Genomic DNA, 72,089 nt, shown 5'->3' on the forward strand with positions numbered 1-72,089 from the left:
GTTCTGTCCGCGCGCGTTCATACGACGACAGTAGGGGTACTCATTGTTCCATGGAGATAGCCTGCCTGTCTATCTCTGTGACTTGTCTTATAATTTGCTGTTTCCACGTTGACAACGGTCGAGTCCCGGAACAGAACAATATTGTATTGTCCACGTGTAAACGTTCTTTTGGTGAGAAGAGTCTAAACCTAATAATCCTCGTATGAAAAGATCCACATCTCTTGTTAGACTGTTTAATAAAAAATATATCAATTGAGCTTTATTCATTGCCAAGTTCATGTGATCTTTGAATAGGCGAGTAAATAAAAAAAAAAATAGCAGGTATAAAACAACGCTTACTATATTCAGTTTAATTCCACTGATAATTCTATAATTTTTAATTCTTCATTTACTTTTACATTTACATTAACTAAATCGTCAAAAAACCTTGCTTATGTGTGCGTGACAGAACGTTTTCAGATAACTTATTATATTTGAAAACGTTTGTATGTTTACTTGGTTCACAGAAAGACGCTAATATATTGAGTGTACAGTTCTTTTATGATTGAGAAAATTATACAAAATTAGTCGTAAGTCAAGATTTTTTTATTTTTGTATATTAATTTAAATAACGTCTTCTTTCGTGTTAGTTTGGTTTTCGGGAATGCCAGGTGTAACAACAATAAAAAAGGTTTAGGGGTATACTTTTATGTTTATTTACAGTAAAATTACACAGTAAAAAATCTAAACTATGTTTACATTATTAGCTATTTAAAAAAATGTTGATATTATTTATTATGTACACGTATCTTTTACGTACTTGGCAGTTTTATTGTTAATTCAATTCTGACTTCTAATATTTAAAAATAAATAAATAAATAGATAGATGGTTATTTATTTACAGTGATGAAATAAAAATGGCCTAAGTGCATAATGTTTTCATCACGATAACTTAAAATATAATTTTAATATATTTAGAGATCGAAAATATTAGGGTGTGAAATTTCACTATTTTGTGGCTGTGGTAACATGAGTCTTTATAGAATACAAGACTTGATATTATGTGTCTTATTTATTTAAATGATGAAGTTGTTTTTTTGTAATCTTTAAACGGACATTTTCTCATCGGATTCGGAAAGTAAAATTTTAATAAATTTGCTTGATTTTAATACAATAAACATTTAATTAACGTTGAATTAAATCAACAATATTTTGAGTTTGTGCAAAATTTTGTAGACAAGGACTGGATTCAACTCCCTGGGGAGCTGTTTATAATAACATATTACAACAGAGATGATTTTCAGAAACATTTTCAGGCGTTGCCTAGTATGTAGGTGAAATAATTCAATTAGATAAATCTCACCCGCACAAATAAAGGTTTCAGCCCTTTAACTTCACAAACATCAACATATGAAAGAATTGAAGGAATATAGATGTTCATATATGGGCAGAATGGTGAATGTTACACAGTGTGTAAAGTGGCCACTTAAACCAGCCATTGACAGGACATAAACCCTGTAGATGCCTAGACTTCCATATTATCTTCTCGTAAATGTTCTTCATCTCTGTTATAATATGTTGAATTACATAATTTTTTTGATCAATTTCATAGTTTTTTTTACCGATTTCGATCTTTGTGAATCGCGTGTTTTACTGATATGGCGAAAGTCGACATTTGATGGCAAAACACGGACGTTTTCAATAACAATATGCAAATATTTTCAATGAATTCGAATAATTTACAATATTATTTAACAATCTTCAACTATTTATCTTAACTTTAGTGTAATATATTTAACCATTTTTAGCCTTATTACTTTTAACGGTAACACCTTCTTGTAAAATTTAACTCTTACATACTTAAAACTAAGCAATACATTTTTTATCAATAATGAACACGATTGGAATAGTTTTCTTTATGATAAAACTGAAAACAGATTCATTGGTAACATACTTGAGTAAAATAATAGTGATTTTCAGTTTCGGCATTTTACATTATTGTTCAATAATATTTTATACACATTTGATTATTCGTTTGTTAAAAAGTAACTGAACAATAAATTATATCAAGCAGTATTGTTTTCAATGTTTTTTTTTATTTACACAACATACATTATATTTGCTGTATTTGGTTGAGTTCATTTTGCTAATATATTAAACGAATGAAACAGTAATGTATTATAAGATATATTATTTAATATTGCATTAGTGTTATAATATACTATCTAGATCAATCTACAGAGTTAAGAAACAAGAGCAGTTTGTCTCAAATTTGTACAAATTGTAAACCAATTAAATTCAAGAAACAACTTTATTGTAAATTATCTACATTTATTAAAAAATAAACTTTTTCAAATATATTTTTTTCAATACCTTGTGTATTGCTCGATCCAATTAACTTTTTTATTAATTAATTTTACTTAATATTAATTAATTATTAATATTAAGTAAATTTATATAAATATATATTCATTTTACGTAATTTTCCTAATTTTCTAATACATACATTTTATTTTTGTTTCTTGATTAACAAACATTAAATTTATTTATGAATTTCTTCATTTAAATGTCATCATGATCCTAGAACTGTCAGCAAAATCGTAGTTATATAAATGCCTTATATTCCAGATTTAGAAAAAAACTTTATTTATAACTAAGCCAAGTATCTAATGATATACGTTATACTTATCAAGTTATGACATAAAGTGTCAAAAAAATATTTAGCGGCTCTCGCGTAAAGTTGAAGCAAATCACATTCGTCGTTGTTCTACGATCACGACGTTTTAGGAACATAAATAAATTGCGTACGCAATCACACCACACATTCGCACTTACAAACCCACACCCGGTCCATTTCATACGTTATTGCGAATCAAAATACATTTCTAGTTACGTATAAGAAAATTTGTTTCGATAAATTCGACATGATCGTAGAAAAAAACGCATGTGATTTTTTCAAATTTACATGAAAGCGGTTCAATTTTATTTTTACAATTTATGTCACAACTCTAAAGGTACAAAAGTATATCCTCTGATACTAAGGTTAGTTTTATTAATATATATATTTGTCAAACCTAGAATATAAACCCTTTATAAAACCTTTCGAATATCAAATATAATTGAATGTCGATGTTACATTTATCCCACATCCGTCGTTGTCCTACGATCATTGCGATGTCTTAAGCCATATATTTTTAACGTTTTTTTGCTTTTTAAAACGCGTGCTTTTTATTTCATGAATTTTCTTTTTATGAATTGGTGAAGATTTTGTATCCGTTTTGTCCGGGGCTGTCTATTATATAAAAGGTTCCCACTTGATAAATTATTTAGTCTAATAGCTACATTGTTTATTAGATGAACGTTATTTGTAGTAGAATTGATTGTGGTAGAATCTGAAGAAACCTGGAAAGAAAGAAAAAAAACTATTAGATTTACATTTATGAAAGTACAAAAAAATTACAAATTGAGTCATTTTTGCACACATTTACGCTTATGAAAAGAAAATTGACATAATTACTCAATTAAAAATATAAAGCACAAATTTTGTTTGTGTAAAATCTACTTCCTCACGTAAGAGAGTAGGTACTCACATTATAACATTACTTTCAAGAAGTGGATAATGGAGGTAGGGTGCGCACGGATTAAGGGAATGGATCTGATCAAATAGTTTTAAAAAATTATTTTATTTGTTCAGTAAGTTATGTGATAAATGTAGAAGTAAAATTTGTTTGAGTATATATTAAGAGCATGTATCAAAACTATATAAAATGTTTCCCTTTGCACGTGACACCCCAGTGAAGGAACATAATGTTAGAAAAAATTACAAAAATTGAAAAAAAAATCATCATTATTACTGTAGGATAATATTATTAACATAATAATAAATATTTCTTTTATTAAATATCATGGTAACAAAACATTTCAATAAACTCCAGCATTTTACAGACCTTTTGTAAAATGCCTCAACTCCACTCAATTCGTAATATAATAGGAAATACAATGTTTTATTTAAACTTGATTATTTAAAGATCACACACACATTTAAGTAGATACATGCATAAATTGATTGAAAAAATAGTAAAGCGAATATTTGATTTATAAAATGATTTTTAATTTTTTTAAATTTGCGAACACTTATAAATTAAAATATTAAAAATATAATTATTGTATTTTAATCTATTAAGAAAAACAGCTTCCAATAATTTTATAATATACCCCCTTACTATATACTTATTTCAAACCCTGTAGCATAGAGTTTGATATTTTTAAAAACCATAATAGTTCGACGATGTCCCAAGAGCGATCAAACTGGTTATTTCTTTATCAAACTAAGTCGAGCAATGTCAAAGTCACCATAGCATCAATCAAAAAAATATATTTAAATCATATTATAATAACAATGATTTTCCATCGAGAAATTCCAATAACTAGTTTAAGTATTCTAACAAAATGCTTCACAAAACGCATTGCAATCTTTATAGATCAATAATTAGAACGAAATAATATTTTTATTTAAATGGAAACTGATTGCGGCATCAATCATAAGGTAAAATTGAAATTTTCCTAATGTACAACGTCTGACACTAATACATAATTACCAATATAAAAATAATATTTCTTATTGCTTTCCCGCGAAACAATCTGAACTCTTTGTTGTGCGCATCTTAAACCACGGGGATGAATAATTATTCTGATGAACGAGTATGTATAATGAATGAGTACCTGGCGCCATCTGTCCGTGGGAGTTGGGAAGAGATTATTAATTTAGTTCTCCCGCCACGCCACGTGCGGGAGCTGTCCATCCGAAAAATGTGAGCAGTGAGTGCCCAACAAAGGGCAGTCGACCACTTAATTAGACGTTAGTATTGCAGATCTCAATACGCCCCTTCACCATACCCCACGCTGGACGTAGGTAACGAATCAAGCGTACAACACAATAACCAACATAGTCGATAAAGCCATGCACAAATTATTCACGGTTTTTTTTTTCCTAAATAACACTTATATTTTCATCATCATCATTCCATGTCCACTCCCTAGTTGGCGGCCTCCGTGGTCAAGACGCTTGACTCACGCACGGTAGGTTCGGGTTCAATTCCCGGTGAGAACACAAAAAAATCAATGTGATTTTTCTCAAGCCTGGGTGTTCTGTGATGTAATTCACCACTGTAATAGGGCCTCTTGGCCCGTTGTGATTAATAAAAAAAACAATAAAAAACATTTATCAAAATGTTTGACCACAAATTTCATCACTTAAATATTAAATATTAAAAACCATAGGGTATCCATAAAAAACCTCCATGCATCTTTATCTGCTGCCAACTCATTTGCGTCCTCTCAATTCAGGTTTTTGTCCTGAAGTTCTGAAATAAGCTGCTGACAAACAGTCAGCACTGGGCGTCCAGGACGTCGAAAAACTGATGCCTTGTAAAGTAGGCAAGCGTAGTTAAGGCTCTCAGTAGGCATCCGCAGTATATGGCCTAGCCAACCGAATCGCCTCCGCTTGACGACAGTTGTTACCGGAGTTTGCTGCGTCCGTTCTTTTATTACTTTATTCCTCACAAAGTCAAACCACCGTACTCCCAAGATTCTTAGTACACATATTCTTAAAATTCAGAATTTTGCTGTTTTTGGCCCTAGTGAGGTATTACAATTCGCATCCGTAGAGGAGAATAGATGTTATGCATGCATTATATAGGCGGCATTTGGTTAAAACTGAAAAAATATCCTATCTCATAATAGCCTTCATACTGTTGAATGTGGCGCCTGCTACTTTTATAAGTTGTACTAACACATTTTTACGTATAAGTGAGTCAGATTTTTTTTTTCAAATTTAAAAATGAGTTATTGTTTGCTTTTAAGTAACATTTTTTTATTTATTTTTATTAATAAAACATATAAAATATTTAGTAAATATTATACTTCCAGGAGTTATAAAAAAAAAACTCATTTGGGACCGTAATAAATTATTTTATTTAATTACAAGCTTCAAAATTGAATGTCAAGTAGGCAAAAGTAAGCATTTTCGAAACCACTTTCTGTTCGCGGTCAGTCAAGGGAATAAAGCTGCAATAGCTGTTCGCAACATTTGCGGAATGTACGGTGAAAATGCTGCAAATTATTGACTTATTTGTTGTAAAATAATGAAGGAGAATAGATAATAGAGATAATAGAATTATTTCCTTCATTTGGAAAAAAACGGACATAACGTTTGTCACCATCGACAAATTACTCAATATTGTATTCTTCTTTATCATTATATTACAACAAATTCGTCAATAATTCATAAAATTTTCACCGCACAAATATCGCGATAGCAGCTTTGGCAGGTTTATTTCCTTGATTGAACGCGAATAGAACGAGGTTTCGAAAATGCTCACTTACGCCTACTTGACATTAAATTTTGAAAGCTTGTAATCAAATAAAATAATACGTGTAACGTAAAAACAAACACAATGTCTTATATAGCAGAAAAGTTTTCTTTCGAATGACGTTTAACCTTACCATTTGTTTTACTTTGGGTGTTCATTTTTAAATAAAAAAATCAAAAACGGTCATAAGTTGACACCCAAGATTAAAAAACCTTAGATTTAAAGTTTCTTTTTTTGAATTGTGGGTGTTTCAATTCAATTATCGTTTTTTGGTTAATTTGCGTTTTGTTGTTTTTGTTTAAATCGATGTATTAATAAAATTTATTCCATTGCATGTTTCGGCACAGGCAGTTTGAAATCTATTGCCTAATAATGAGACAAATTTAGCTTTTGAATCTAACAAGAATTTGGAGATGGACATAGGGCCTCACATTGTTTGAATTAATAAGGGAATAGAAGGGTATACTTGAAAACTTTCTCCACCCTTATTTAGGATTATGTATTATTAAACTATGAAATGGTCTACGTATATAAGACGAAATTATCAAAGACCGATTTAATTATTATTATTATCTAAAGTAGAGACACATTTCTGCCCTTAGTACGAGTACATATTATATACCTTCTCTCTAGTCTCTCTTTTCTCATTACCATCAAACCCTTATCCGCACCCGATAGTGCATAGAGCACTGCGTTATTAAATAAAATGCGGCGTATTGCGATCATCTGTCACGGGAAGTTTAGGTGATGTTACGCTCTAGGTACCAGTCTAAGGACAATGAAATACTACAGTGTAAAAACACCTTTAAGCGGACTCCTTAATTAAAAAAAGTTATATTTATTACAATGCTTAAAATATGTACACAAAAATAGGGAATTGTTTGGCAATAATTTAAATAGGACTAGTAGCAGATCAGAAAGTGTACTGTCGGTTCCAGGATGCAGAACTAAGTTCGCACAGAGACACTCTTTCCATGTTGGTCCAAGATCTTTAAATCTCCTACCTAAGGAAATACAAAATATAGAATCCCTTCCAAAGTTTAAAGCGGCTTTGAGGACTTGGATCAGCATGGAAAATACAGATATACACCTATTGTGAAAGAGTCGTACAACAGCATATTCTAAACTTTGATGTCTTAATTACATTGTTTATGTCATTTTCCTGTTATTTCTGTATGATTTTTAATGGCATTGCCATATTTGTGTTTGTATACCAAAAAATTCACCAAAAACAATAAAAAAGGAATGGCCCACGCTCAGACGTTTAAGTCTTTGTGGGCATTTTTTCCAAATTTAAGGCTATGTTTATTTTTAGAATATGTATTTTTTCTCTTTTTCTCTTCTAATGTTTAATAAATATAATGTATAAAATATGTAATTTAATACATACATAATATGTAACAGTATGGAAAAAAAAAAAAAAAAAAAGTATCGTTTACACCCAGATAATACAATAAATAGGACAATCTCGTCTTGTCGAGCTCTGTGAATAGCCTCGACCACGCAGGACAGAACGCTGGGACAATACGAAAATTCGGCCCAGTTGAACAAAATGAACACACGCCGGCGTTTTTTACGAGTCAGTTCACAAAAGTACACATTATTTGTATTGGAACTGTTTAAAGACAAATAAATATTAAAAAGGTTTTTTTCTGCCGCCATCTATGGCAGAAAAAGTGCACGGGAGCAACACGTAAACGTCGAGCAAATCGCTAAAGTCATTTGGTCCTGTCCGTGCCCGTTCACACGGAGACAATGTGGCCGCGCACTGTGGTGGAGGAAATCATTGTTCTGCGGAGATAGCCTGCCGTCTATCTCCGTGACAATGATATTTGATAGCCTCACATATTTACTCAGCCAACAAGTCATTTCTGCTTCTCAAATATGATTTATACTCTTGTAAAAAAAAAGTCAATTAAAAAAAAAAAACCCAGATTGACGAAGCGTAAAACAGTAATGTGCTGCAAAATTTTAAAAACGACTTTTACCCTGAACTAGGTAGAATAAGTCGGGTCCTGGGACAGAATAATATTATATCTTAAACGTGTAAACGATTCTTTAAAAACTAATATTCAATGTCAACCTTTCCAGGAACCGAACCCAGGACCTCAAGCATAGTAGACTACACTACAAGGCGGATGTTTCTCTACTCGATTTACTTTTTTAGGATTTTTATTCGAGAGCAGCCATTGTGTCATAAACACTCGTCCGGGATTTCGGACTCAATATGTTTAAACTATCTTATAGTTTGTAAAAAAAATAATGCAATATAATAATACTTGCTAAAACTACAGATTTTACAATGTTTATTTTCTTGGATTTTTTTATGCTTTCAAAGTCGTGTTCTTGTGGTTATTGTTTGCCTATTATGCGTGAGATTTCGCGTTCATTTATTCATTCATTTTTATTCCAAAAATAAATCAACATTCATTTATTTTTTTTAATATTACCTAACTGGGGGGTTATTAGTACCAAGGAAACTTAACAATATACTTTTGAAAACATATTTTTAAATGTGAGAAAATACAAAAAAGACTTTATATACAAAGATATTTTTTTAAATGTTTAGATAGTTTCATGTCCAAGGCATTTATGTTTATATTTCATTTTTTACTATATTTATTCCTGGTTGCCTTGAATTCTTTGTTTTAAAACTTTTTTTTCAGACTGCTATATTTGATTTCATTCTTTGGAAATCGCTGCAAGTCAATTTGGACATTTGCGTTTCGTGTTAAATAAACACGAAAGCTGAACGGAAACTTAGATTGTCATCTACACGGTTTGAATTATTTGGTCGGTGGAGGGGTGGTGACGATTCTGGTTCTCCCGGTCGGACTTGTTTCTTCCGGTTTACTAACAAGTGAATAAACTAAAATACCCTATCGTCGTCAGAATCGGGAAAATCAGATTGAGGGTGACAGACAAATTGACTGTACATACTTAGGTTGCTCTGACGGCAATAGGGGCATTGAAAGCAGTAAATGTAAATTCTTAAAGAAAGCGCGAATCTTTTGTAAACCAAATAAATTAGCGTTCGCGGAACAGACCGCAAAACCTTTAAAATGGATCCGGATAAATGGGTGGGGCTGGATTTTTAATGGCATCAACACTAAAAAAAAACTTCATAGTTAATTAATTAAAAAGTTTATAAATTAAAACTTTCAAAATATCAGTTGTTTTTTTATCAGTGCCTTCTTGGAGTTAATTAAAAAAAAAATTCTTCGACACTTGTATTTTTCATTTCTTTCCATAATTTTGGTATGATTTTTATAAAATAAAATATTATTTCATCTTTTATAAAATTTTCATATTAAAACTATCTCTAAACATTAAAATATGTTGTATTTATAAAAATTAGTAAATGCTACCTACCTCAAAACAGGTACTTTCTATACCTATTATAGACAGTGTCTTATATGTTGGCTTGTAATTTAATCAAAATGTAATTTAGCATAATTATAAAGCACCTATTTTTACTGAATTCTACCCTTTTTGCTTACAGCTTACACTAACCCTAGTGTATCTTGTTTATTTTGTTAAAATCAAATATTTAAAAAAATATAATATTTCATGCTAACCCAGGACCTTAAGCATGGTTATTATTATTATTACATTACACTACAAATCAGACATTTTTCTACTGGATTTTGGATTTCAGGATTTTTACCTGACAACGGCCATAATTCGAAAACACTAGAAGACTTTGATAAACCCCATCCTCGTTTCCAATTGCAATAATTGATCAGTAACCAAAGGAGGTCTGATTGTAGAGATGGAGTTGATTGTAAAGAAATATGTCCTAAAGCTAGCTCTCTAGCTCCCGCTGAATCTAAGTGATTTACCTTCGGCACTTTTCCGGTTGCCACGTTCCACGTAGCTCCGCCTACTCCCACGTCACATGACTAGCATAGTAGCGATGATCTGAAATGATCGCTATTTAACAGAACCCACAGAAAAGGTAACAAAAGGTTTTTCCGTCTATTTACCGTGCTTCTGATTTCAGGAAACTGCAGCGTGCAAGAAACGAACTTACACAAATCCTGATAGGACATGGTGGATTTGTGAGTTACTTGCACAGATTCTAAATATCGGAGATCATCACCTACCCATGCGATGATGTTACTCTCCAAGATGTCTCCCATCTGTTGATGCATTGTCCGTTTTTTAGTTTACAGAGAATGCAACTGGAGGCGCGATGCAAAAGTCTAAATGAGGATTTACACGATGTTCATGTAGCAATTAGTCATAAGTCAAGAGAGGTAACATTATACTTGAAAGATATAGTAAAGGCAATAAAAGGTATCAATGATAGCAGGACACCAAATGCCGAACACTCTTTAATCGGATTGGAAGGTCTGACGAATGACAACAGTTCGTCTTTTCCTGTCAATTTTATGTGGTTTCCTTATTACTATAGCAAATGCGGAGAAGCTCCTCAAACAGGCCACAGCCGAAACATTCCACCTGATTCTTACATATTATGATGAAGTTTTTCTTTGAAGTAAATTTAATAGAATACTGTTTTTGAAAGTAAACAAATAAATAACTATCGGTTTGAAGTATATATTAACCTTGCACATTATAAGCAAGGTAAAAAATATACTCCCATTAAAAAAAAAAGAAAAGCATAGTAGCGATATCTTGTGACAAGCGAGTACCACTGATCTTTTCACTTCTTTTACAAACAGAGAACTGTATTCTTAATCTGCTCGGGCACAGACTTGTACATAAATTTGTATAAATGTACTTCTAAATACATAAATGTGACATTATGGCCACACAAGAGTTGAAGTCAGACTCATTTTCTGTCTCTCGTGCACGATCAGAGTTCAACGCTGCAAGAATCATTATCATACATCAAGTCCTAATGACATCGTATTGTATAATGATCTAACATACAACGAATACGATTAAAATCCATTGTGTGTCATTTAATGAGAGGATTATTTATAAATTAATAAAATGCAAAATGATCTAAGGCCTGTCTCCGCATTGCTATAATTAACAGCATATTTGTAACAATGCAGATTATTGATAGAGATAATATTTGAATTAATAAGTGTTTTTCCTTACGGGTTTTCACTATTGATTTATACGAATTACTGTTTGGTTAATGAACGGTCCATTTATTTTATTACGAAGCAATATTGAGTACATTCTTATCTGTGACTATCTTCTCCAACATCCCCTTCTTATTGAAACTCGAGTGGGCTTATTCTACCTGCATTGTTCTGTTGGCCAATTTGCGCATAAGTTTAAATTATACACCCTCGTTCGGCATGTGGAGGGATGAACAGGCGATCGGAAGGGGTGGGAAATTTAAACCTAGGGTGGTTTAGTCAGGGGGTGGTCAGCGTCCGTCAAACACCCTCTTCAACTCACTCATTAGTCATATCAGTTCGACTAGAAAATTTATTTTATTCAAAACAATGCGGAACAATTTAATATATTGTTGAAACAAACAATTAGAGTATAATATTTACGTATATTAACATAATAAAGTAGAAAGTCATATTTTTAATATTATTGGGAATCAAATCAACTATTGATATAAATTTTACAAACATTTATAATCGAACTAAACATACAGCCTCACAATTATATACATTCGTTATATCCTCAATATCTTCAGTCACAAATCAGATTAACTTATATTTTTTAGATTTTCATATTTTGTACTCTCCTCCTTTGAAGGTTGTCTTCTTTTATCTTCATTTTCTTACTTAGCAATAACGATCTTTTATGTAAGCATCGTAAGTACCGTATTGCTTTTTAAAAAACTGCATTAATATATAAACTCTGTAAAAAAAACTCTAGTCCTATTGACTATTTTATTTAGTACACATGAAAGAAAAAACAGCGTCATCTCAATTAACATAATATAAAATAATCTCAATAAATATCAAATGTTTTTTACAGTGATTACATGATATTTAAATTCTTTGTCCTTGCAATGCTAAACGTCAGGGGGTAGCTAATCCGTACTTTTCTTATTATTTCTCCCTTTACATCTTGAATGACGGAGGTCTCCAATCTAAAATCTTTAAGATTCTAGACCTTTATCACTTATCTCTTGACACATTCAACCTGTTTCCATTTCCAATTGCTTGTGTCAGATTTAACAGAGTCAGATTTTATGAACCTGTCCATACTAATAGATTTTTACGGCTATTATATATTATGCCGAGACATTGTGTTTTTTTATTTTCTAGACCTCCGCTGAGTAGGGATTTTTTCTAAAATGTTTTATCAATCAACCACAACCGAAGTTTGAATAAATCGTTTTATAATTATCTGAATTAACATAGGTAAAAAAGCTATACGAGCACTCGTACACATAGCAAATGTAAATGTAAACCGGCAATTACATATTTCAGAAAGACTTTAAATTATATTGCATTATAATTTATCTTTATTTTAAAAACAAAAGTTTACCATTGCCGGACAGGCGCCGGGGCGCGCAAAACTAGCTTTGCAGGTTCGATTCCCGCCAGTTGTAAGAAATATATCCAAGAAAGATTTTTTCTCAATTGGTCTAGGTGTTGTGGTATATTTTTCATAACTTCTTTCCATATTCTATTTTCCACTTGCTAAAAAGCATCTAAAGAAGAGGCTTAGCGGGTTATTCCGTCAAAAAAAAAACATTTTTATTTTATCCATAAATATTTTCTATTTTTGCACATTTACGCCTTAAAATAATTCATATTGGTTTGATACGATCTCGATTCAGTTTATTTTTATATGACACGTTATGTTTGTGCATTAAATAAATATTTCATTCACGTAATATATTAATTTTACAAAAAAATCCCATCTGAGTCCGGCGATTTAGTACCTACTTGTTTTTTTTTTTTAATAAATATTTTCGTTCTTATGATTAACCCAAATATTTGATTTGAGGGCTATTTTCAATGAGTTGTAAATAACTCACTACCAGAAAATGGGAATCAAGTTAGGGTAGAGTGGGATTCGAACCACATACCTTTGATCTGTGAGTCCGAGGCACTAACCACAGGACCACAACTCTATACTTAAAAGAGCAATATAATAATATTAAAACAACCCGACTTATAAATATTTTGCTTGCAATATTGTTATTTTTTGCACCACAATAGTTTAAGACCATAAACAAAACATTATATTCAAAAATGTTTTTTTTTAATAAATGCAATTAAAATGTTCGGGGATGATCCACGTTTGATTTGATTATCAGTCGAAACGACGCGTTTGAAGCGTGTATGACGACATCACAAATTTTATTTTTAATCCATGAACATCAACCCCTCGTTTCGAAAATTCGAACACAGCACCCTTTTCACCCGCATCCTGTGACTCCACGTGTCACGATTGTGACATGCTTTCCCGCCAAATCGGCACTTTGCTTTTTGTCACAGATATTCAAATCTCGCTAATGCAAATACAATCCATCGGCGGGCTTTTTGTGACCGCATCATATTTCATCCATTAGTCGAATCTGTTCTGATGTTTTGTTCTCTAGTTTATTCCGAAGCCAATCTGTATTTTCAGAGATGTTTTTTTGTATATTCAAATGGGTCGGGCTTTGCGATTTAAGCTCAATTAGACAAATGGCATTGTGTTATATTTTTTTTTTTGAAAGGAATAACCCGCTAAGCCTCTATTTTGAGGCTTGTCAGCAAATAAAGGATATGGAAGGGGGTAATAAAAATTACACCACAACACCCAGACCAATAGAGATAAAAATCTTTCTTGGATTTTTCTCTTACAGCTGTTAAGAATCGAACCCGCGACGCCAGTTTCACAGTTGGCCGTCCAACCAACTGCGCTACGGCGCCTGCCTAAAGTACCTGCCTTAGTATAAGTATTTGGAGATAGCAAAAAACCACCTTCTGTTTAAATTAAATAGAAAGAAACGTTATTCATCACTTCAGCGAAGCTAGTAAAAGATATGTTTTATTTAAATACTCAGGCCGTTCAATATCGTGTTTAATTTCCGGTAAGTTCTTAAAATGTTAGGGTAATATCTGGGCGTTCTGTGTTGTATTTCACAACTGTAATTGGCGGTCCCGTAGTGTAATGGTCAGCGTATTTGCCAACCATGCAATTGGTCTCGGATTCGATTCCCGACATGGTTGACATGAAATATTTATTTAAAAGGGTGTTTTTACACTAGAATATTTTACACTAGTCCCTGGATTGGTACCTGAAGCGTAAGATTTATCATCTTACTTTCAATAAAAAAAATATCAAGATACGCTGCGATTAGTGTACGAAAAAGGATTTATGATGATGATGTGATAAGGCCCTTTGACCTGTCGTTGTACAGTAAAAAATGTTTTTTTTAAAATATTTATTTGGCAAACATATAGTAAATAATTTTGTTTTATATTAAATTCCTAAGGAGTTTTCGGAAAAGCTCATTTATTAATTTTATTTGCATATTTTCTCTCTCCCATTTGCAAGTGAAGTTCTATTATTTTTACAAGCGTTTATGTCGATATTTGAGCATAATGTAAGACTGGGGCATGCATTATTGATAACATTTTGAAAGGGATGCGGCTTTGGTTTGGCCATGTAGAGCGAATGGACAGCTAAAGAAAGGTTCTATGGATTTAAAATGCGAATATTGATAGATGCAAAAAACAAGGTTGATCGAGAAATACGAGTATATGGCATGGCCAAATTAAAAAAATACTTGAATGTGGCGCGTCAAAAGTCGGAATAATCGTCGTGCGTTCATGGGACGATGTATGAGTGTAGAGAAGGGAGGTATTTTTGAAAACACAGACTTATGTGGCATTCTATCTTTTCTTTCTACCCTTATAATGATGTGGCGTGGTTTGCTTATTAGTTCATTTTTTTTTGTACGAACCTATGTTTCACATGTTTCGCTGGATTTGCTTTGCGTATGAGAGATTGGCATCTCAATTATTCAATAATTTTATGTTAAATGAATATTACATAAATTCCAATTGAAAAATGCTCTAGTTATTTTTAAAGTTGATTTGAAAACACTGAGTTTTATTTTAATTTATGTAATTTAAGGAGGATTTGCAACAAATAGACTCTAAAATGTATGATGTATGCCTGGAGAGCGAATTGATGATGAACGAAAGTAAGTCAAAAGCGATGGTATTTGAAACGGGAAGTGGGGTTACTGACTATATTATAAATGGCGGCCTCCGTGGTATAGTGGTCAAGACGCTTGACTCACACACGGAAGGTTCCGGGTTCGATTCCCAGTGAGAACACAAAAAAATTAAATGTGATTTTTCTCCAGCCTGGGTGTTCTGTGATGTATTCACAACTGTAATTGGGTCTCCTGGCCTATTGTTGTGCAAAAAAAAATGAAAATTAAAAAAAAATGAAATGTGAACAACAAATTTCTTAAACAAGTAGAAGAATTTGTGTATCGAGGAAGCATGTTTTCAAGAGATGGATGAGAAGAAAAAGATATTGAAAGGAGAGTGAATGCGGGCAGCAAAATAAACGGCGCACTAAACACAGTAATTGCTCATAAAACGAGCACAGTAATTTTTATTTATTTTATTTTATTTTATTATTTTTTCACGCCCATAAGGCTTTTACATACACGAAAGTTATATAAAATATGAGTATATAAACAACATAAAATTTTAAAAAATACAATTTAAAGAAATACAAGATAGGAACAGTGTTAAGAAGTATAGTAAGTATAAAAATAAAAATTAAAAGATGGGTGTATTAACAACCTAAATTAAAAAAATACAATATACAGTAATAAAATATAGAACTGTGTTTAGAAGTTTAGTTGGTTTTAAAAAAAATAAAATTAATGTAATATTTTATTTTTTTTAATTTTTAAATAAGCTAAAGAAATGCAGTTAAATGTTTAAAGCAGCTAAGTACATAATGTTATAAAATACTGCTTAATGCTGATAAACCAATCGAAACGACCCCTCGACTATTGTCTAGTGGGTGACAAAATATAACATCTTTCTAGCATAAGGCCCCGGCTGTTATCAAAATCAAGTAGTAGAGAAACTTGGTTATAGAGGGTATGTACCTGTTATATAATGTACTAACATTGGTATTATGATTTGTGGTATTTGAAGTTATGTTCTGAATTTAATAAACTGGAGAGGTATTCACATTCCCCGTATCCAAAATGAGTTTTCGTTATCGATATCTCTTCTAATATCAAAAGTGACCGCTGGAATCAAAAGCATGGGGCTATATTTACCCACGTAATATACTCGAACATTCTTATTTGAAAAACACTACAAACTTTTATTGCAATCTTGGGATATTAAAATTTAGAAAAATAAGCATACCTCTTTTAAAATTGAAGTAACATTTTTCGGTATTTCATTAGAAATAATATTTTGAGAGGAACAATATTTTGAGTGTGTACAAATTTTCGTAAACAAGGACTGGATTTAACTCCCTGGGGAGCTGTTTATATAAACGTATTACAACAGAGATGAAGAACATTTAAGATAATGTCATATAGAAGTCTAGGCATCTACAGGGTTTATGACCTGTCAATGGCTGGTTTAAGTGGCCATTTTTTAACTTCACAAACATCAACAGCTGAAAGAATTTAAGGAAAATAGATGTTCAAATATGGGCAGAATAGTAAATGTTACACAGTGTGTTAAGTGGCCACTTAATCCAACCATTGACCTTACTCATAAACCTGTTATAAAGTTACGCCCAGGCATATTAGTAGAATAAGGATGGAAATATTATGCCCAGGCATAGCTTTATTCCAACTTTAAAGGAAAGCCATTAGATTCAAATAACTAAAAAATATTTCACAAAAAAAACTAACGAAATATTTTTATTTCACCACCTCGGGAGTCATTAAGATTAACAAATTACAACAAGATTAAATCCAGTATTAAGAACCAAAGAATTATGGATGTTTAAACATAGGCAAAATTGTGAATGGTTCACAGTGTGTAAAGTTGCCACTAAACCAGCCAATGACAGGTCATAAGCCTGGTAAATGTCTAGACTTCCATATTCCCTTCTTGAAGGTATTCTCCATCACTGTTGTAATTTGTTAGTATTAATATTTAACTTTGGTATGCGTCTCAAATAAGCAAATGAATGACTGTTCTTCGAACTTCATGATATATTACTAGTTTAATGTTGAAATTTATTCTATTGACGTATTTTTTTATTTAAAAGCTGTTGAATGTTTGTAATGCCTCGTGGCGTAATGGTCAGCGCATTTGCCTTCCAAGCAAGAGGTCTGAGTTCGATTCCCGACATGGTTGACATAAAATATTTATTTTAAAGGGTGTTTTCACACCAGAATATTTCATAGTCCCTGGACTGACACCTGAAGCATAAGAATGATCATCTTATCTTCAAGTAACAAAAAATGAACAAGATACGCTGCGATTGATGTACCAATGCAGTGCTCTATGCACCATCAGCTGCGGAAAGGGAATGACGATGATGATGATGAACGTATTTTTAGAGGAAGCGATGCGATTGTAGAAAAATCACATTTTTATATTTTATTAAATTCTAGAAATGTTTCTTGCTACTGTTATTTTAATCATGATTTTCATGATAGATCGCTTTAAAATTCAAATAATGTTTCATATTACAACAGAAATGAAGAACATTTAAGAGAAGGTTATTTATAAGTCTAGGCATCTACAGGGCTTATGACCTGTCAATGGCTGGTTTAAGTGGCCACTTTAAACACTGTGTAACATTCACTATTCTGCCTTTATTTGAACATCTATATTCCTTCAATTCTTTCATCTGTTGATGTTTGTGAAGTTAAAGAGCTGAAATCTTTATTTATGCGGGTGAGATTCATCTAATTGAATCATTTCACCTACATACTAGGCAACGCATGAAAATATTATTTTGTGTAAAGTGGCCACTTAAACCAGCCATTGACAGGTCATAAGCCCGGTAGATGCCTAGACTTCTATATTACCTTCTCTTAAATGTTCTTCATCTCTGTTGTAATATGTTAATATAAACAGCTCCCTAGGGAGTTGAATCCAGTCTTGTCTACAAAAATTTGGACAAACTCAAAATATTGTAAATAATGTTTCGTATATTATACTATTTGAACGTGTTTATAAATACAAAATGTTATTATTTATTAAGATGTACCTTTTAAATTTTGGCTATCCCGCATCACTAAATTACCAGAAATAATGTTTCGTATATTATGAAAGTACCTCTTCGAAATACTCGGCAGCTAACGTTATTTTTTGAATCTCCTGGCAGTCACAATTATTATTACAATTCACCAATACCTAGACTACACCGGCTAGGTAACGAGTATGGTGAAGTTGATATATTTTGTCTGTCTTTATATAAATATAGGTTAAGTATTCAAAAGGTTATAAATCAATTTATGTAAAATTTCTTAATATTTTTCTTTATTTACTATTTCTTTTTCTCATGTATCTCTTTAATAATGTATAAACTTATATGTATGTATATGTATGCGTTATATTTTTCTATGTACCATATACCTATGTTGGTACATTTCCTGATTTTTACTTATTATTATATCTTTTAGCTTTTCTTATGTTATCTTTTATTTTAACCAAATTTACATACTTATGTTTCACTGCTGCACTTAAATGTAATTTCTAAAATATGTAAAAGCCCATTGGGCGTGTAAATCAATAAATAAATAAATAAATAAATATTTTACTACATGAACGTATTTATAAATTCAAACTACAATGATTATATAAAATATACCTTTTAAATCTTGGTTATCCAGCAATACTTAATTACCAGAAAAGTGAAAAAAAAATCAAGGCAAATATCAAAATTTAACGAGATCAACAAACCATAAAGTTGTTTATCTTAATGTTTAAAGAAAGTGTGATTTTAGAAATTCGGAGTATAAAACTACAAAGCTTGTCTATGTATGTAATTAGACATGATCGCTTAATGTGTATGCAAAACATGTTAACAAATACATGTTATGCCTGTAAATAGTGCACTAATACTTCTTACGTGTACAGTCCTTTTAATGAACTTTGCTTATGTGTGTGTAACAGAACGTATTTAAATAAAATATTCTAGTGTGCCTTAAACACAAACAAAATGTGTTCGTTTACTTGGTTTACCGACACTAACACGTTAACACGGGCGTATTAAACATTCAAATGCAACTGTATCTACATAACTACGAATAAAGAATTGGAATGAATTTTAATCTTAATGTAAATAAATTATATTTGTGTATTTTATGTCGACCTGTGGTGTAGTGGTCAGTGCATTAGCTTACCATGCAAGAGGTTTCGGATTCGGTTCCCGATATGGTTGACATGAAATATTTTTTTTAAAAAGTGTTTTTTCACCAGAATATTTCATTGTTCCTGAACTGGCACCTGAAGCGTTAGATTGATCATTTTACCCTTCAAGTAACAAAAAAAAATTATCAAGTTACATTGCGATTGGCGTACCAATGCAGTGCACTATGCGCCATTTGCTGCGGAAACGAAATGATGATGATTTATTTATTATTTTAATAAATGCGTTAAAATAATGAAAATTTTCAGACATTTTAAAACATTTTTTTTATAACCAAATTTGACTTTATTGAGCATAAAATACTGGATTAAAAACTAATTGCAGGGTTCGTTGCTTGAAAATAAGGTAATAGCTTCATGCACATACGTATAATACCAGTCCAAGGGAATTTTGTAATATTGCATTGAATAACATTTTAAGGAAATATTTTGTTTGAATCTTATCAGAAATCGAATCCGAAACCAAGCCCCAGTTTGTTGTTGTCACAGTTTGAAAATAAAAGATTTTCTCATGCTTGTCGGTAAAGCCGATTCGATTTTCGCATATCAAATTTTCAACATTTGAATATAAAAAAATATTTGTACTCAGTTGCATTACACTAATTATGTGACAGACTAATTATAATTTCAATATTGACATTTGTGAATATAAAATTTGAGTTGATACCGACAACCATCGCATCGGTAAATTTCTTACTCGGGGTATAATGTAATACACCCTCATATTACTTTTAATATACTGCGATTGGTTCAAAAAAATAAAGTAACCTGATTTGATTTGTTTTTTATTGTGTTATTGTATTATGTTTCCTATTTTATTACAACTCTTGATTGAGTTCCATTTGAACAACTCGGCTGTTGCGTATATGAAAATAATATTCAGGTATCTACTAAAACTCTGACCGTTCCTGTTTTTTTCCTATTTCAACTTCATTATTTGTTTGGTTTATAGACGTTTGAAGAATTTTTTTATTTGCTCTTTATAATTTCGGCTTTGCTTGGATACCGGTCAAAGGCATCCAGATTGATTTTTATTTGATTAGTGGAGTGGACCTCCCCAACGAACGTCACATTTTATATAATGGGATGGGTTTATCATATCATATCAGGTATAAAATGGGGTCCATTTTACTTTGTTAAACAGTACTCACTCCCATTAGTACGAGCGTATATGGGATGGGGTATTGTTTGGATTTCAAAACAAATCTAATAAAACACGGGAGGGAGATGGTTTGGGTTTTCCTTTATTTCAAAACAATTTATTTAACTTAATTATCTTGTGTGGTAATATTCTACATAAATTTCAGTTTTCTTGGTTCGTTACTCGCATTTTGATTGCTAGTTTGTTTATGTAATAAAAATCACTATCCCATTATAAAAACCAAATCCATTCTTAGTTTGTGTGAATTCCTAATTAAGTTCTTTATTAAATTGACCACCTTTAACATTACTGTTTACGATGAGTTTTAAAATAAATCTGCAAGGGACATCCAATTAGATAGGTTTGTAATTTTTTCAAATAAATCAATAAATTTATGGGTATGTAAATGGGTTTCTTATTCATTTTTTTTGCTGTTTTTTTGCAAAAAAAATCAAAAAATCATTTGAGTTGCAATACCTACCTTTTTTATCCAAAGAAGCCATAAAATTTATTCAATGTAATTTCTATGCCTTCGTTATTCAGAGGATGATTTTATGATTTCTTTAAATACTTAGTAACTAGTAATTAAAAGTGGTTTTAGTAACCACTTTTTCAATAGACAGACACTGTTTAGTATATTTTCAGATATTCATCAATTAATAAGATTTTTGATGGTCAAACCAAACTTACCAAATTCTTTTTACATGTATATTGTAATACCATTTGCTTGACAGTAAAAATCACGATGACTGATTTCTCTCGATCGACTTTCAGAAGAAATAAACAAGTTTCGTTTTGTATCATTTATTTAATTACATCGTTTTCTTATATCTAAAACATGACTCGTTTAACCTCAAAAGTATAAATAAAAAATGACTGATTCATAAGTAATTCTAACATAATACCTTTACATAAGAACTATTCCCGTCAGAAAAAAACTTGGACTAAACAATATAAACTAACGCATTTATAAAATGCTCAAAAACAGAAAATGTCGGGACATTTCAAAACAATGTTTAAAAGGCAATATTGGGAGCAATTCAATCTACGGGCACTCAGAACATCGAAATCTAATGAGTAAATATTGGAGTAAAAAATCTTATTATTACGTTGACTTGCAACTTAACATTGTTAAGTTTATTGAGGTTTTGATGCAATGTTCAATCCATACTTACACAACTTCGCTAACATGATTATGCCTTAATCAGGTACAAGCAGCAGACATTTAAACTAAGTCGCCTTCTTGTGATCTAATAAGGGAGGAGTTATTATATTTACATAATTGGGTTACGCTTAATGCTATAGGGCGTATGATCGGGTAGGAGCTTTTTTATAGGAAATAAATACACGGCTTGAAGGAAGGATGATTTTTCTATTATTTTCTTCTACTTAGATTTTACCTTGCGCACTCGGGGGCACGAATCCGTACCCTGAGGCACCCACTATTACCCCGCTGCTCTCGGCGGGGTTGCCGGGGGAGAGGGGGGGAACACAACTGGTCCTGGAAATAAAATAAACAAAATATTATTTTTAGAATGGGTCACCATATTATAAAGTGCATATAAATAATATAGAAAGAGTTCAACATAAATTTTTAAGTTTCGTAAATTTTAAATTGGGTATTTCAGTTGAACATATTTATTACTCATACTTGAATAAATATTTTAATGTACAAACATTAGAAAACTGAATAATTTGTTATTTTTATTTGAAGTAATAAATTCAATATTTGATTGTTCCGAACTGTTACAACTGATTAACTAGCGATTTCCAGGCCGGGTTACCCGATTTATTAAATTATTATATGTAAACGTATCTACAACAAGAAGAATTCATACATTTGCAAATGAATACGCAAATGACGTAGATATATTCAATATAACACTTTTGAATTTTAAAAGGCAGTGTATCAATTTACTGTCTTCAAATTGTAATACCTAAATAATACTATGTTGATTTCAATTGTTTACCGTTTATTGACTAATATCTGTATTCTAAATTAGTATTTTCTAATTTCTTCTAATTTTAAGATTATTTTGATAAAACATGCAATATTTGTATGTATACCCATATATTTTCTACTAATATGTAATGATGATTTTTTTTTCTTACTCTTCTTAATTCTTTACTACTTTTTGGTGTAAAATGCATTTTTTTTTAAAAAAAAAAAAGAAATATTTGCGTTTTTTTTATAATTTACGCAAATATTTAATTTTGAGGGCCACTTTCAACGAGTTGTAAATAATTCACTATTAGAAAATGGCAATCAAGTTGGGGTAGAGTAGGATTCGAACCACGGACCTTTAATCCGTGAGTCCGAGACACTAGCCACGGGACCACAACCCGATTTTACTTATTTCTGTCTTCATATTTAAAAATGCACTTTTGTTCTTTCCACTGCAATATATGTATATTCTATGTCTAGTTTACCCATTTATTTTACACTAATATGTAAAAATTATATTTTTAATATTTTTCTGTTTCTCCTAAAAATTATTTATATTTTTTGATACTTCTGTGTAAAATACATGTCTGTCTTTGTTTGTATAAATGTATGTAAATCACCTCAACTGACATATCGTCGTCCATCTTTCAAAAAGGCGTACTCGTTTTTTGTCGAAATTGAGTTATGATTGAGAATATTTAAATAAAATATTTTTTTTTAAAACCCAGCAAAATACAGTTAAATAATTATTTTTAAAGGTGAATTCTTAAGAAGTCGTCTGATAAATTAGCAAATTCAAGATACGACCTTTTAAAAGATGGACGACGGATATATGTAAATGATATTTTTTTAATACTTATTTTCTATAAAATTTGCGCTTCATCTACGGCGAGAGGAAAAGTTATTATACCTCTACGCAACCAGTGCACAAAATTCGCTGAATGAACATTTGCAGTCGCAGGCTCTATGGCATGGAATGCTCTCCCAGCAGAAGTGCGAAACTATGAGAGAGTGATGTTTCGGAAAAATATTGAAACTCGTATGTTCTCTAAATCTGTAGCATATGACAACAAAGGAAATTGTTTTGCTTTGTTAAGTTTTAAGTAAAAGTAAAATTAGTTTATCTATATACTATACAATCACTTTGCAAAGTGCCTTTGAGGTATTATAGTACGAAAATAGCGCCGTATAAGAGTGGTACCCATAATAAGAATTTAAAAAAAATTATAACACAAAACAGTTGAGTTAGGGAAGAACAATCTTCACATCACTAAAAATAAAAGCGACTAGCATAAAAAAATATTTCCAGGGGGAGCTCTGATAGTTTGGAGAAAACTGGGAAGTGTCGAAGGAACAAGGTCACGCGGATGTCAACCGACAAGGTGGAGCGGCTTGGTCACTGGATTATCAGAATTAACACTGACAAATGCCCACAGAACAGCACAAGACCGTTTCTGATGAAGTGAGATTGTCCACAGATGAGCCATGCAAGTTGCAAGTTAAAAGCCAGGCGTAGTCACCATCCGCGGACATGAGGTACGGCTTGAAGAGAGAGAGATAAAAAATAAGTACCTATTATTAAATCGGTTAATATTGTAGAGATTTATAACAAACTTTATTGTTTATATCAAAGTTGACATATTGAAACGTGTCCATTGATTTACCTTGTTAGCACAAGCCCTAAACAATATTATGGTTAACAAATTCGTTTGAAATCCGGTATTTAGTTATTTGTCATAGTTCATATTGCAAAATCAAGCTTTAAAGTTCCGTATCCTGGTAATAAAATTCCAAGTGCTTTTAAATATTTTAAACTCAATGAATCAGATATTTAAATTACAAGAGCGATCAGAAAGATATTTTTAATTTTATGGCGTTAGATTATAGTGTTTTTTTCTACGATCGACATTGCTCGACTTTTTTTAATTAGTCATAAGTACCAATGCCCACTTGAAATAAATTGTTTAGGTTATATAAAAAACACTACGTTATTATTTATAATAGAAACAACTTTGTTTGTGTTTTTATACCTATGGAAAAAATGCAAGGTTAAAATCATTTTTAATAGAGTTTCTCAAACATCAATGAGTGTAAAGCTTTTTTGATTACGCTAACGATAAAATTAATTGTTATGACAACTGGTAATACTAATTTGACATTAGATTTACACGCCTGTCAAAGTAGTACTTCAAATGTATTTGAGGAATGACCTTTAGTTATCTAAACATTTATTCGTTTTAAAACACTTTATAAACAATTAGCTTTCGTTAAATTTGTGTACATCCAGAAATGTTAAATGTGAAAAATGACATTTCGGTTTCTTTGACTGATTGATTGAGCTTTGATTAGAATATTTTAATCGGGTTGTATTCACGTGGCTAGTGTTGCGGACTCATGGTTCAGGGGTCCGAGGTTTGAATTCCACTCTACCCCAACTCGATTCCCACTTTCTAATAGTGAGTTATTTCCAATTGGTTAAATATGACCCCAATATTAAAATATTTAGGTGAATCATGAGAAAACAAATACGATTTTTTTTTAATTTTAGCAATTTACGATCTCATTTTTTTTAATAGTAAAGATATATCAATTCTTAGATTCTACGTAGACTCATGTAACGTCATAATCACACAAGAGTTAACTGAACATATACAAAAAAAATACTATTAATTTTTCCGAAGACGTTTCATTGATTTGTATATTCAATCTTTTGGAAGAACGTATTAAGCTCTCAAGGACAAAAACTATTTTCAAGAAAGGAGTTTAGGACTGGATTTTCCTTAGTAGGAGGGATTTGATTAGGAAACTCCTTGCTGATTTTCCGATTGCTTGAGTTTACTGTTTACCATATTTGTGTGCCATATATATATATTTTAAAATTATTTTTTATGTTTTCAATCCTATATTTGTGGTGATATACTCATGTGTCGGTGTCATATAAGTGCTTGTCCCATCTCAACACAGGGCTTTTAGTCCCATGGAGTTAGGACTTATTTTCTCAAATAATGTACAATAAACTTATGTTTTAGTCCCATGGAGTTAGGACTTATTTTCTCAAATAATGTACAATAAACTTATGTATATAAATAAATAAAAATTGTAGTTACTACCGCCATGCATTGTTTATATTAAATTATTAATATACTGAGTTTCTCTACTGACATTTCATGGTGGAACTGTTTTTTAATTATTAAAATTAACATACGTTTTTTTACTCTAAGCACCTGTCTGGCGATGTCTGTCACGATGAAAGCTGATCACTTGTGAATAATTAAAAGTGATTGCAACGAAAAAACGTTTTCAGTTTGTTGAAACTCTACATTCCCTCATTAACGCCGAACGGGGCATAAGAAACGTGCAGAGAAAAATTTTGGGTTCTACGAAACACTTTTGAAAATCTATTTCATATGACTTATATTTTGTATTAACATTCTCCAGATTTATATATTTTAGTCAAATACAACTGTCAAACAAATTCAAGTCATATATGCAGAGATCTTTTCTTTCAATGGAAACAAAAAAATACTCGTATAGTGAAAATATTACTAAAGGATTTACAACACAACAAAATGTTTTGAAACAAGAGTTAACTATATAAAATAACCCACCTGATTCTGACAAATTATAATATTATTGACTTCCATAAATATACGTTAAATATAATACCAACCGTGTTTATCGTGATGATATTAATTGAATAATAAATATCGGCTTATTTGTATTAATTTATTTGCTTTGATTCATAAATACTCATAAGTATTCTGAAGTGAACTTATTATTACGAGCTTTTGACACGAGTCGACGTATTTTGTATGCTAATTATCGCCTTGGAAGGATGTTGTGCGAAAGTTCACAATTATTTCAATTCGAATAATGTTCACCTTGTAACTAATACCCACTAAGTGCGTAGCATGCGATATAGGTTAGGTTTATTGTAAGTAATAAGTTATGTAAAGCAATTTAAGACCACGCCAATTTTAATTATAACTAAGCTGATTCGATATTATTTTGATAATGTTAATTAATAACAATATACTTCCGAACTTTTCAATTAGATGAATATTTATTTAATATTCTTGAAAATTCGCTGTACATTAAATATTATGTATAAGCTTTTCAAAAAATGATTTCATAAAAAAATAATTTTAAGTGACTTCAAAAAATTTAAAGGGCCTATTAGAAACTTACTCAAGAAAATTAATAACTTATTCACATGAATTTTATTTGAAATCAAGTGTACGTCATTTTGTATGGTAAGTTTTTTTATTTTAGCGCAGACTAATTTATTTATCTTTCAATAATAAAGCTTTTTTGAATAAAAAAATATGAGAATATCTGAATATTTAAAAATAATAAACATATGTCTTTTTTATATTTGTTGATATGGGGAACTATTTTTTTAGAGTACAGGAATTTGCAAGGCAAACATCCTGTAACTGGCTGGTTTAAGTATTCGCTGTGTAGCATTCATGATTCTGCCTATGTTTAAACGTCCATATTTCTTCAATCTTACTGTTGATTTACTAGAAGTAAAATTTCTAAATCGTTTATTTTTTAAACCCTGTAAATTATTTCATCTACTGAGCGCCTTAAATTCCATTTTAATAAGTATTCTTCTACTGAGACCAGTGATTTTGTATGTTTAAACTATTTTTTTTTTATTATTCCAGTAAAATAGCTATATAGTGCAGAGCCAATTCTACCATATAAACATGAACATAATTATAAACATAACCATAAACATAAATATAAATATAAACAAAAATCTAACAATAAACATAAATATAACAATAAACATAAATATAAATATAAAATAAAATATTATCGCTCAAACAATGGTGAATGGATCGGTGAATGGAATGGCTTGGAAAATTTTGTTGTTAGAGCTTTTCAGGCATTTCCACGGTGACGAACTAATGAATTTACTTACTTATTTATTTATTTAACACTTTATATACATATACAATATATAAACATATAAGGGCGGGCATATTGCCTTTAGGCAATTTCTTCCTACCAACCCAAACTGTTCAGTTTAAGAAACAAAAAAAGTTCCTTGTCTACAAAAATTTGTACAAACTCAAAATATTGTTGATAAATCCACCTGGTTCATGACAAAGTATAAAAATTTAAAAATATAAATTTCAGGCGTTGCCTAGTGTGTAGGTGATATAATTCAATCAGATAAATCTCACCCGAATAAATAAAGGTTTCAGCTCTTTAATTTCAAAAATATTAACAGATGGAAGAATTTAAGGAATATAGATGTTTAAATACGGTTCCAGGCTCTTTGGCGAAGTAGGTACAAAAGGATTTTGATTTGCCTTTTCTGACCTTTCTCTTGTCTATTTTTTAAGCATTGTTATGTGAAATCGATATTTTCAAAGATATTTTCCAATCTTTTTTAGTTATCTCACTTTATTTTATTACGACTTTAATAAAAATCTTATAAAAACAAAATGTATTTACATTTACAAAAGTACTAAAAATTGTTAAAAGGTCATTACGTACATATGTTATGAATTTATGTAGATGTTTTTAAACGTAAATAACATCGTTACACGTTCGTATGTTTCAATACTTATTATCTTAAAAACAAGTTAAAACGTCACAAGTTATGTAACACTCAATCTATAAAGACATCTTTAGTGTTTACTTATAATATCCAGTTATGCTTCAATATTATTTAATAACACCAGATTATAACCTTCGTATTCAATAAGATCAAGAGTGGACTGTGATAATTCTAGGTAAGTAACGTTGCTGACCACGTAATTATAATATTATTCTTAACAAGGCCCTAGCATCGGTATTTTGTATAGATGGGCGTTTTCCTTTAAGATCTACCACTCTGTACCTTGGAAATCAATTATGCACATTAGAAAATTGCCAAGTATTCAAAGACTGTACAGTGGAGTGGGCCGATGATGCATGATGTTTATTTTTTTTTTCAGATATCAAAATGAAAGGGGTCTAAAAAGTTGTCTTTTGGATCGCATTGAACGTAAAAAATATTTTAAAAAATATTCCATACTACTTTTTGCCCTCAACAGAAGTTTGAAGTTTATAACTGTCTGAACATTTTTTAATTATCCAAATGGATAAAATTATTTTTTTGTTCGTAAAGATATAGCTTAATCACATTAAAAATTCAAACACGTTTTAAAACTACTGAAATGCAAAAAAAATCCACTTCGCGGAACTGATTCCGTTGAGCGCCTGACTAAAATTGACGAAAACAATGGCACATTAAAACAATGCTACCCATTTATTACAAAACAAAGTGCAACCCACGCCCTTGGATGCTTATATAATAAGATTTAATTCAGATTATACAATTTAATTAGACTGATTTTCTTACTTAAATACAAAATGACAGCCGGTTTAGGGCAAAAAATTGACTTTTTCAAAAACTTCAGGCTCTGGTTGAGGGCCAAAAGTAGTATCAAATATTTTTTTATATATTTTTCGCATCCCGAGTAATCCAAAAGGCAACTTTTTAGACCCCTTTTATTGCAATAATTCGGAAAAAAAAAATTATCGTCCCACCCTACTGTACAGATTACAAAACTATTCTGTTTTTGTAATATTATTATTGATGTTTACAAATATGAACAGTTTTGGACTATGGTTTAATTGGACGGGGATGTCCTAGTAACGCATTGCTCAAGCAAATTATCATCACACAAAAAAACTAAATAAAATTAATTCTGAATATCCCAGTCAGAACAAGTTTCCTAAACCTTTCCCTTACTATCCTAAAAATTTCCGCGCGTTACGGTGCTATGTAGTCACTACACATGCAAAAAATGAGAGATTTTAAATCGTAAAAGTGGCATTCATCGGCAATTGCTTCAATTATTTATAATTAAGTCGAAATTGATGATATTTTAATTGTTATTGCTAAAAATATGAAAATAACATTAATTAATTCTCTCAGTGCGCGCAAAAGAACCGCCCCTAATGAAAGCTGAGAAGCTACTAACGCAGCTAACGTCTAGAAGAAGTACAAAAAACTTTGATGTCTGCGCGCGTGACGCATAAAAATTATCTCTCTGGCTCCCAAATATACCCGTATTATCGAGAGTGAGACGCAAAGAGTGTGCGAGACAATTATATATTAGGATTACTCTTTTGCTACGAACGCAACATGCGACACATTGGTAAACTTTCTGTTGTGTTCAATTTTTAATAAAACGCTTTTTATGTTCCCAATAAACATTAATTATTTAATTTTAAAAAACGTTTTTACCAAAACGTAAATGCATAACGAAGGAATACCGAAAATCTCAACCCATCATTTATTACATTTATGGAGATATCATAGTTATTAGATGCAATGTGTACTAGCTACATATCACCGGGAAAGGAGAGTTAACATAATACGTCTGAAAAAATAATGCTTTATCTGTTGAACAAATTTATGCAAAGGTTCTACTACTATATGCGTTGAAAATTTATACCCTACCTTCCATGACACAAAGCACAAATATTAAAGTTACTAGACACTCCTCCCTGATGCTGCAAAAACAATATTTAAAATGAAAACGACTTTCGGTCAAAGAGGTTAGGTCTACTTCTCGATTAAAGTGCACAACCTACTGGCATTGTCCACGAAGACAATAAGTAGGTACTCTCACTATTAAATTTCTGTCAAGAAGTGGATAATGGAAGTGGGTTGCTCGCGAATCAATAAACTACAATTACAATGTATAAAGCGTTTTTTTGCAGTAATACTCATAAGATAAATAAGTAATACTTAATGAATGATTGGTCTATTAAACAGCCTACCGAGAGAGGTGGATTTATTCCATGCTAGGGTTACCAGTTTTAGACTCTTACTCTATAACCGTGACTCATAATGTGTATTATTGACTTATTCGTCTTTGTTCACTACAGTTTTTATGCACCTTAATAATTTATTGCACTTTTTTTATCGTGTTTATGTAGTTACTTAATTATATACTTTATCTATATTGTAATTGGCATTAGTGCTGTATTATACATTAAAAAAAATAAATGAGAAAATTTATTTTTATTACGTATTTAGGACAAATTTCAAAATAATGTAAAAAAAACCCCAGTGAGGAAACATTATTTTTAATTAAAAAAAAAATACTAACAATCATTTCTTACCTTCCAAATTCGTTCAAAAAAATTTCAATGCAAATAAAAATACTTTAGACACACATGTATATACATATATTTTTAATTGATTTATTAATACAAATATACATATTACTAAAAAAAATAACAAATCCTATTATATTATTTTAAAATAAACCCCTATTTTATGAGGCTAAGAGCCCTGTTTTGAGTTGGGATACAAGAAAAACCAAAGGGAAAAAATGTATATTTTTTAAGAATACTAAAAATAAAAATAAAATAATATACATAATCTATCCAATGGTCTCTTCTCTTAGACGAAATTCAAACTTGTTCACTTTTCATTAAAATGAATTTCGTTTTGGAGAACTTAACTTAACTTAAGTAATAAGAAACGTTGTTTTAACATAAAAAAACAGCCATGGTCAGGATGAATCCGATTATTTTTATTAATTCTCAAAATATTTACATTTTAAATTGAATACCGCATTTATGACGGCTGCGCCTCTTTAATAACTTATTTATGAATCCTACACGATTCGTGTGAATACTGTTAATAAAAATCGCAAATTCAGGCTTATTAAGCCATAAATTCGCGATAAGATAATTAGATGCCGATGCCGTTTCCTACCGCCAATTCAATGGCCAGCGCAGCGGTCAGCACTCGGTACTTGGGACCCGGTTACGTGCGAATCAGAGGAAATATATTACTGTTACAAGAGTTGCTCAACTTCGGAATCCACATGGTCCGATTACTTTCGGTTTCACCTTAGCGATGGATGTCTTGCCGCCACCGCTACCCGCGCTGGCCGCCGCCGGCGCTGGTCAAACCCAAAGTACATAAGCCAGAAAATGTTACAAGACCTTGAGCAGTTTCTTGTACAATAATTTGTGCCTAATCTTGGGCCATTGAATTTGCCGATTGACAATTGCGCGTAAGCAAGCGCAGTACGTTTATGTTTTCGGTGCCATGGCAGACAACAGGCAGTTGACAAAACGAACCGTCTTGTGACGACGCGACTACTGGCGCGATGATTTTGCGTTCAACAATCAACGCAAGGTTGCTAAAATAACATAAATTATGAACTTTATTGGAAATCAGTTTTTTCATAAAGAATTTAAAGCTTTAAAAAAAAGTGATGTATAACATATAAGACCGAGAATAAATAAATAAATAAATACAAGCTACAATAAATATACGTTAATAGATAAATTTGGCAATTCACAGTATCATAGGCGTGGGGTGTGCACGCACATTTTGTATGCGCGTCCAGATCTTAGTTCGAATAGTAGTTTGAAAATAGGACGTGTTCAAATTTCCCAAAATTTGACCACAAATTTCACCCAATTTGTTAACTTGACACAAAAGTCGTTTGGTCAAATGTTGCACAAGATCTTATGCCATTTTCCGACCCATGCAATACGAGCTTTACTTGCTCGAGTCACGCTCTGGCGCCCCAAATGTTATGTTTGTACAGAGATGGACTTTTCAAGAACAAACAGTTTTAAATATCATGTCCCAAAAATGCCTATTTATCTAAAACAGTGCTCTTCAACAAGCTTATCTTCGTCTAATGTATAATTTAAATTTCACAATTTATATCCGAGTGTTTTATAAAGCATTTAATTTTTTTTTTTTTTTGGATAGATAGGGCCTTTTAAGTTTTTTTTTTGAATAAATGAAAAATTACGATGTTTACGTTATTAATATATTTTTCGTGCGACACGCGACGTTGAATAAAACTATTTTCAAAGATTTAAAATATCCATATTTTTCGCGCCCTATGAGACAAACGACATGTATGACGTTTTAGCGTCAAATTTGTAAGCAACGTTTATTAAAAGCGCAGTTGGCAGTCATAACACGTGACGTCAAAATGACGTGGTGCCAACTGCGAGACGTTTTGTATTTGCTCATTTTTAAACCCGAAAATTATAGTTGAAAACTCGTTTTGAATGCATTGATGGTTATATCATAAGAATCGTAAAAACTCACTTCAAATATGTATTATTATTTTATGTTATTCCCGATGAAAATTCCCCATTCTTATCGCTTGACACGAGCTTAGCCAAAAAAGCCATATACAGTAAGTTAGTGAATGTGTTTACAAATATAATTTGAAACTAGTAAATGAACAAATTAATAAAAGGTTAAAATTAAACTACAGCGCAAATATATAAAATATGTAAGTTAAAGGTTTTAATGCCGTTTTTTTCTATGGTTGAAGAAAATTTTTTTTTAACATTATGTTTAAAAATCAATAAAATAGTTTAGAGGCTAGTAAGCTAACTGAATTTATATTACGAAAATGAAATCTAAAAGTTCATTATTCCAAGCCGAGAAAATTAGAAAATATTTGTGTTTAGCTTATTTGGAAAATATCAATACCATTCCATTAAAATTGCTTTATGAATGTAAAATGGGATATTTTTAACAGTTCACGCTTATTTAAACAATGCAATAACTCAATTCTGAATTGAAACCACAATCCTACCAATTACGGTCTTTACATGAATTTCAATGTTTTCCTTTCGATGATTACAAAAATATTTTATTTTTGAACAGAGCATACAACCAGTTGTGTTCATATTGTGCAAAGAACGCTTGGTCTGTGTGAGGTTTCGATTATATATGATGTCATTGAGTTAACAAATTTTCATCATCATTCCCCTTTCCGCATTCAGTAGTGCATAGAGCACTGCATTTGTAAACCAAATGCAGCGTACTTCAAGCATAAGTCACATAAAGGTAAAGAGATCCGCCCTACACTTCAAGTGTCTTTGAAATCATATTTCACATTCACCCCACCAGGAATCAAACCCAGGACCTCAATAATGGTAAGCAAACGCTCCAAGTACGACACGAGGCGGACTTATCTCCACTCGATTTTTTAATTCATGAATTTTACCCGAGAGCATCCATCGAGTTGATTTTCGTTATAATTCTAATAAGTTTATAAAAATTACCTTTTTTTTAAAAAAAACAGATTATTTTTGTACATCTCATAAAATTTTTAATTTATTTATAAATACGACAACCAATTTTTTTTTGCAAATAAGCTATGAATCTATGAATACTGTTTTTTATTTTTAAAAAAAACTTTGATAAATACGGGTTAGTGTTCTGTGGCTAGTGTTGCGGACTCACGGATCAGAGGTTCGAGGTTTAAACCCCACTCTACCCCAACTTGATTACTATTTTCTAGTAGTCAGTTATTTACATCTCGTTGAAAATGGCCCCAAAATTGAAACATACTATAACGCAAATATTCCTTTAATTTTTTTATTTAGAAGTGTTTTCTGCTATTTTATTTTAGACCTTTGTAAAAATATTAAGAAAATAATAATTACCACTTTCCTCGAGTTTCAATTTAAAACCTCATCTAAAAATAATCATTAAAATAATATACCTTAAGTGTTTCTTTAACCTTATCCTTTTAGTGCGGAGGGCGGTGTATTTGTTTATTTTTTGCAACTTTTCTCAAAAATTTGTTACATAAAAGCAAATTGGTGTTACTCATATGCCATTCCATTCAGCATATGAAAATTCGCTACATCTATTATCCACAAAATGAGTTTTGCTATACATTGAAGATAGTAGTTCAAAATTCAAAACTAAGCAATTATTTGAATTGATACTGTGAGTATTCGCATTGATTTATTATGTTAATTTCAATGTGAATCATATTCTTTTGATTAGCTTTGTTACAGCATATAAGTAATTTACATATCCTGAAGGATCCTTGATATAAAACATGTTTCCGTGGGAATTATATCAGTCGATAAGTGGGCCTTTGCTTTTATTAAGCAACATCCGTATTTTACAAGTTAAACCGGTTTTAATCGATGTTTAAAATGTAGTTTATTTATTGAAGAACGCAATAGTCTCTGATAAAAAATAGCTGGTTTAAGTACACCGAGCCCTTGAAACATTTCCATATAAATAGAAAATGCAATTAATTCCTACAATAAATTCTGTTTAACACTAATAATCTATTAACGCTACCTATTACCATAAACTTCCTTCATTAAATAAAAAAAACTATAACTCTTCATTAACAAGCGGAAGTAGAATAAAATAAGACAACACGCAGCATGCTTAAATTCTATTAACAAGATTCGTACATCAAGCCTTGGAAATTTTCTCATAAGAAAAAAAATGGTATTATTTTTATTTGATGTAATGTTCCCTTCATGGTCGTCATGAAATATTATTTAAAAATATGTTTTTAAACTGGGATATTTTATTGTCCCTGGACTGTTGGATATACAGATCTGGTGGCTTCCAAAAATAATTTCGAGGCTTTTAAAAAGTTTTGTAATCATTTCGGCGAATTTATCATGTCCAATCAATTTAATCCCAGTCAGTGAAGAATTCACTTCCCTCTTTTCTCAATCCAATGAAGTACATATTATGTACTTCTGGATTACTTTCTTTTATCACAAAGATGCTAAGGCTAGCAGATTTTAGAGAGCTTCTTCGGGCAGCTTTTCTCGTTTGACAACGAGCAAATTTTCTGTGTATGTGGGCACCGCCAAGTAGACTTATGTCCTCAGATGCAGTGTGCGGTATGTGGTGGGCAAGCTGTCCCTGGACACATTGGTAAACTTTCTAAAAATTATATCTCCAATTTTTGATAAAACGCTTTTTATGTTCCCAATAAGCATTAATTATTTAATAAAAAAAAAACATTTTTACTGATACGTAAATGTATAACGAAGGAATACCGAAAATCTCAGCCCATCATTTAGTATATTTATGGCAATATTAAAGTTATTAGATGCAATCTGTACTAGCTACACATCACCGGGAAGGGAGAGTTAATCAAGAACATGAACATCCATGTTCAAAATCACTATTCAAAAGTATACCTGTGTTTTGGCGGGGGTCTCTGGCCGCGGCCGAGAGGGGGGCGAATCCGTTGCCCCCCGCGGGCCCGAAGACCCCCGCGCTGTAAAAGTCACCAAACTGGGCGAAAGCCACTGAGAACACCATGCACAACACTAACGCCACCTGAAAACACAAGAGAAATTCGACTTAAAAAACAAATCAAGATAATGATTGTAATTAATACTTTAGAATTTGTATTTGAGATAGTCAAATGAATGACTGCATACACTAAAAAATGCCGTGAATATTTAAGAAACATAACATTTCACTCCTTACTTTTAGCGCTGCAGAACAGCGTTTATATTTTGGTATTTAACCTAATGTGTGTTGTTGCGATAATATAGGGAAGGCAGATGTCATTACAATTACTATGACTTGGTAATTATTACAACTAGGTAATTACTACAGCTTGGTTACTTCAGAATTAGGATTTTTTAGCTTGCCACTTAAACACATGCTTGTATCCTCAACCGTAAATGCTGCAAATAGACAAGTTGTGCATTTAAATCATCATAATATTATTTAAATGCACCACGACTCGTTTATTTGAAGAATCTATGGAGGAAGATTCAAAAAAATGTTTTTAGTGGTTAACTCAGAAATCGTGATTTTGCAATTACCTATTTGTAGTCATTACCCCACAATATCAAATGAATTACTTTTAGATCCCTTTGACGTACATGTTACATGTTTATATTTTCGCCAAATAAAACATAAATTTAAATATGAGTTTTGTCTTATATTCGTTTAAATACGATTGATTTTCTGTTATAGGTTTATACATACACATATATATATCATCATCATCTTCATGCATGTATTATTTATTATATTATTATTTGTCCTAATTCAATGCAATTCTAGTGATATATAAATCATGTCTTTGAATAAGAATAAACAAAATATCAAATTTAGTAGAGATATTTATTATATTTTTTAAAGAACTCAACAGGCGCAATATGAAGGGACATGTTTTTATCAAAATATTAGAAAATTATCCAATGGAATATAATATGTGTTTTACAATTCACCTATCATCAATTGTGGTGGCTATATTACTTAAAATAATAATTTTATTATCGTGTTGTGTTTACTAAAAGTTTTACCGTTATAACATGAAAATCGGCTAAAATAATAGTAATATCTAAATTATCATAATCAAAGTGTATTTCAATATCAATTTATTGAGCGTAAGACCTTTGTTGATCTAAATGTCAGATACATTTAACAAATGATGTATATTGGTAAAGCATTAGTGAATTATTCGTGTTTTCCAGTTATTGTAACGCAATATTTTGTATTATTATTTATTTGTGTGTCAAACTAACTTGAGAAACGCAAACGCGTCGTGTCATACGCGCTCTCAAATATTTCACAATGATTTACTTTGGAAGACAATGAAATTACAAAATATAAAATGGTTATCCACGTCCATTTCGAACTGAGGGCTTTCGGTTTAAACATTTTCACGACCGTGGTCTGGACATATCAAGGTCTGCTAATACACGCTTCACTATGGAATGATAAATTTAATCACTAATGTAGCAACATCCCATTGTTTGCTGTATTTTGGGTTAATGACTGCCGGTTTTATACACTTTTATTGCATTCCTCGGCTTATGTTACTATCGGTTATCACTTTAAACCTTTAAGTACACACATACTATGTTTTACAGGTTTTCTGTTACATATTACGTGGCGCAACGAGAAGCCTAATCAAATTTATTATTTCGTTCTGAGGTTTTATTATAACATGATCAACCTAAATCGTAATACCCTTTTTAATAAAAATGTTATAATTTAATAAAATGAAATGTGCTACAAAAATAAAGTTTACAACAAAGCCCGAGCAATTTTAATATTTAAATCGATATCTAATTATAATTGATTATATAATGCAATTATTTTTAATCCATTTTCAGATAAATGAGAGTTAATTTTCTATTAAAACGCCGAATAGGATGTGAACTTTAGGACTAGAAAGACACATACTTTTATTTCAAATTATAAAATTCAATAGTACATGCTTTATTGTTAACGCAAATAAGATAGTACACCTGTCGACATTGATTAAGTATAAATTTAATAAGCTATTGTATAATATTTATTTATAAATGTAAATCTGATACTGAGAATAAACGAAAAAGAACAAAAACGTCATTCAACGTCAATCACTTTTGTATGAGAACTTTTCAACGACATAACTTTTTGTCTTATCGTGATTCTTGTTACAACATAATTTAGAAGTAATAATTGAAAAACGTGGCTTCAATCCAACCGCAATCAAGATATGTTTAAAATTTAAATTAATTACTTTTCATTTGTATCAATTTAACTTTATCATCATTTGATAGCTTAATCATACTGTTTTCTACAAGAGTATATGAACCATTACTTGTAAGATTTTTAATTGGTGTAGCGATAGTGATTTGAATACACTTTTGAAATCAGTTCAAACTCATAAATCCATAATAACTATACGCCGCCTATCAGAACCTGAGGAATTTATAACGTTGCTTAATAGTTAAAGTAATAACAAGAAAGGATACGGGTTTGATTTCGCCTGTCACCCGCAGTTTAAATTCTTTGTTTAATCTCGCAACAATGAATGACTATCATTGGCTCATTAGCGATGGATACATTGCAGAAATATTGGAAGCATTATGTATATATACATTAACTTGATCAAATTGGTTTATATTTTCATATACCAATAGCCTGAAAACCAAACGTATACAGTTTAAATTAAATAAATATGACAGTAAAAAAAAAATTTTTTACGCCTGACCAATTAAAGTGATAATTTAATCCAATAAAGCGACCATAAACTAATTGCTTTTCTAGTATACAAAGTTTGTTTTTTATATTTACTTACATATTTATGTTAGTTTTTAATATGTACGGTGATTTTTAGTTTTACTGGTAATGACTTAGGATTTGGGGATATAGGTATTATTTAGGTGTTCATGGTATATTTATTATTCACTTTTAAATCTGGAAGTAGAGCACACATGGGCATGTGTGCTTTAAAAAAAATAATAAAATTATTATTATTTTTATATCATATTATAAAATACATTATTTACTGCCTTAGAACGGGAAAGCCATCCCTAGTTAGGCAATTTAGATGACTTACCAGCAAAAATTAAAAATAATAAAAAATAATAATAAAATATTAATCTATTGTATAAATAATTCAGTATAAATTGCTGTAATAAATATGTGAAAAAAAAAGAATAAAAATACAAAAAAAAAACAATTTTAATTCTTAAAAGACTTTCAATGTGAATTTTGAAATATGTCTAGAAAATAATACAAGTGATGCTACTAGAAACTAACAAATTGAATAAAGTGTCACTTTTCTTATAAATAGTGTTATAAATATTAGTAATACATATTCTTATATATCAAATTATATTTCAATCTCGTGGTGAAGGGGAGCGCATTAGCGTACCCTTTATAGGGTCTTTGGTACTATTTCCGATATAATAATCGTTAAATATTGATTGAAAACTGTGTTTTCCTCTTCATCTTGCTTTCAATGTAATGATCGGGATACGCTGCAATGCACAACGCATCCAGTGCGAATAGAGATAGTTATATATGTTTATGATGAAAACAACATAAATAAAATTTGTGAAATTCATTACTTTTATCAAACATGGCTTCAAGCAAATATATTTATAAAAAAAAACATTTACTAATGTTGCTTTTCGAAATGGAAATTCAAAGTTAATTCTGCGTCAACTTCATTTTAAAACATAATTTATCTCGCTGGCCGATCACACCGTTAATATTAGATTCGCCAATATTTTTCCAATTCGTTATTTTGGATGTGTACAAATTGACAAATTAGTGGTGATGTGTTAAAAATGACATGATCATTTGGACGGTTTTTGACGTTAATGTTAAACCATGCTATAATATTTTTTAAAGTAGGTTAATATAACAAAGTTCGTTTCACAGAATAACGCAAAATTATTGCGTGTTTCTGGGTTAATTAATGCAAATCGAGAATTCTGCAAACAATTATTTCAACATTATCACCTATTTGTTTGTGTTATGTAAGTTAATACAAATATTTTATATTACAAGTAACAAATTAACTATACTTGTCGCAGCCATTAATTGTTTTAAATGTCATCAAATTGTAATTATGAATAATAGAAGTCAACTAAAATAAATGTTTACGTTTCATTATATCAAAAATCAGTAATAACAAATTACAACAGAGATGGAGAACATTTAAGAGAAGGAAAAAGGGAAGTCCAGGCATTTACAGGGCTTATGACCTGTCATTGGCGGGTCTTTTGTCTACAAACATTTAGACAATCTTAAAATATGGCAATCGTTACAAATTTAACGACCTACAATAGAATTTTGAAAGTTTTAAAAGTAAAGTAAACTAAAGTAACAACAGAGATGGAGATATAAAATTTCCTAAATAGCAACAGCACACTAATGGCAAACCTCGTGTCGGGAGGTTAAATTTTTAAAATGATTTATAAGTTATTAAAATTAATGTCTTTTTTTCTGTGGCCTATGGGATTTTCTTTAAAACAATGCAGTATTTAATCACACTCCTTTCGCTGATTAGGTACATTACATCTAATCTTGGTTTGACCTTCATGTACCTGAATGTCACAGTCGCTAGACCATAAAGCTTGGGAAATATTTGAGGTTACATTCCACACTGACCCTTGTTTGCAAATTATGACACACCTGGCTGATACACAAAAATAATTAACATAAGGGAGTCTAAATATAAACATAGTTTCATTAAATACTTTCAACCTGATATAATGACTGAAATATGCGCTCAGGCTCCTAAAGGCTAACTGGATTACAATCTATGGTTTTACGTTCTACAATTAATTTGAGTGGAAAGCCTTATAGAATCAAACGTATTACTTTTTATATGGTAGATTTTAGCTTAAAACTTAGACTGTCAAACCTTATATTGAAATCTATTAATATTTTTAACCACTTATGTTTTAAAGTTTCTTGCTAATTGAATGTCTTTTTTAAAATATTACTATATTTTTATTCGTATTTTATTTTATTATTTGTTGATGCTTAAATATTATCTATGTGTCCAGGTGGATGAAAAATACAGTTCTGTGTGTGGAATAGAACCAGAACTCAGGACAAGTGTTTTCGACTCGTTGGCTGCTCTTAAGTAAGAATCCTAAATAAGAAAACAGAGTAAAGATAAGTCCATTTAGCTGTGGTTGGTGCATTCACCTACCATTCTTGATACCTGGGTTTGATTCCTGGCAGGGCTAACGTGAAACATTTATTTCAAGGGTTGTTAAGTATACAATATTCCATTGTTTTGGACTGACGCCGAAGCATAAGACTGATCAGTAATCACCTAACCATTATGTAATTGTTAAAATGAGAATGATGTCAGAGTCCCCCCTTCTTTATTTACATAGATTGACATGTCACTATCTGAATATTTGAGTTTTTCTTTTCACTTTCTTTTTTTCTTCTTTTTTTTTACATTTTTTTTTTTGCACCACAACAGGCCAGGAGACCTAATTACAGTGGTGAATTACATCACAGAGCACCCAAGCTTGAGAAAAATCACATTTTTAATTTTTGTGTTCTCACCGGGAATCGAACCCGGAACCTTCCGTGCGTGAGTCAAGCGTCTTGACCACTACACCACGGAGGCCGCCGATTCTTATACCCCCTTCCTCCTCTCTTTATTGTAAAGTGTAGATTTTTAGTTTCTTTATGTTTTGAATTTTGTATAAAATTATATGATTCTAGAAGAATATCGTCGCTTAAGCGGCAACATGACCGATCTCATGTTTTTACCAGACTGAGATAAGTATGAAAAAAGCTTCATAGTCTTCTGAATCGACCTGCATACTCAATTTTGACAAACTCTTACTAGAAACGCCACAAATCGACTCATATTAACATGACATAACAAAATGTTCTAGACAACTTGACATATATCTTATTCAGTGTTTTCTTTCCTGTAAAGTGCAAAAAAATTAGATAGATCATGTTGCCGCTTAAGTGACAATATGTACATATACTTCTTATTTTTCCAAACTTAATGGTTTGGGTATATGGGAAGAAATTGCCTTAAGGCAATACGCTCGCCTTTATATTTAATTAAAATGTTTATATTTACAAAGTGCAAAATTAATAAATAAATTATGATCACGACGTATTTATTTCAATTTAAAACGATTTTTTAAACACTTCATAGATATATTATTTAATGATAAACATTTTACTCACTATACAACGGTCTTATTTTAAAAGCAAATTCAACAATTTATTATAAATGGCTATTTGTGGATAATATACGATAAAATAAGTGGTAGGAGCTTAATAATGTGTGAGATAACTTTGTTTCAGAAATCATCATACAACATAAATTTAAGTGTGTTATTTTATTCCTTATTGCTTCAGTTGTTTATAACTTCATCTCTTTAGCGATTACATAACAGTGAAGATAAATTGGCAAGAAATCAGATATCGCAAATCAGATTGCCATTTTACATGTTCCATATAAAGACACTGGAAGTCTGCCATATTATGAAATACATTATTGCTTCTCTTCTAGTTAAAATTACAACATTAAGCATATTAAATTTATATGGAACCGTGATCAAAATATACAAAGAATCCATATAAAACCCCATAGTAAAAAGATTTGGAAAGTCATAAACTAATTAAACTTAATACGGAATTTTCTAACAAGTCGGGACATAAAAAAATATAATTGTGCTCTATGACAAAACTGTGTATTTTATGCATTAAATAAATAAATAAATAAAATTCTATTGGTTCCTAAACAAAATATCAAAATTACAGATAAATATATAATATATCTCCACACTCTCATATTTTAAAACGTTTTACACCTCTTTTTAATGATCTTACAATTACGATAAAACACCTTAACGCTTTGAAGCACAGTGGTATAAAAAACGTACCTCCCACATATCTCATATATTTTTTTATACTAGAACCGTGATAAATATTAATTACATCATTGATTGTCATTGTCAAGAATCACAAGTCTTTGACGGATTTAAAGAGTTGTTTACTTTCATACTGGCGGTAGTTTCACTGACGGTAGTTTACTTTCATCTTTCATAATAGGGGTAGTAAAATTTATACTACCTGGATAAGTTTTTTTTCTTTATTAATTGAAAAAAAAATTCAATAATATAATTTATTATTTTTTATTAAAATAAAAGGCTGTGCCACCAAGAGTTGAAATTTTACTCTGGTACTAATTGTCGACCATGATTTCAATAAATTGTTGATAAACTTTAAGATAACAAAGCCAAAAAAAATCCCAATAATCGAATTAAATCAATGTCAATTCAAATTTTTAAAAACATATTTCAGCTCATAATGGTGCATAGGGCACTGCATTGGTTCTCCAACCGCAGCGTATTTTCTTCACTTTTGTTACATGAAGATAAGATGAATAACCTTACATAGTCCAGGGACTATGAAATGTTGTTCGTCAAAGCCCTTTTTTAAATAAATATTTCATGTTTATTGTGTCGGAAAATGAACCTGATACTACTTGTAAATTAGGCAAACACGCTGACCAAGAGTCGGACAGATAGGTTATATTTACATAATGTAACGCCATTTTTTAAATGGACATATTTTGTATGCGTAGATTTTATGATTTCCGCATTAGTATTTCATAATTAATCAATTTAATTAAATCTGCAAAGGAATCCGGAAACACAGTTTTAAAATCAGTAGGTAGTCAATAATATCAATTCGTGACCATGGTGTTTACTGTATAAAGTAATCAGTAGAGGCTTATCACAATATTGAATTAATTTGATTAGTATATCTTACACGTGTGTTTATACAGAGTTGTCATACGATAGGCAAAAAAGCCAAATAATGCTACATACATCTATATCCCGCATGTGTCGGGAATATAATATTATACTGCCAAAACAATAAAATTGACATTTTTAATAATACTCTCGCAGCTTTTGCGAATAACCTCTTAGGGATGAATCTTATTTAATAAGTACAAGCATACAACTTATTTTTTATTGCATTGTATCCCGTAGATTTTTTTAAAAACTTTTAAAAATGTGTATTACATCTTAATACATAAATCTATTTTGTGTAATTCTGTAATTGAAGATATATATGCATGTAAAATTGTATCGACGAATGTTTTCAAATTGTTTGTTTTCTAGTATGTATATTTGTTGAATTACCTAATAAAATAAAATAAAATAAATAAAAAAAGCCGTTTTTTTATTGACTGTTTTTTTTAAAAGCTGTAATTATAATTATAATTGTTACGAAAATGTCAGTTCTTTTTACGGGTACGACGACCGTATAACAGTGACATACGAATAGCTTTCTCAATTGCAAGTCTTCTGTCTTATAACATGTGTGTTGTGTCGTTGTGTGTACTTCCTATTTAATCAAATTAAGCGTTTAATTTATTTATTCATGTTTTTCTGTTAAACAGAATTAAAATCGAATTTCCTTGTTTGCGTATAATATTAATCCTTTGGCCGGGCAAATAAAGATTATAATTCAGAATGCGAAAAATAAGTATGTAGAACCCTGGTGGAGCTTTTTTAGCTGGATGAGTACTCTCAGGTAAAAATCCTAAAAAATGAAATCAAGTGGAGACAAGTTGAGCTCGTTATATAGTGAGGCACAATCGCCTTTTATTCTTGAGGTCAAGTCCAAGCAGGGTGGATGTGAAATATTGGTTTCAAAGGTGGTTATATAGTGCAATATTTTAATGTTCCTGGACTGACACTTGAAGTGAAAAGCTAATCACCTTTCCTTCCATGTGACAAAAATAAACTGGATACGCTTCGATTAGAGTGTCAATGCAATGCTCTATGCACCACTAGTAGCAGCTAGAGAAATGATGATGATATGATAATGGTACATGCATTAATTTTATGCATTTAAATATGTTCTATATGGCACGTGCCTTAGTAAAAGTTTTCATGGTTACCGCAGGTGCAATAACTCGGGAAGTCTACGTACAAATACGTGTTCATACATATGTCTCATTCCAGAGCAAATCCGTAGCCTCTGGCGAGCAAACATGTTTTCAGTATGCGAGAACAAGTTCTTTTCGTTGGCAATGACATTAACATACTGAATGGACGTATAAAAACGTGAGCCCCCATCTGACGACACAACCGTGACTAGGGGAAATCTAAACATCGATTTTGTTTATTGACATGCAGCTTGAATTAAAGACACACTTTTGTTACTGTTCCTGAAATGACTAGCTGGATTTTCAATTTGATTATCAGATTACCACGTGATATGGCTTCAAAAACAAAAAAAGAGGTACTAAACTTTCAAATGCGAGAAGCATCAATTTATATCGTCTTTTTGATCAATTTTAATACAAAGTTGCTCTAAATACTTTATATTTTTACAAATTTAGTTGATGCATAAAGCCTGACGGTTATAATTAGGGGGTTGATTCCCTGATATGGCTAGACACAGAGAATATACGGAGAAAGCAACGGGAAACCACTTTGGTTATCTTTTCCCAGGAATCACTATTCAGTACGTACAAATTTAGATCTAAATCACTCCCATGGGATGAAATCCAGCCTTTCTGCAAACATTTAAACATACTCAAAACATTGTGGACTTATTTTTATTTAAATTTTTACTACCTCATGTTCCATCTGTTATTTTGTTTGTAAAGACACTTCAATCAATGAAGAAGAGGTGTTAATTTGATGTTTTAGATACCAATTTTCTTAAAAGGGTATAAATATTAAAAATAAAATTCAATTCGAGACATTATTTAGATTTTTTCAGTTGAGAATACATATATTATGCTAGGTAACCTAAGTATCTGTTACGTTAAATAAATTTTAAAAACTATTTTGTTTTTAACCACTTAATTTTTTTTCTACGGATTGGTTTCAAAGCTACAAAAGCTTCTTTATCAAGGTATATTATACCTTGATAATAAATCTTATACCTTGATAAAGAAGCTTGCGTAGCATTAAAACGGGTCCGTAGAAGAAAAAAAGTGGTCAGAAACAAATTAGTTTATTTATCGTGGTGTTATGGTCAGCGCGTTTGCCTACCAAGTAAGAGGTCTCGGGTTCGATTACCGACATGGTTGATATGAAATACTTATTGAAAAGGGTATTTCATACCAAAATATTTCGTAGTCCCTGGACTGGTACCTAAAGCGTAAGACTGGTCATCTTATCTAAATGTAACAAAAAAAAAAACAAAATACGCTGCGAGTTGTGTACCAATGCAGTGGCCTATGCACCGTTAGGTGCGGAAAGGGAATGATGATGTTATATACAACCTCAGCCAATTACAACTGCTAAATGAGGAAATATATGCATACAAGAAACTGAACAAAAAGAACATAAAATTGTGTAGCAAGGGCAAACAACGGCAATAAAATAATGATATACAATACTGAACCAAGTGTTTCATTTTAAATATGTTCAAAATGTTTTTCCACAAAGTAAATGCTGAAAAATAAATAACATAATTTTTTATGCATTATGTTTTTACTTTTTAAGTGCAAATCAAATAGAATTCTCTTTTATAATTGAGTCACAACGTATATAATGTAATATAACTTTCATTTAGTTTAGTATGAAACTAAACAGGTGTGAACTTTTTTTAATTAACTCCAAAAGAGGCGTGTTACCCAGCCAAGGTCTTTTATTATTGCCGTTCTTTGCTATTATGTAACTTTTCATCCGATAGTAATTAATACAACTATATTAGTTGTATTTCCTTGATTAATAAATCAAGCTCCTATTTCTTTCTCATTTACAAGAAAAAAACGCGTCGTACTTAAAATGCCGTTTAAATATTTTGTGATTAATTACTCAAATTAGTTACATCGCGTAAAAACATATTAAATAACCCTCTTATTTTTTTTAATAACCAAATCTAATTTTTTTTAAATCCGTATATGAACTTTTTCACACCGAATTGAGGAAACGTTTTTTTAATAAATTAATAAATTTTAACAGACTTTCTTTATAGAAAATCTTTCTCAATTTTGAATAAAATTTATTTGAATGAACATAAGAGATAGCAATGTTACAAGCGCTTTATTAAATTTTATAAGAAAGATCACGATAATACGGAATACAAGAAGAACGACAGGGACACTACTCGCTAGGCTGAGCTTGAGTGAGAGAGAAAACTAAACTGAGTGAGCCCGATACAGTATTATATCACTTGTAAGAAAAAGAAGACATAAGTCGCGTGATATTTTTTGTATGCACTGAGCATCCTGTGGTTTTGTCCCCCTCCCCCTCTATAAGATTACCGAATGGAGCTTCTCGCTACTATTCGTGGGCCTGTTATAGGTCCTGTCAGATACACAGATCTGGTGGCTTCCAAAAAGAATTTCAAGTGAAGAAGTGAAAAATTCACTTCCCTATTTTCTCAATCCAACGAAGTGCATATTATGTACTTCTGGATTACCTTATTTCAGCACAAATATGCTAAGGCTATTAGATTACGTCATTTACCATTCAGGAACTCTTTTGGCTAAAACAAACAACTGCTTTTTCTCCCGTTAAGGGAATGAATATCTGTAATGACAATATCTATCATGACCTGCTAAAATTTATTTTAAGAATTCGTATTGTCATAAATAAAATAAAAGTTAACTTAAAAATACTTGTTTTTACTTTTAGAAGAAAAAAACATCATATACCGATTTTACTATCAACTTTGACAAGACTTGTGGAGTTAGGCGTCTGTTAACTATTAGAATACGATTTGAATACATTATTGGTATATTGCGCATAGCAACACTTGATCACAAAAACAATAAATCAATAAACAATTGCAATCTGCAAAGTGTGCCTAACGAAAAGATTGATTGTTGGGTAATTATTTCGCATGATTATATAAGAACCGGTAATGATACCTTCGTTTTTTTCAACTGTTAACATTATGTAACTTTTGATTGATAGCTCAAAGTCAATGATTTAAACAGCAAGGTGGAATAAATACTATTATTTTTTTAAATAAGCCCGGTATAAAAACATTAGAATAATTTAATATAAAAAACTTTTAAGGTCAATATGTTCGTACGGTTTGAATATTTATTAGTAAAGTGTCAAATGTCTCGTGCAAAATATAAATGTTTTGACAAGGTTTTGAGAACGTCCAAATCTTAGTATTAAAAAAATAAAAGGGTTGGTGTCTCGTAAAATCGCAATAAAATGTTTTTTGCGTAAACATTTTTTGAAATTTTCAAATTATTGACAACGACTTTCAAAAACTTTGATATGTATAATTTACTGTATGATATTATTGCTGCATTTATTATAATTCGTAGGTACATTAAAAAAATGGTTTAATAATAATTTATCCCATGGTTATAGTCTTCTCCAAGCGGATATATCTAATATATCTGAATGAGGAAGGCGAAACAAACTTAGGTTTAATGTTTCCAAGTATTCGGTCACGTCCTTCACTAGGGCCCAAAAAACTCTTTTTTTTTTCGCTAAAAAATGAATGACCAGAATCTGATACGAACATCGAATGTTAAGGATCGGGGCGTAAGATTTGTAAGCACTCTGACATTTCATGAACACATAGAGACAATCACTGGTAATGCGTTGAAGATGTTAGGATTTGTTCTGCGTACTGCCAGGGTTTTCGAATATACCCGCGTACTGAGAACTCTTCACAACTCCTTGGTGCGAAGTAGACTCGAGAGTGGCTCGATGATTTGGGGGCCACATAAACTGAAGTACTCTCTTATGATAGAGAAAATCCAAAATAAATTTCTGAGATATCTCTACATGAGAGAGTGCGGGTTTTATCCTTGGCTCTACCCGACCGAGTTTCTCCAGAGTATGCTTGGCTACAAAAGTTTAGAGACTAGAAGGAATGTGTATTTGACTACACATTTTTATCGATTGTTGCGCGGTACGATCGATAATTCTGAGATTATAATGAGCATTGGTTTGTATGTTCCTGATAATTACCTAAGACAGCGTCAGCATAGATTGTTTCATATTCCGATATTCAGGACCAAGAGACTCATGTCAAAGTAGTAGGAAAATCCTGCTCCGGAAAACCCCTTTGGATACATGGAACAGATCAACATCCAGAGCGATGTTATTCAGCATAGCGGTAGCCCTTCCAACGGGCATAACCATCGGCAGGTTTGTCCTGTATATCGGAATATGGATCAATCTGTGCTGACGCTGTCTTAGGTAATTGATTAGGAGCATACAAACCGATGCTTATCATATTCTCAGAATTATCGATCACACCGCGCAACAATCGATAAAGTGTGTAGTCAAGTACACATTCCTGATAGTCTCCAAACTTAGTGTCCCTGGAGACTTTTAACATAACTTGTACAATATTGGGTGACACCGGCGCCGGCGGTGGCTAATAGAGACGGTAAATAAAGGTGGCAAAGAAGTTTTCTATTTTTACACAAAAGTTACACACTTGGTATGAAATTAAATAAGTCACTCTAGTTTTAATACTTGTCAAACAGGAATAAGGTTAGGTTACAGTTCAGTTTATCAAATAAAAGCAGACTATGGAGAAGTTTTTACAAAATGACTAATCCGAGATGTGGAGATTAATCCGTTTCGTGGTGTACCGGTTAGGGCATTTCCCGACAAGCTCAGCATGAAATATTTGTTTGACAGGTGGTTTTTAACTGCACTATACAGACACCGAAAGTGTTAAACCCATCTCACACATATCGTCCAAATTCACAGGGCACGGTAAACATAGGGTGGATTGATAAAATCTTTAAATGTCCAGACTTCTATTTTGAATATTTCGCAGATGCTCTAACCAGTAGACCATGAGGTTATCTGAAGATAGTCAAGGAGTTTTTTTTTAATAAAAAATAATTTAATAAGTATCAATTTTTTTTTTTAAATTTTAAAAAAGTTCAAACTTAAGTGTTCCATTTTTTTTATTTATTTTTTTAAAAATTGATATTTATTAAATTATTTTTTATTAAAAAAAAAACTCCGTGACCATCTTCAGATAACCTCATGGTCTACTGGTTACAGCATCTGCGAGATATTCAATATAGAAGTCTAGGCATTTAAAGATTTTATTTTAAAATGGAAGTTTTTATACAAAAGGTGTTTAAGGGCCGGAAGACCCAATTACAGCAGTGCACAGAATACCCAGGCTTGAGTTAAATCACTTTTTTTAATGATTTCACCTGGAATCGAACCTGAAATCCTCCGTGCGTCAAACAAGTATCTTAGCCGTTACACCACGGGAGCCGCGAATTAATTAAATTAGAGATTTTTTCAATTGTGACAAGTACATAATTTTACTTTTTTTTTAATCAAATTATTTTTAATGAGTTTATGCTAACTCATGTCAAAACCCATTCAGGGTTACATTTCAATGGTAAGACAGCCTTCTTTGTGAGAACAGAAATCTAATTGCAGAGAACAATAAGATTATGCCTAATAACGTTAACTATCCTCTCGTACAAATCATCAGCTATATGTTCCGTAACGAAAAGCATCAGAAGTAAACGATAATGATGAATGGTTACTGTAATAAGTCAACCTTCAACAAGCGAGAGTGTAGCACGTCATGCCTGTGCTTGTCATAACGTAATACAAGAACGTACTGATTTACTTGTGTGTAACAAAAACTGGACCAAATTTAAGCAAGAAAATGTGGAAGCACGTATCATTATTTGCACGCGCTGTAGAGATGTAGTGCCTTGTCCACCAAAACCATGACGAAATTAAAAACTCAACATGTACAAGAGAATATATAAAAATTCTTTAACGTCGATGTAAAATCACATCTTTCGTTTAAAAATACAGTGTTTATTTTAGAAAACAGGTAAAAATATTTTTCTTCTTACTTCTTATGAACCAACTCAACCTAAATGGTAAACTAACACTTTTTTTTGTAAATAATGATTAACCGTTTATAGGCTACTAATTTCAATTTGTTTTATTTATTAGCGCTGTAGGTTCTATGAAATAATGAACTTATTTCAATGCAATACACGGATATATTTGAAATATGTCCAAATATTCGGATTTCACCCCTTAAAGACTCCGTTAAGATTGATATATATTACAGCAGAAAGTGGAAAAATTTCGAAAAAATAACACAAGCGTTTACAAAGTTTATCTTTAGCTGCTATAAGTAATCACTTTACACGCTTAAACATTAATATGAATGAGATTCATCTGGCTAAAATCAACAGATTGAAGAAATATGGATGTTCAAACATAGTTCATTCATGTTCCATGTCGACATATTTCACGACAGTGGGCCTTCCCTTAGGAAAGCACTTTCTAACATTTAATTTTTCTTTTTACATTTTGTTATATTATTTTAATAACATAATTATCTACTGTAATTTGTGATTTATTATTGTATTTAGAATGAATTGGGTCTTTTTCTGTAATGTTCTAAATATCTGAATAAATAAATGAAATGAAATGAAATGAAATGAAATAAAATGAAATAGGCAAAATGTTGACTGTTGCACATGTGTAAAGTGGTCATTCATACCAGCCAATGAAAGGTCATGAGTTTGGTAAACATTTTTGCAGTTGAAGAGATTTTTATAATATCAATTATTTAGAATACAATGTTGTGTTTAGAAACAATTAAATTTATTATGAAATATTTCTTATTTACGTGGTATTATATTTAATGCGTAAATAATAACATTATTAGAGTTAATAGTAGGTATGCAAATACTTATTTGAATTTCCTTTTTGCACGCGTTAAATGCATTCGCAATTGAAGTCGGCAGTATTAACTACCACTAAATACATAATGTAAGTTACGTCTACGTGAAGTAATGCAACTGACGTTGCCTTGAATCGTGACGTCGTGATATAGGCCACCGTTGCAACAGAAATCACCTTAGCACAACTGCCAACAGGACAAAGAGCTTCCTAAAATCAAATTAAGCGTGCCTTACTTTCATATTTTCAGACATCAGGAAGCCCTTCCAAGTGAACGAATTCAAAATTCTTCGGCCGTTCACTATCGCGGAATTTTGCAACAATCGTTTAATAAGTTTTAATGGAAATAATTTGCAGTATCTGAGAAAAGCAGCTTAAAATATTTCACAAATTGTATTATAATTGCTCTCGGCCTGAAGCTTAATATTTGATCCAATAATACTCAGGCTTCGAACAACCATCATAGGCATAACGATTGGGAAATCGGCAATACATCAAGTCAAATTATTTTTATTCATTTGTAACTGAAAAAAATTGTAATTCAAACAAATAATTTATCAGTCGTTTCCTTTTCTATTACTTTTTTATTTTGCCTTTGTGTTGTGATCCAATGTTGCTTCGGTCCACGGTTACGTATATTATGGTATTTAATGCTGATATATATCAATTGTATGTATAATATTTTATCTAGCACCCCAAAAACAGACATACTGAATTGCATTGAGTTTGAGAGGCATTGGTCACAGATGCCAGTGAAGATTATTCTTCCTTTGATGATATTCCAATAGTTAACTTAATAGGATATTGATTTTTATTTTATTCTTTGTAATTTTCCCTTTTTAATAGTTATTCTTCTCTTTTTCACACTCGCTCCTGAGTGAAGCATGTGGACATCACCGGACGTCTCCAGGAGACCCAATCGCCAGCCAGCACTCTCGCCTCCTCCCGCGTCAATCCCTCGTCTCTTAGTTCCGCCGAAAAAAGCTAAAAAAGACTTAGATTATGTGCAATGAATCCTGTCCTGACCCTGATCAGCGTCTTTACAATAACAAAGCAGAGGATCAAGAAAGTTAGCAGCTTTAAATACTCGGGAATTCACATAACTGAGAATGGAAGCATGCACAAAGACCTCGCAACCTGCCTAGAAATGCTAGAGCAACTTTTAACATGATGCGTGTTGTCTGGAACTCTAGTATATAGTAGGTCAAATCAAAATACCGATTTTTAAACTCTTGTATGATGCCAGTACTCGTATATGGGTGCGAATTTTGGGAATTTACCAAAGCTCAAAACATCAAAATTCTGAGTTTTGAAAGTAAATGCTTGAAGGGAATATTTGGCATAATTATTATTACATCGTATATATTAACCATATAATCAGAAGTGTATTTTTAACGTGAATTTCCATTAAGAAACATTGAATGAAAATAAACATCACGTTTATATATACATATATCGCGATTAGTATCGGATATTTTGATCTTTCCACAAATATCATGATATAATCGAACCATGCTTCGGTTAACGGGTGGGTAGGTGTGTATCTTAGTAAAATCCAAGATAATCAGATTAAATTGAAAGTACGAATGACCTTCACTTGTGCATGCTTTTGTCAATCTAACGCAATCCTGAATGCAAATGGTCGCAAAGTGCGTGCATTTACAATGGTAATCTGTATTCCTTAATACAGTCACTGCGGACGATTTGCAACTGACGAATGTAAAATATTACACTCCAATGAATACTTACTTTGACTGATGTTTAAATTGTCGATGTTAATTGGTACAAAGGCAGTTTCATGCGAGGCATTACCTAACATAGAGGTAATAGTGAACATTAGAAAATGGAGTTTATGCATCTTTGTTTAGTTAAAAATGTACATTACATTCAAACGCCGGGCTGTTCGGAAATTTTATGCGTTTTTGCTTTTAATACTTTAACTTACTTAGTAATTCTAGAGTTTATTTTTAAAAACGTTTACATGATTAGATTTCAAAACACTTATAATTCAATAAAAGTAAAAAAGCTAAGTCAGTAACTCAAAAAACGCTATTTTTAAAATATTTGTTTCACTACATCAAAAGATAACAACCATTGGTTGCACAAAAAAGCACACATCAAATCAAAAATAGTAAATCTTTTTACATTCACTTCTCATTTTACCATGTTATTAATATTTAAAGAATTTAGGTTGTAATCAATAGCTGAAAAGCTGAAAGAATATAGGATGAGACGATGTGGTCACGTCATGCGTAGAAATGAGGACTATTCAGTAAGAGCACTCAACATCCCAACTGAATTTAGACGTAAGGCAGATCCCCAGCAACATGTGCCCTTATATTGAGAAGGAGTTGGCCGCACAAGATGTTCCCGTTATGACAACCCAAGACAGTCGACCCTGGCGCTTTCGTACAAGAAGGCCCTACCCTGGATGGACGGGATAGACGGGCTTGAACTTTGTAGTGAAACATTTCAACTTTTATACATCTACTTTTGCGAATGTCTCTTCATCGGGACACTTATTATTCTAACATGCAAATACTATGGTGAAGGTGAAGAATTGGTTTTTGGTCCCATGACTGGTGTCTCGGACTCACGGCTCGAGGGTTCGTGGTTCGAATCCTACTCTACCCCAACTCGATTCCCATTTTCTAGCAGTGAGTTATTTACAACTAGTTGAAAATGGCCATAAAAATTAAATATTTGGGTGAATTATATATGTAGTAGGATTTGCATATTTGTGTGATAAGTATCCTGACGACGACACGGGTACGTTTGGAAACCAGTAGACATAGAAAAGTCGATAACTTTTATTATTTGGTGGCCTCTGTGGTGTAATGGCTGAGACACTTGACTGACGCACGGAAGGTTTAGGGTTCGATACCCGGTCAGAACACAAAAAAAGTGATTTTTCGCAAGCCTGGGTGTTGTGTTGTAATTCATCACTTGTTATTGAGCCTTCTGGCGTGCTGTGGTATAAAAAAATATTCATAATTTACTAACATATATTTAATTTTACCGATTGTGTGTGGTATGTTTTATGATATTTATTTTGTCCTTTTTTTTCACTATTAAAATTTATAAATTGCTATGATTGTATAGTCGTTACAATTATATATAACTACCGATAACCATGTAAATGAATAAAGGCTACTGTGTGGCACTGAGCTGAACTGAAAAAAGACGAGTTTTTGTGTTTCAAAATACGACAAATTTTATCTTACTAATTTGTAATCAATTGAACGTCAGCATAATTGTCATTAGTTTTATTTGATTGCCTTGACAGTTGTCTGATAATATATTTCCAATTTTCTATGATTTATGTACGTCCTTAAGTGCTCGGTAGCTAGTAAATAATACACTGCACAAAATTTCAAAAATGTATCAAATGGTTAGCCACAAATTGACCTCAATAATCCAATAATGTCGTTTCCAGCAGTGGCGAGTATTGATTACGTCGTTGAGAAAATTATGAGATATTAAAATATACCTACGCCCACGCCATGTCCCCGCGAGGGACAGCCAGAGAAATATCTTACTCCAAAACTCATTTTCGTGAAAGGAAAACCAATTCAACAACCTAATATGTAATTATATTCGTAAGATAATAATATGCAGGAGTAAAATTCTAATTACTTAAGCAAATCAATAACCCTAATCTGTTAAAAAACAATTAAGTCAAGACATTTACATTTACATTGTAAATATGTGTGTATACATCTGTGAAATCTACAAAGTTTGGTACTAGATCTTTACAATTCATAGATTTCAAGGAATTTATAAAATTGCCACAAAAATTTTAAGTTCCAATTTCAAAATACATAAACAGGACGTGCGAATTGAAAAATAGTTTTTTTTAGAGGTACTTTGAATAAACAATATTAAGGTGATTCTCAACGAAAATATAAAACTTATTAATTATAGATAAGTTTATCATTTTTTACTACAAAGTTCATTTTCAATTTTTTTTTATTTTTTTTTTTTTGTACACCATTTTGCGAAAAGGACCTAAATTATATTGTAATGGTATTTGTTACAATCAATATGGTGATAAGTTTCCGCAAACCAAGTTTTGTAAAATTTCCATTAAAAATAAACGTAAAAATGGCATTTTTCAATAAAAAATAATAAAAGCGCCATCTATTAGTTTCATATTTTAATTGATTAAGATAATCTTGAACTTACGATTTTTAATATTTTACCCGTTTTTTACTTGATTATGTCATTTTAATAATCTCAAAATGATTTTTATGCGTTATCATACTTTTTTAGCCTGTATTGTACATATGTTTTGTTAATTTAAAAAACTTTTTCATTCATGTATTTTTTTAACATTTCTCTACTCTTAACTCTTAATTTTAACACTCTCATACTTATTTAGCTTGTATTATTTACATACACGTAATTTTTAAACTTTTTAATTTCATTAATTTTTATTTTATAGATTGTATTGTGTATATTATACCATTTTTAATTTCTATTTTATACTCTTTTTATGTGAAGTGTATCATAATGTCTATTTTGCTTTTGTAAATAATGCTAATGTTCAAAATATAAATACGTCTGTAAATAAATAATGTTATCTGCATGTCCCTAAATGAGTTTCTTACAAAAACTCATTGGGAATATTATATGGAATAATATTTGGTAGATTTTTTTATTTTTTTTAAATAATCAACACTATACCCTTGTCCACGCCTAATGGCTCATAGAGCACTGCGAAGGTACCTACACCACATGCGACGTATTAAGATAATTTGGTACATAAAGGTTTAGATGGAGTCTACGTTCAAGGCGCAAGGAAAAAATGCGGTGAAGTATTTTAACGCTGCCCGGTTGAGTTTTGATTAAAATTGGCGCTTCGATATTCAAGTTTATAGTATGTTTGTGATTATCAACCAGCTATTTTTTATCTAAACTTAAATTTATTTTTTTAAACTTGTAATTTACATGACTTAATAGACGTTTATGTTGTAATCAACAGAGGTGGAGAACATTTTCAAGAACGGAATAAAGATGCTTAGACATTTACAAGTTGATGATCTGTCTAAAATTACGTGATGTAAAAATCTGAATTAATATAAACTTGGCTCCTATTGTACAAGTCGACACTTATGCATTCTCCACGAAAAAATTTAATTCATTTTCATCATAATTAAAATATTTATTCTTTGCTTTTTCAAGGGCCAAAGAAGTGTATTTATAGCGCATCATTGTGGCATTATAATTATCTAATTATACTTAATTTAGATTAAGTATGTTGTAGGTATGAGTTAACTACAGACTATGCAATTTCCTATTCAGTCTCGTGACAAAGTCTAATCTGGTTCCGTTTCTATTGTTCTAGTGTAAATTAAGAGTGACACAATAACTTAGTTACTGAAAGTGAAAACTTTGACATATCTTTATTTGATCTTAGTATCACCCTTGATAGATAAATAATATAAGTTAAAAAATACCTATATTATTATTAAGTTGTTGGTTTGAACTTAATTGTCAGTCTTGTTTGGTATAAGCAATTTATTACAGTTTTAAACATGTCTGCCTAAAAACCGATTTTTCCTAGTTAGGCAGACAGCATGTATTTCAGAGAAATTTATAACATTTAAATGTTATCAAGGAAATAATATGTTGTATGTTATATATTTTTTAAATAGAGTAGATTCCAAACTTTTTAAATAAAGCAAATAAAAATAGGTTAAATAATTTGTGTTTTACTACACTCTTTAAGAATGAAATTAATAGCTTCAAATCTCATCATTTTAACACGCTTATATTTTTCCTTATTTCGGGATAAAAACATTCCGTCCACTGTTTTAATTTTTCCTCAGGCAAATTGTAAACGATTACAAAAACTGTATCTACAGGAAGTTATTTAACTAGTTAACCAATACAATGGACTGTAGACATTAGAAACAAGTTTTCAGTAATAGGTTGCGTTTCTTTTTCGTATAAACTTGGATTAATATTTGCATAATTCAGTCAATAAACTGAAAAAAATATCGCCTAACTTTAATGGCTTGAAAGGAAACGCGGTCGATTTTACTTCGTACAATCGTATTCCCGAATTTTTTCCCTGGATTATGGTACTATAGCAGTGATATTTTCACTCACTATAGATATTTACCATTGACGTGTCTTTATTGTTTTGCTTTCAAGCTAAATAGTTTTTTATGGGAGCTTGAACCATCCAAAAACCCATAAAACTGCCGTGTTTTATCTGCTGTCTTTGGATGTACGATATACAAATATGATAAAAAGTTTTGAAAAATGGAAAAGGTGAATGAAAGGAAATATTCAAGAAACAAGCAAATTGGTTCAATACTGTGTATTGTCCTAAGTAAATATTATTTTATAATATTACTTGAAAGATTTTTTTTATAAAAAATGTTTTGTCAACTAATTTACCATATAATTAACCATTTATAATAAAACCGGCTAGTTTTAACTCTCAAAAGTATGATGAAAATGCTTAAATATTTTTAGACGATTTTTCAAATAGAATACCAGTATTTTTATTTTATTTTCGGCACATGAAGAATAAAATTGTTTGTATGAAATAGAACCGGAACCATGGACGAAAATCTTTAACTCAAAAGTTACTCTCAGGTAAAAATTCTAAAAAACGAATTCCGCTTTGCAGTGAGTGGTTGGCGCTTTGGTCGCTCATGACTAAGGCCCGGGTTCGATTCCTGGTAGTGTGGATGTGAAAAAAAGGAGGTTCTACACTGCAATCTGCAATGTTTTTACTGGACACAGACTTGACTCATAAGAGTGGTCACTGTACCTTCCACACAGCAAAAATGATCGAGATGCGCCCCAATTGGATTGTCAACGCAGTGCTCTGCACAGAGGAACGATGATGAAAATAATATTTATGTAGCTAATGACTAAACAATATTAATTTTCAAATCACGTTTTAATTATTTTTTTCAATAATAATTGTACGATATTCTAATGACTAAAGATTGCAAAATTCATTTAAATTACTTATTCGTACTTTGTCAAAATTATTTCAATGATAAAACAGCTCAACGATTCAACCTCAAACTATCACGATCATTATTTATTCTAGGTCCTGTCGATACTCAGTGCAGTATCTACTTTTCATTTTACCTCTGGGTACACAAATTATTTTAATCGCTTTATTTAATCAACAGCACGATTTATGCGATACTAATGCAAAAAACCGATCACAATTCGCTCCTACCTCGATTACCGGTTTCATTTTTCAGCAGGCTACGAATTGCGTGCATGGTCGGGACTTACTCACTCAATGAACAATAGGTTGCTTTTCTTGACGTTCGTAAGTCTAAATTCCAAGCAAATATTCAGTGTATAGCATATTTTACACCGAACTTAATTATAACTGTGTTGTATAAAACTAAGCCTGCCGTATTCTAGAATAGTTCTGCCTTTGGTATTAGGACATGTTACACAGCACAAGTTGACTTCAATTATAATAAAGGTGCAATGAACATACATACATTTAGATATTTATTTATTTATTTTTATTTTTTTTTTCATATTTTTCTCTTACAAACTATAGTGAATAATAAAAATAATTTGACCTCACTGGGGTTACCCGTGCCGAGGACACTTAACAATATTTTTTTTTTTAAATGGTTTTACATTAGAGAATAAACAAAAGACTAACTTAATGAACACAGATAATTAACAAAATACTACCAGTTTTAAAAACAAGGTATATATGTGTATTTATATTGTTAATATTACAAAACACACAATGAAAATAACAAAAACCTAACATAAGCCACATACACTTATGTATGAAACACTTTAATTTAAACTGCAAAAACTGCTATTTGAACATTTTTTTGAAAAAAATATACAACTCCTACGTTTTCGACAGTCATTTTCAATTAATTAATTAAAAACTAACTTTTTTTTACTCGCATGTCCGTATCGGCATAAATATATAATACATAACTACGCGCCGCTCTTTGTTTTTAAAATCAGTTTAAAGTTTCGTTGATTTCACATTTAAAAAAAACTTGACTCGTAATTTTTGGCGATTAATTACTGGTCTCGATATAAATGTTAGTAGGTAGGAGGCTTCACAGAAATCATTAATTAAACTCGATGCGTTTCTTGTGAAAACGGAGAGTGAGTACCTACGAGAATGTGCTCGTTCATCTTAAATTATTCAAAAAATCATGTTCCCGCCTTATACGAGACATGCGTCGAGTGCTCTCAAATTAATTTCCGTTCTGATTAAATGTAATGATAAGCCCGTCTGCCTTCCAGCTGCCGGCGGCTGAGGCGTACGCGAGGCGAGACTACCACTCCGTACGAAAGTGAAATCCATACCTTGAACGCGGAGATGAATGGATACGTCCGTACTAAACAATCACCTGCTAGCGAAGAAAGTGGGAAACTGCAAGATGGACCGGTGAAACGTTCAACAATGAAGTTTGTTATCACAACTCAAAGTTCACATTACGAAATATTTGCACTATTAACCTCGATAAGAAAATGAAATCGGCTCTCGTTTTCTTAAATTAATTAACCAATTATTATCACCGAGTTTTTAAGCGCCAATAATCCGATTGAATTGATGCCGTACAAGATGAACCTGTGATTTGAGTGAGTCAACTAAATTTCATCGTTAACACTGATCACGTAAAATATGAGAGAACTTACGAATTTCATGGTGAATATTCTTCTTTCTAGTAACAAAGTGTTCTAAGCACCACTGAATCACTGCACTGTGCGTCGGTCTGTCTAGCGTCTGACCTAGTCACTAGCAACACTAGGTGTCGACCCTTTAAACACTGGTAGGAAACTGGCGGAACTGCGAGTGGTCAGCCGGAGATGTGCTGGTGCTGTGGAGCTCGGCGGGCAGCGGAGTGGCTGAGTGGAAGGAGTGGAGTCGCTAGTCTCGTGCAACACGGTGCAATGTGTGGTCGATCGATTTGTGATGCTAATCCAATTTCGGTGCTCTCAGATGTGGATGAAGCGACGAAGTAATTTTCGTGATCACGTCCGACGGTTATATAGGCATTACCTGGCTGGGGCGGCCTTCCTGAGCGAATGTACCCGGAAAGGTTCAAAGACGATTCACCGTCGCCGGAGGCTGAATTAAGCATATGTCGGCAATGGTCAAGGTCACTCGGTTCTCCTACCGTATCAGTCCACTGGCTATATCGTTCACTTTTTACTATTTTTTGCCGACTTTTCAACTTGTTATATTATAATTAATCAACATTTGTACAACGAGGTACGTATTGTATCACGTGTGAAAAAATTATAGTAGGCATTAAATTTTCTGTTTTTTAACATCTAATTTAACGTTGGTATCATAAATTATCTCCAAATTGGCATATTGGGTTATATAATATTATAGTTTGGACCATAACGTATTATTTTATTTTTAAGTTCTGAATAAATTATTTTCTAATTTATCATAGATTCTTATCTATCGAGTAACAATGGTGAAACAGCGGTGGAATACCACCAATAAAAAAAATATTACTAGTATGTACGATTACTCATAAACATCCAGAAATTAAAAAAAGGTACAAGGTAAATGTACTTTTATAAAAATGGTCGGTATAGTCAACTCTGAAAAAAACCAACATAAGGCATTAAATATGCCAGAAAATAACGCACACTATCTGAAAGCGTTCGAATGAATGGTCCCAGCAGTCATGAAAACATGCGAGCTTTTGATTGTACAAGTATAATACTTATAAAGGTGCTTATTATATAAAAAACTTATAATTTTTTAATCAAAATTACTTTTGTGCACACATATTATTGATATTTGTTTTTCACACTGATAAATAATAATAAATCCAAAATTATTTTTATAAAGTCAAATATTTTTAATCCTTGACAGAGTAACAGTTATGTTTCAAAACCGGTCGCTATAATGAGGAAGTTCAGTCGTTTTTCCTTATTTTTATTTATTTTTAATAGACTATTAAACCAAGCCAAAATCCTTTTTTTTGTATATCCTATTATATGCCCTTTGATATTTTAAAGATTTGTATAAAATTTGAATCAAAGATTTTTAAAGATTAGTTGACTGTACAGAACTACTTAGTTAAATAACAATACATGTGCCAGCCAGGATTTGTAGACGATACCACCTCTTTTATGTACCAATAAATAAAACATCGTATGTTAAAAATGCTTTTTCTCGTAGGACTTTTTCAGTGTAGGTACAATACAAAATTTAAAGACATAAATTACACAAACATCACTCTGTCAGATTTAAAATTTACACAAAAAATGCATTATGTAACTAAGTAGACATTATAATAATAAATATGTACATCTCCCTTCTTCTTCTTATCCTCTCTTCAAGCATCCTTGTTTTAATCCCGACCAATTAACAATAACTTACTTTTCTTAAAAAATATATAAAAATATTTACGAGTACATGAAAATAACCTTTTTTGTATGTATAAACTTATATGTATTTATTTAATATGTAATATATTTTCTTTACTAACTTTGTATACTTTGTGGAAATCTGTTATTATTTCTGAGTTTATACACTATTTCTGTTTGTTCAGTATAACTATGTATGTAGAACTGTTGGTTTCCCAAACAAAATAAAATAATTATCTGAAATAACTCCGCGTGTGACGTCTAAGGTTCTCTTCCGCTTATTCTCGATCAGTTCTACCCATCGCACACTGAAGCCGAATCACGAATCGTTGGAATAAACCCTTTTTTGAAAAATAATATTAGTTCACAAATAATTCCTGGAATCGATAGTTGAATATACTTGGCATACAGCTCAGTAGTCTAAAATCACGGTGCAAGTCAACTTTTATCCCTGTTCCAGTCGAAACTTGTCCGTCATTGGTGAAACTTGGGCCGTCTGCGATTTTAATACGAAAAGTCTCCTTTTGTTAATTGTAATTACTTTAAAGTGCTTTCAAAATTTGTTATTATTTTAATATGACGTTATTACTCACAGGTTAAACTATTGTTTTTTTGAAAATTTCGTTCGTATATTCTGAATTGAAATAATTTAAAGGGGTTTTTACATTACTGGGGAATATATTTGCTTTTTTTTAGTTTATTGATTTTATATGTAAAGTTTTAGTTGATATCAGTTCATATCATGTCTATAGTTTTTAGCTTATTTGTTTACGTATTCACTGTTCTTAAGGAAATATAAAAAACATCTTGCGCATGTTTGCGCTTTTTCACGTAAAGCGTCACTTTTGTCAAGGATGTGGAAACATAGTAAAAAGTAAGCATTTATTCATTAATTTCCATCATAATTTTTTGTTAAAGGATCAGGTACAACTAATATTTTTATAAGTAGACGAACTTTATTTGATCAAATGAAACAATCTGGCCACGTTAAATTGTCTGATCAAGTATCATGCTTGAAAAAATTTGTCGAAACACGTACTAAATGTCCAAAAGACCAATTACTAAGCCTTCATAAAAAAAATTCACTTTTTGTGTCTGATTTTAAGAAGAGGCGGCAAAAGACCAACAGAAGAGAAAACAGATTCTTGGTTTGTAATAATGACTGGCTAGATACTTCAATAGGTTTTCATAACTATTATGTTGTCCTAAGTAAAAAAGTGGGTCGCCCTCAAACAAATTTTGAAAGATCTTGTGATAGAGCTAAACGCCAAAAGACTAAACCTTTGAGATCAAAGCACTCTCATAAGAAATTGTCATACGCAGCACAGGTAAGTTTGCGAGCTGCTGGTCAAGTAGATGCATCCAAAGTTTTGAAGGAAGTTACGACAACTTCGCCCACAAGAGCTGCCACATACAGAAATGCATACAAGAAATTTAACATCTCTAAAAAAAGCAGCTTACAGGAAGAGAAGCTCTTTCAATGTTTATTGAAGCAAAACTCACCACACATCAATATAATATAATTCGAGAACATGACAAATTCCTATTTCCATCTTACAAAAAAATACAACAGGCGAAAAAGGAATGTTACCCTCCAAAGGAAAGCATTGTAGTCACTTAGGAGGCTTAGACAGATCTGCACAGTCGGAATACAAACAGATGTTTAGTAGTGATCCAAATTCTAAGGATAATAATATTTTTATATCGTCTTTAGTACCTTTAATGAATGAATGTTTGTTACTTCTTAGTTATAAAATACCTCTTAAGAAGGGGTAAGCGCGTGGAGACGATGACAAGAAAATGGTTGCGGTAACAAAAAAAAATATTCAAGATAAATTTAAGACCGAAATGGGTTTGCCTGTCGACAAACCAAAACCCGGTTTTAGAAATAGAAATGATGGCAATACATCCAGGCGTTTTTTCAGTAATCCGGAAGTTGCTGCTAGTATTACTGAAATAGACAAAGAAATAATTAGGAGATTCAAAATTGTCTTACAAACAATTTCCAGTGGCCATGAAATAAAAGTGAATAAGTTTCGGATATACGCCATGGAAACTGCAAAACTCTTTGCTGAAAAATATGCGTGGTACCCGATGCCTCCAACTGTTCACAAAGTTTTAATTCACGGACCAGAAATAATAAAATATGCTTTATTACCTATAGGCCAGCTAAGTGAAGAAGCACAAGAAGCAAGGAACAAAGAGTTCAAAAGATACAGAGAATGCTTCTCGCGAAAAATGTCTCGTATCAAAACTAATGAAGATGTTTTAAATTTACTTTTAATATCTTCGGACCCTCTTATTACCAGTTTTCCAAAAGTACTTGTAAAGAAAGACGTAAATTTTGAAAAGGATACTTTGGATTTATTGGCTCCACCTAATATTATAACGTCCGACGCTTCCACGCAATCCACGATCGGTGAAAACGAAGCCGAAAATTCTTAAGATAGTGAATAAAGTTTAAAAAAATCATGTTTTTCTTATTAAAACTACTTTATAACAATTTATATACATTGTTTTATTTATTTCATATTTAAAATACCACTAAAATAATTTATTCCGACAATTCGCAATTCGGCTCCAGTGTGCATCGGTTCGTTGACGGTGAGCAAATCGTCAATCTTTCAGTATTTATTAGTAAATATAAAATGCCAGTTTCTTAAAGCTTAATCTTTATGAACACTACAAGTGCAATTTCGAGAATGACTTTTTGTTCGAATTGAATGTTGTATTTACGAAAAGGGCACACTCCTTCAACAGTAATTTTAAAAACGTATTTTTCGGTTTTATTTTATTCAATAACTTTTTAAAAAATATCTCTATTATTTTTATATTTACTATTCCTTTTCGGGGAAAAACAATTTAAATCAATTATTGAAAATATACATTTATATCCATTGTTATTTCCATGCTGTATTGATCAATTTTTGTGTATTTTTTAAAATGTTTTTGTATTGTAATACACAATATATAATACTAATACAATAAACTTGTAATAATTGTAATACATAATACAATAAACAATACAAGTATTACAAAAAAGGGTGTTATTGTAAAACGAACCCCTCTAAAGACGAGCTTCTTGCTGTAGAAATATTTTTTACGTGGTCAACCATAGATAGTTTTTTTTTGCACCACAACAGGCCAGGAGGCCCAATTACAGTCGTGAATTACATTACAGAACACCCAGACTTGAGAAAAATCACATTATTTTTTGTGTTCTCACCGAGAATCGAACCCAGAACCTTCCGTGTGTGAGTCAAGCGTCTTGATCACTAAACCACGGGGGCCACCCGTATTATTAAATATAAAAAAATATTTCAAAACTTTTTTGATTAAAAAAGAAATAAATATGCATATAGTTGGCTTCGTGGTGTAATGGTCAGCGCGTTTACTTACCATGCAAGAGGTCTCGGGTTTGATTCCTGTCATTTTTTATATGAAATAATTATTTAAAAGGGTGTTTTCACACTAGAATATTTCATGGTCCCTGGACTGGTAACTGAAGCGCAATACTGATTATTTTACCTTCATGTTACAAAAAAATATATGATCAATATACGCTGCAATTGGTGTACTAATGCAGTGTTTTATGCACCATCAGGTACGAAAAGGGAATGATATGTGTAATAAATAAACTGAAGAAGCGGCATGCATTCATAGCCATAAGCCAACAAATTTACTTGTGATATAGACGTTTTCAATACAACAATTATTCATTTTAAAACGTTATTAAATGCATTGTTTAAAACTAATTATTAAAGTCGTAATAAAACTTTCTTTTTCATTAATTTTTTTCTCTGTTTTTGATGGGTATTATTGTTATCTTATCTCTTTCTGAATCTAATTTATCAAATATTTTTGTGCACCATATACGTATCTTATATATACTTATTGTAAAATAATTTTTTTTATTTGTTTTTCACGTTAATTTGATTATACCATTTTTTTGCTTAATTCTTTAATAGTTATTTAATGTGTTGTTTATTTTTAAAATGATTACTTACTGTGTTTGTACTTACCATTATAATTTTTTTAATTCCCCTAGGGCAAATTGTAAAATTAAATTAATAAATACAGGAAGTTAAGTATTTAGACAAAAACAAAGTAATGTGGCCTTTTATTGTATCTGTCCACCCCCACGAGTGGACGGCGTGATGGTTTGTTTTGTTTTGATTGGCCTAATAGCCCTAAAGTACAAATTAGTACCTTTTACCAAAAAGGAGTGTCTTGAATTAAAAAAAAGCGAAAAAGGCATTGAATATATTTTTGCACCGCGTGATTTAATATGTACATACATAATGATTTTGTCTTCGAAGAGAGTTTATGACATTTAAGAGCTTTCGTCGTGATAATTGGGAAACTTTTCGATGCTATAAACTTTAATTTAAGACTTACATATTAAGCGTTATGGCACTGTTGTAGCTTGCTAATAACTGAATTGGTATTTTACTTAAATAATTCTGACCAAAGCAATATATGAAATGTAATTAAATAGAGCAAATTGACAATTTTTCGAATACAATTTTGTTTTTATAACGCAGAATTAAAAATGTCAAACTAATGATTTATTATTTGAAATTATCTATCACTTCATTAAACATTAAATAATTTCTATAAAATTAAACACCCATCGCAATATAAAAAATAAGTTAATAGTATTTTTCAAAACCTTACGATTTTAGGAGTGAGGAATATAGGGTATTAATGTTGGATACAGTGGGCGCCTAATTTTGGATAGAATGAATATGAAAAAAAACAGCAAATGAGAAAAACATTATTAAAAACTTTTATTCCAGAAATTCCGAGCAAATAAATTTGGTTTTCTTGTTAAATGCCGTAAACTTCTCATAACCCCACTTAAAGTATTTACTGCGCCCAGCTCAATCTTCTACGCGTGTATCTTCTTGATATAATTCTAGGGACACCGTACACCGACACCGTACGCATTTTCGGCATCTTCAAAATCATGATTTATTAGACAAAAATGACTCTTCATCTTAATCGTAGTCGCATTTGTTTCTTGGTTTTTCTGGCGGCGACTGATTTTGGGTATCCGAAATTAGGGAACGGTTTTGTATCCGAAAATAGGACACTACCAAAAATATTTTACAGCTTGCAGGTCTACACAACCTGATAAATTTTAACGTATTATCTACTTGACACAGCAAACAGACTGACCCCTTCATATTAAACTATCTAATAAAATATTGCTGCTTACAACTTGCTGTTCAACTTGACTCGAACCCGATATCGTCAAAAATAGATTTTCACAACAAAACATTGAATATTTTTTGTCCTTAATTAGCAACTTCAATGTTCAACAACGCTTAACACAGATGCAATATGGCGGCCACAGCTCTAAACCGACAGTGGTTAACAGTGCCACATAGGTAATGGTAAACATCATGTTATCCGAAATTAAGACAGTATACAAAATATGGGTACTTTCTTCTACTAATACAAACAAATATTGTGTTCTAGAAGTAAATTAACAATTTAAAAAAAATGGCACCTTACAGTGTAAAAATAAATACCCATCGTTCCATTTAAATAATTATTTAAAGAATCCCTATAACTATAAGATTATGTTTATTACTTTTTTTATCGTTTGTGCGTACATATGTACATTAGAGTGGGCCGATTATGTATGATTTAAAAAAAAATTTTAGACATAGTGTAAGGAACAATTCTAAAAAAAAATAATTTTGAATCACAGTGAAAGTAATAATTATTTTAAAAATATTTCATACTACTTTTGGCCTTCAATCGAGGTTTGAAGTTTATAACTGTCTGAATATTTTGTTAATTATCTATTTAGATAAAATTATTTTTTTGTTAGTAAAGATGTAACTTAATCACATTACAAATTTGAACACGTTTTGAAACTACCGAAATGCAAAAAGTTTACACTACGCGGAACCGATTCCGTTGAGCACCTAGCTAATATTGACGAAAACAATGGCTCATTAAAACAATGCTACTCATTTATTACAAAACATGGTGCTACTCATGCCTTTAGATCCTTATTTAATAAGGCTTACTGCACATTATAAAATTTGATTGGAATTATTTTCTTACTTAAATACGAAATGACAGTTGGCTTAGCGCAAAAAATCGACTATTTTGAAAACTTCAATCTCTGGTCGAGGGCCAAAGGTAGTATCATATATTTATATTTTTTTTATTTTTTGCTTGCCGAGTAATCCAAAAGGCAACTTTTTAGACCCGTTTTATTTAAAAATTGAAAACGAAATTATCGGCTCACTCTAATGTACATATATCGAACTACGAAATCAGGAAAAAAATAGTTAAGGCCCTTAAATAGATGGCAGTTGTTAAAAGTTATCGTTATATTAATAAAAAGGGGGTTGTCAGGTATAAACTTAAACTGTGTTTAATTTCAAAGTATAAACAGTAAAAAGAAAAGAAAAACAAAAACATTTTTTTAAAAATTAAATTAACCTTCCCACGCACGAGCTAAAAAACATTTGTGAGATTTTTCTTAATTTATTTTTTAGTTTTCTTTTTTTATGTATGTAGGACCTACATTTATATAGTACTTACATTGTGGGTAGATGAAAAAAGATTTTCCATTTTTTTTTTCCAGCATGGTGTATCATTATTTTTTTTTAACTATTCAATCACAAAATTGGTCCATCTGGCGATTTAATGGGCAACGCGTTTGCTTAAATTATAACACTTCTGTGGTTAGATTCCCGACATGGTTGACATGAAAACTTCATTTAAAATTGTGTTTTTATACCTTAATACATCATTGTTCCCAGACTGGTACCTGAAGCGTAAGACTTGTCATTTTACCTTCACGTAACAAAAGTGATCATACGTTGCGATTAGTGCACGATATGCGCCATTAGATGCGGAAAGCAAAATTAATATGATGAAACACAACATTATGTTGTACAAACATTTAACCTTTCCGAGCCTGAGCATGAAAATAAAACATGAGTTTCTTAGGGGGGTACCAGGAATTATCATCATCATTCCATGTCCGCTCCCTAGTTGGAGCATTTGGTGTCCACGAAGATCCTCTTTGCTTTTTTTTTATATGTGATTATTGAAAAAAAAAAAAAAATATTAAGCGTTCTTTAAACCAATCCAGTTCCTTACGCACGTAAGGGAATTATGACAAAAACCAAATGTACATTTTTGTTTTTGTATGTTTTTATATTCCAGGAATAAACAAATAAATTTATAAATGTTTGTCTCCAATGAGTTCAGTAGGAATTTATTTATTTTTCTTATTGATTTATCATACATAAACGGGTTGTGTTCCCGTAACTAGTATCGCGGACTTATTGATCAGAGGTCTAAATTTCAACCACAACTTGAATTTAATTGTTAAGTTGTAAGCAATTTACAACTTGACGTAAAAGCTGAAATTAAATTTTTAGGTAGGCAAATATTTATTTTACCTTCTACCCTAAAACTGATAATCATCAAGGCGTCATCATTTTTTCAGTGATAAATATTTTATTATTTCCTTCTCGCACCTTATGGTGCATAGGACACTGCATTGGTATACAAATCACAGCGTATATTAGTCATTTTTGTTGTATGAATGTAAGATTATGAGTCTTACGCTTTAGGTGCTAGTCCTGGGACTAAGAGATATTATAGTGTAAAACACCTTTATAAATACATGACATCTAGACATGGGCGTTTCAGTTACTTAAAAGGAGTAGAATTAACAGTAACTGTTTCACAAATTAAACGGCTTCGTGAAAATTATTCAAAATAACAGTTTAGATTAGCGCCAGCGTGAGCAAAAAATCTAGTACGAGCAACTGTTGGAACTGTTTTACGAAAGTTAATTGTTTATAAATATTTATAAAAGTTTTATGAACACAATCTAGTTTATCACGTTTGCCACGGTTTTACCATACTGATATTAAAACTTATAAACATGTTTTTTTTTATTAAGAAACAGTTTCATATTTCATATTTTCAAAGTACGAAAAAACTGTTTATTTTTTTGAAACTGTTTTATTTTGTATTCGGAAGCTCTTTTAAAATATTTGTTTTATTTTGTTTAACCTCATCTAATGACAACCGTGTCGGGAATTGATCCCAAAACCTCTTGCATGGAAGGCAAACGCTCGAACTATTTGCCCATGGGGCGGACATGGAAATCATAATTATTGGATAAATTTTGGGTTATTTATACAATTTTGATATCGGTGTTGATTGTTAAAGTTCAACATTTAATGTAATTTGAATGTTTATTTTTATCAAAAAGTCGACAGATCTAATGGTTGAATAAATATAAAATCATTATCGAATGCTGCACAAATTATGTCGCGGTAATTCACACACAGGTCATAAAATCATTGGACTAAATATTAACTGGTCCATTCACTTACTTCTCCAATAATTGATTGAATATTATTGACTATCTTAACCCTTTCCCGACATTATTAATATTTTATAAATTAAACAAATTAATGAAAGAGAGGCTGGCACTCATCTAATTTTTTAGATAAACCAATAATCGATTTCATCGCTCACGCGATATTGACAGTCTGATGTAGTTATTAAAAATGTTGAACTAATATTTGGTGTGAACATAAAAGGTCTGTTTTTTTTCAAAATTAAAAAATGTGCATCAAAGTCATTCAAAAGTATTTTTTTGCTCCATAAAATGTTCTTTGCTTTTAAATACATACATGATTTTATTTTATTGCAACCCTTCAAAGTGGAAGGTCAAGTGGACTAAAGTGGGCATTTTCTATACTCTTTCTGTTCGCATTAAATCGAGGAAATAAAACCGCCTAAGCTGCTCGTGGTATTTGCGCAGATTACGGTAATGATGCTATGAATTATTGACTATTTTATTCTAACCTACATAAACGCATACAATATATATATTTATAATTCATCATCATCTTTTTCTTTCCGCACCTAATGGCGCATAGTTTACCTTGGTACACCAATCGCAGCGTATCTTGATCATTTTCGTTTCATGAAGGTAAGATGATCAGTCTTACGTTTTAGGCATCAGTCCAGGGACGATGAAATATTCTAGTGTGAAAACACCCTTTTAAATAAACATTTCATATCAACCATGTCGGGAATCCCCCGAGAGCTCTTGCATGGCAGGCAAACGCGCTGACCATGACACCATAAGGCTGACACTTAACACTAAATTTATAAATACACGGTTTTTCAGGGCCACACAGCAGAACTTTAGGGGAACATTTTTTTATGATGAACATGAAAAAAATCCAAATGAATTTTTCGTAAAATCTCTTTTTTAAATTATTTTTTTTTAATTCAAATTTGATTGTAAACGTTTTTGAACAACTAAGTGAAACGCATCGGACGCGAAATAGGGAAGGGGCTGAGTATGGGTTTTTGGAAGTGAAGCTAGTCCGTAACATGAAGTATCATCTCCATTATCAATTTAGAATAAAATAAAAATTTCAGCAAAAAAACGAGTTCATAAAAAAAAAAAGTTTTTTTTTGTACTTGACAATGAAGAATGTTCTTCTTTAATTTCGCGGTCTGACCCTGAAACGCCGTGTATATGTAAACAATATAATAAAATGTCACCATGTTATTTTTTATTTTCACGTAATGTTTTAGCTCATAAATTTATTTTTTAAATTGGTTAGTGACAGGTTGACGCATTTGATGTTTACTCATTTAGTTTGTAAATCAACCAGTTTCACCAAAAAAATATTATATAAAATTACAACGAACCTTAAAAAAGAAATTTCGCCGTTTTCGATTTTTATCAGAAATAAATTGACGTAAATTAGGTGAAAGGTTAATTTCAAATGTTTTTTACTTAACACACTACTTTAATTGAAGAATATGGTTTTTTGGATGATTTTTTCTAAATACCTATGCGTAAATATTGCTTATATAAATGTACATACTTAGTAAAAATATTTTCTCGATAAAAAAATACAGTGTGTTATTATTTACTTTTATTCAATGTGTTAAATTATTTTATGTTCGTACTGTACCAACATCGTTTTTAAAGAGTTTGTACTGCATCTTGACATTATTTAATTAGTAATCTTGATAATTGAATAAAAACGAATTTTTACGAAAACGTACAATCCGAATTCGTAAAAAATTTTTCGCAAACCCAGAATTTCAAAAATCTGACCATTTTTATTTAAGTTACTGCAATCAATAAATCAGTCGCCGCGTTAATTTAATCAATAATTCAATTAAATTTTCGGTTAACGTTTTACAAGAGATGAATAACATTTAAGAGAAGGAAACATGGTTATCTACGTCTAAGTAATTACAGGGCTTATGACTTTTCATTTTCT

At 31.2% G+C, this 72,089-nt stretch overlaps 1 protein-coding gene across 1 annotated transcript; it reads right to left on the reverse strand.

Annotated features, from left to right (window-relative positions):
• Positions 1 to 3,219: 3,219 nt before the first annotated feature.
• LOC148279312 (uncharacterized) lies at positions 3,220 to 60,225 on the reverse strand. The gene is given in 5 exon segments (XM_088230141.1): positions 3,220 to 3,381; positions 22,160 to 22,234; positions 22,237 to 22,260; positions 35,683 to 35,824; positions 60,088 to 60,225. Coding segments are annotated over 5 exon segments (291 nt in total). The 5' UTR covers positions 60,097 to 60,225; the 3' UTR covers positions 3,220 to 3,340.
• Between the last annotated feature and the right edge of the window lie 11,864 nt (positions 60,226 to 72,089).

Source organism: Micrasema longulum, unplaced genomic scaffold (assembly GCF_059751315.1).
Source record: "Micrasema longulum isolate JH-2025_06_02 unplaced genomic scaffold, ASM5975131v1 h1tg000732l, whole genome shotgun sequence".
Taxonomy (NCBI): Eukaryota; Metazoa; Arthropoda; class Insecta; order Trichoptera; family Brachycentridae; genus Micrasema; species Micrasema longulum.